Below are 72,089 nucleotides of genomic sequence, written 5' to 3'. Positions count from 1 at the left end.
CCAGCTCACAGAATAGTTTGTGGAATGACAGTGGCATCATTAATTAATCGTTATTCCCAGCTATTCAGCTCACCTTCCCCTTCCAAGGACTTACTGTAGACAGCCAAGGCAGGAATCTGAAAAGATCCTTCTGACTGCAGGTGGCTGTTTTTCCCCAGCTGTTCCTTTCAGGGGGTGGGTTCAACATCCCCTCGATACTTGTCCACGCACCAGTGGCTTCACAGTTCTCAGCACGGACCTTCCTCCAAGTACCACCCAGCAGCAAGCATCTCTCCAGAGGGGCTGGGTGGGTGTTTGCCAAGCTTTTGGAAAGGGAAAGCATTCACAGTTGAAACCTAGTCCAGGAAGGACTTAGCAAACCGAGACCAAGAAGACAACTACGCAACCTCCCACGTGCACAGACTACCCGGACTCAAGTGCCCATGCCTGTTGACTCCCGGCTCAGCTGGAGAATACAGCTATGCTGGTGGATAACTCCGCAACACATCAAAGTCACGCTGCTTTCTCACCATATAAAGAGATTTTTTCACACAAGTTCAGAGTGAACTGCAGTTTAGAGTGATATTGTTGTATCTAAAAGCAGACTACCATCCGCTGTCAGGGCACTGGCAAAAATACATCTATAAATAGATAGCATTAGTTTCAGTTATATTAGGACATAAGTCAGTTTGTTAATTATAACAACAACGAACTAATCCAATTAGACACCTGTACATTAGGTCGGGGATGGAAACACCAATGCAGTCATTCGCTGTATCGTATGGTGGCTAAACTAAGTAATGATAATAAAGAAAGGTTATGACTGTTTTGAAAAGGTGGTTTGATTCCTTTAATATCGCCGCTAGGGCAAGGGAATCTGATATTATATCCTGAACACAATTTACGATTCATTACTGGGGCTCTGGCCACACCCGGCAGCTAATCTAGAATTTCACACATTTAATGAACTTCATACTTGAAATATGTGGTCTGTAAAATCTGATTTACACTGTTGTTAAAATAGTTGGTGTTTGAAAGAAAATATATTGTAAAGTATGTATTTGTGCACAACGTTTGTTGTTGTTTTTTTTTCTCTAAAAAACCCAAACCCAGTCATTAATTTACCCCAAAGCATATAAAGCGCTCCCTACAGCATAATTTCTAGTGCAGTATTTCTTTCAGCGCCTCAGATTTACTCGCTACGTTTCTTCAGGAGCAACTGCATTCAGTTACACAAAGGAGTAGAAAGCCCCCGCAATGTAACTGTAGGCACTTCAGTCGATAAGTTAACTTGACAAGTCAGTTCATGATGGAGTCCAGGGTCTATAATTAGTCCTTACCTGCCACCATCATAAAACCGCTGCATTAGGTCAGTCCTTGCCTGGGCCGTACAAGAGGTACCTTGCAATCCCAGTTCATTCAAGCATGTTAGCTTTTTATTGGATGTTAACACCTGATATTTCCTCCAGGCTCTGGTTTTACTGAAGGCTTTGTGGCGTTATGTTCTTTGGAGCTGGAATGGCAACAGGAGCTGAAAGAAAGAAGAGTGGGAACCCGTATAAATCACTGCCCTGCACGGTATCCTGACGGTGAAAGATCACAAAAGACACCCAGGCTGCTGAAGGAAATAGCTGTCATTTACATGTGAAATACAAGATGTTTCTTTCTGTTGAAGGCTCTTTACAGTGAACACTGCACCTGTAAAAATTAATTCCACACTTCAGTAACAAGGACTCACAAGAACTCAGCTTGGGCTTGAACAAAACCTGAGGGTTGTGTGAGTGTGCGGATGAGCGTGACCTGTTCGTTTACACCAGCCGTGGGTCTTCCACCGAGATACCAACACAGCACAGTTTTTCCCATCTGATTTTGGAAAGCTTTTCTCCTTCAGAGCTAGTGTTGCAATTCACTTAGCAATTTCACAGAATCACTAGGTTGGAAAGGACCTTCAAGATCATCAAGTCCAACCACTAACCCAATGCCACCATGTCCCCTAAACCATGTCCTGAAGCGCCACATCCACACGTTTTTTGAACACTTCCAGAGATGGCGACTCCACCACCTCCCTGGGCAGCCTGTTCCAATGCCTGACCACCCTCTCAGTGAAGAAATTTTTCCTAATATCCAATCTAAACCTCCCCTGGCGCAACTTGAGGCCATTTCCTCTTGTCCTATCACTAGTTACTTGGGAGAAGAGACCAACACCCTCGTCGCCACAACCCCCTTTCAGGTAGTTGTAGAGAGCGATAAGGTCTCCTCTCAGCCTCCTCTTCTCCAGACTAAACAACCCCAGTTCCCTCAGCCGCTCCTCATAAGACTTGTGCTCCAGCCCCCTCACCAGCTTCATTGCCCTTCTCTGGACACGCTCCAGCACCTCAACGTCCTTCTTGTAGTGAGGGGCCCAAAACTGAACACAGGATTCAAGGTGCGGCCTCACCAGGGCCGAGTACAGGGGAGATATTTTCACTTAGAAAATTTGTTTTCTGTCTCATTTCTCCTTGTATATAGGAAAGATCAGATAGCAAATCCGATCAGCAGGAGACTTGAGACTTCCTAGAAGCAAAACTGGGCAGCTTCAAACCAAACTTTAGTCTATAGATAGTTGCCTGAGAAATTCTGGCACTAGTCTCAGCCTAATATGTAAACTGTCACTTTGGTTAATTTATCTGGATCCAGCTAAAAGGCAGCAATACATCTTGACAAATAAATAAAAGGATACCAAAGATTTGAAAGAGGCGTAGTTGGAGAAAGCAAGATAGCTGAGGGGTTGATAACATCTAACTTTGGTCTTTTAGAAATTGCTTTTCCATTTTACAGCCCAGCTGTCAGGGTGGAGAAGGTCCAAGTCCCTATGCCACACTGCAAATAATAATTGATACACGCTTCTTTGGAAGCAGCAGACAACAGTGGTGTCGGTCCTGTTTAAAACTGGTCTTCCCCCTTCTCCAGGTATTTTTACTTACCTTGGATGCAAATAGAGGTGAGGAGAAGAACCAGTATTAGCTTCCAGCTCACACCGTAGGCAAAAAAACTTCCTTGCTCTTGTTTAATTTTATTCACCTTCAATGTTAACATCACTTTTCGGTTTGTCGTTGAGATTAAGGGAATTGTTCCAGGCTAAAACGAAGCCAAGATAGCATATTAAATAATTAAAGCTACACTAACAAGCAGCAGGATGTAACTGCTCCAGTTACGTTTAAAAATTAAATTAAGGAGCTTATGCGCAAATCAAGTGATTTGTAACTGCATCTACGCGCAAAGGCAACGCGTGCGCACAGGGAATCGGGGCACGAGCTCTGCGAGGGCCGACACCGGGGGGCTGCCCGGGGGAGCGGCGGGCGGGCGAGACTCCCCGGGCCGGCTACCCACCGGCGCGGCCCCAGCAGCGGGAGCTCTCCTCGCTCGCCTTGCAGGCTCACGCCTTGGCAAGAGAGTGGTTAAAACGCTGGCCGCTCTCACCAGGGCTCTGAGATGTTTCGGCTCACGGCGTGCTGGTTCTCACACGTAAAGAGCACGAGATGGAGCCTAGCAGCGGTGCAGCTGGAGAGCAAGAAACCTTTCCAGCAGCATCTCCAGGGCCAAGATCCTACCTCGCAGGGCCGAGAGGACCACTGACGCTGCTGCTGCCCTCGCAGCAAGGCGACAAGCTGCTTCACCGTCCGCTGTGGTCCAGAGGTCTCTCCTCAGAGGTCCTATCCTTCAACCCTCGGAACAAGATCAAAGGTAATGAAAACGTTGTGAACACAACCCATTTGAGTTCCCAGTCCCAAACGGGCACCCTGGCCCGTTCCCACCCTTCACACGTGGGACCTTCCCATGCAGAGTGTCAGCAATGGCTCTGCCTGTGCCGGTCCGGGACGGAAGCGACAGCAACGGCAGATGCTGGACGCAGCGGCTCACCGGAAACCTTCGTGTCGGAGCAGAGACGCTGTCTGACCGAGGGAATGCCGATCCTCATGCACGTGCCTTTTATTCAAAACCTTATCTCAAATTTACAAAGAGCGCAGAGGAATTCTGCCTCTGCGGGCAGCATCCCTTGCCTTTCCCACAGGCTCAGCGCCGAGCGGCGCTTCTCTCCACGGCAGTTACACCATTGCTGCTGGAGCAGGTAACATGCTTCATCGAGACCATTACGTGGCATTTTATCCAACGGTATCACTGACGAATGCTGCGTTCTCATTTTAAATAGGCAGCCCAATCAATAGCGATTTGCATCACTTTTTGACAAGTCGCACGTTGGTGAAAAACGAATCCGAAGCGACGTGCCTTGAAAAGAGAAGAGCAGCCCAGGACAGATCTGTGTCTAACGGCACAGAAATAGAACGCCTACAGCAGAGCTACAGCACGGCATTTTCGGAGCAGATGCGAAACACATGAGTAAATATGCCGCCTGATGAAACCTCAGGCACAGGAGACACCCACTGCCCGCGTGCCCACCGAGGTGTGTGCTCCGGGAGGACTCCTGAGCTGCCGAAGCGGAGCCACGCAGTACGATCAGTCCACCTCTGCTCATGCTCTTAATTTATATTGTGGGTAATTCTACTTTTACCCTGGTAAACAAGTTTCTGGATATGGTTAAGCTACTCAGAGTGTACATTTAAAATAAAATCTGTTTCACATAAAAGGACAAATAAGAATGACTATTACCCCCATCTTTAATGCGCTAAATTCTTTCGCACAGATTGTTCTTGTTACTACTTCTTTCTGTGAGAGAATCTGAACAGCACACAATATTCCTCTTTACGTGCACAATTACAGCAAGCCAAGAGAGGGAGGCTTTAAAGTGGGAATGCAGTGATTTTAAAGCCTTTTTTTGTAACCCACTCAGTAACAGTTAGGTCTTAGGCCACAAAGGGAGGAAGAGCAGCAGAGGCAAGGACATTCTTCTGGCTGCCAGATCCTGCAAGATGCTGATCATCTACAACTTTAATTACAAGCACCAAATTCAGGGATTCACTGTGTAACCTAGAGAGACCCACACCACCCACTGGAGTTTTAAGGCCAGGAAATACCAGTTCGCAGTCCAAGGAAACCACAGCATCAGTTTTGATGCCGACCTTGAATAGGTGCCGGACCAGGACGTGGTAACTGCTGTGACACTCAGCAAAGTTTTCCTTGCGTTATCTTTCTGCAGTTGCAGCGATGCCGTTTCTGCAGCCAGCTGCTGCTCACGCTCTCCGAATCACCGCTGTCACACGCGGTCGCAAAACATTTAGCACAGATGTTATTTGGATCTGCAGTTCCAGGTTTAAGATGGAAGAACCAGGCAAAATTTTTGGACTGGGGTTTACCAATACCCCATAGTAAGGACAGATTTTTTTGAAGTCTGCAATCGCATTCCTAATTTAAAACCAGACATCGGAACACTCTGTGGACTAAGTAACTTTCCTATAGGATTGACTCCACTGCTTAAGGTGGGGCAAAAGCCTAATAATGAAGAGTACCGTTCTGCACTCCATGCTCTGCCACGGGCTTTGGGTACAGCCCCGAGACCACAGGTTCTCTCTGCCCCCATCTCCTACCTGTGGAATGGGAGCAGGAGCGGTTACCCTCCTCTGGTGAAGATTTCTCCTGCCGACGCTATTTGACGCCACGGTAAGGCAACGGAGACGAGGCAGAGGAGGTGCACGGCTGCCGCCACCTGAGCCGTCAGAAGGCAAAGACCGAGGGCGTATCGACAAGGTCTTCTCCTCTCCACACGGTTTAAAGGGAAGCTTCCGTACGTCTTCATACGACATGTAAGGCTCAGGGCCATAGAAAGATGCCCAACTACCAGCCAGCACCTTTTTTTTTTCCTTTAAGAAGAAAGGAAAAAGACACACTGGTGTATAATAATACAACCACAATTCGAAAAATAAGGCCAGGCATTCTTTGGTAAAGCCTAGGCTGAAAACTTATCCCAGGATGCGTGATCTTCCAAAAATCTGCCAACCCCTGCAGTGTTCAAACTTCTTGTATGACCACAGCCACATGAAGAATGAAATTAAACCCCATGGAAATCTTTGACATTTCTACTATTATGCAATGTTTGGGTGAAAAAAAAAATTGTAGAAGTTCTCCTTCCCTTTCCAGAGTGAGTTTAGAAAAACTATTTCTAGCTTTTTTTAATTACACATTTCACCATTAAAAAGAAACCATCCATAAATTAAAAGAACCACTAACTAGGGCTTATGTAACCCATTTAGAGTGGGAAATTGGTAACACTTGGGAGTGAAGTCTGTTACTGTAATTTCTGGAGTCTACAGCATTCATTTGATGTGTGCAAACATCACAAAAATTATTTAATATTTGCCTTAATTATTTTATACAGAAAAGTTAATAATGAAAAAGGTTAAGATGCTGGCATTACATCCTATAGATTCTAAGAGAAAATCTTTAATAAATGTTTAACGATCCATGTTTATCATTGCTTTAGTGAAATAGTCTCCCAAGTTATAGATTTACTTATTCAATTTAAAAAAAAATTTTTTTTTTAAAGAGTATATTTGGCTCTATTACATTTTTGGTAGAAAACTGTCATACTGTGTTCTTAATCAATATTATTGAAGTTTCCCCTGTGGAGAATATTCAGTGTTAAACTCCTGCCTCTCCCTCCCGCTTCTGACCCAGAGGTGGGGCAGCCAGCCCCAGCCATGGCACTGCTGCTGTGCTGGGTCAGTTACTTCATCAAACATTCAAGTGATGAGAACATTCCAAAAATAGCTGTTCCTAACGCTATTGCATCATTGTTTTTCTGAGGCAGCATATATATATTTCAAACAAAAGGCTTTCTCCTAACTCACTGCAGCAGGTACCAGCAGGAACGACCACCTCCTCCCTAGCTGGTGTTGCACCAAAAATCGTGAGGACAGTTTGACCAGAATCTTCCTGAATGAGCTGCGGCTCTCGAAACTGCATTTACAAGTGACAGGGCTTGTTTAAAATCCTCGGGGCAGCTGGGTACTCTGGGACTAACCGGTTGCAGAGAAGGCAGCAGTGAAGCAGCAGCCCGGGGCTGACATCCCTCGCGCCGGCGCCAGCGGCCGGGTCCTCTCGCTGGAGCAAGCCGGGGCGGGGGCAGGAGGCCAGCGGCGGCTTCTGCGCGCCACACGGAGCTAGTCCACGCCGCTAAATCGCAGCGACAACTTGCACAAAGCAATCTTGCAAGAAATCACCAATAAGAAGTGAAGGGCAGCAAAAGCTTCCACCAATACTTTTTAAAAAATAAAACCCAAACCATCCACAATTAACCTCTGCCCCCACCGCCAAACCTTTCCTGTTAAGACTGTTAGAAAACTGTTTATAAGAAAGAAATTAATGAAGCAGGTCTACACTGATCAGCAGAAAGTACTGACCGTTTCTCGGATATCCATTTCCCACGTAGACAAGTTAAAGGGCCACAATGCAACTTAACCTATATACTTACAATTCTGTCAAAACTCATCTTGGACTGATCACGTCAGGACTAACCCAGGTGCATCATACATGGTGTACATGGATGAAGTAAAGAAGTTGCATAAAATTTATTTTTCCACCTTGTTTTACAACATTCCCTTTTAAGTTTTTACACATCGGCAACATACAACTCCACAGAACAATAACTGGCATTCCTATTTCTCTTGAATCAAGAGTATTTACACATCGTTTAACTAGATGACAGGTACAAAACATCGGCACCACAGTAAATATAACTGACACCAGAATGCATTTTCCCGATTAAAAATTAAATTAACTGAACATTTATATTTTAACAATTTCAACAATTAAAAATGTTCTCAAAGGCATATAAGTACACAAGTTGTAGTAGGCAGTAGTAATGGACCATATTGGCAAAGCTGCAGAACCCAGGATTTCATGCAAATCAGAGTTTATTAATTACAAAATAACCAATAATAAATAAAAAATTAAAGAGCCCATCCAGCTCATGCTGAAGATTTTAGTGGGCACTGGACTGGCCCCAGCAACTGCGGAGATGAGTCAAACCCCATCCGAACAGTTGTGCGCGAAGAACGCGACGGCGCGCTGCACGCGATAGCAGTTCACACACCTCGTTTACAGCACTGCCTGTGCAAATCAAGGACTTGGGAGCCATCAGATGGTGCAGCAGCCTTCTTCAAAAGATAAAGCCAAAAGACAAGCGTTAGGGATTCACACATCTAACTCCCTGGGGCTCCCTGACAAACCTAGCTGAACTGCGGCAAAATTTTCCTCAGCAGTTGTAGAGGACAAGAGAGGCTGTCACGGTGTTTCACTGCGATAGTTCAGTAGACCACAGAAGAACAACGCCTTTGGTGCTGCTCAGCTTAGCCCAGCCACAGCTGTAGCTCTCAGCACACAGCTCTCAACCCCAAGGGGACACCAGGGATGTCACTTCTTCACCCCCAGCCCAGTTCTGATAAGAACTTGCACACATTTAAGCTGCTGCTGTTGAATAAAGAATGTTGCATTTCAACTGCGCTATGAGCTGAGCAAGACTAATGTTTGCAAAGATAAACAGGACAAGCTCTATGGAGGGAACAAATACAGACTTGAAGAAGAAAAAAAAAAAGAGGGTTGCGACACACCTGGAATTACTGCAGAGATGCAAGAAGAGAACAGAGCGTGTCAAACCTCCACGTTTACTAGCCGGCGCAGCACCGCGCGCCCGCCTCCCTAAAGCGGCCACGGGAAGGAAGAGCGCACCCCGACACGCCGCGAGACGTGCACCGCTACCCGGCAGGAGCGCGGCCCCAGAGCACACAAGTTATATGAACTGCTACAGCACATAAACCAGAACAAAAAGGGAATAGGAAGAACGCTAAGGCTACAAACAAGATACTACACAGAAGAAAACAATGCTTAACTCCCAATAAAGCACAAATTCTGAGCATACTAGAGGAAAAAGATTAAATTAAGTTTCCAGCAGAGACTCCATTTATTCAAATATACAGTAAGTATGAACACATGTATTAAACTTTCCTTTTAAAAACATCTTTTAAATAACTTAAGAGAAATAGATTGCAGACATAAAGTGCTAAACTTGAAAAATACAACAATCATTCCTCTTTCCTGCTGTTCGTTAAGATGGCAGTTTTAATTTTCCGATTGCTTTAAAAAAATGCAGTGTATACCCAGACAGAAACTACTCCTGGATTTACAATCTTGTGCAAAAAAACTAGCTGCAAAAGGAATATAATTCGCACCCCAAAACACAGCTACAGATTACTATCAATTCCACTAAATATGTGTTCGTTATTAAAGTTATGACTCAATAAATATAACTGAAATCACAATTCACTCCCTTTCTTGGTGTAAGCTAATATTTTGCAAATATGGTCCACTCAGTGTAAACTGTATTGACTTCAGGAAACAGTGAATTCTACCATATATACGTCTTAAATATTTACATACAGTAGCATGGCACTGTTATTCTTGCAGGACATTTAACTACTAACAGACACTAGACAGGGACAGGGCTTTACAAAGACGTGTACTGCGCTGTGGTTGCCAACGGACACGAGGGACTTGACTTCTGAGTCACAAGAAATTGCCAGAATAAATTCTTGATTCTTGTATTTAAATCTACTTAAATCAAATGCTGATTGGGGACTCCAGAACACCTACATGGCCGACACTGTCCAGGAGTTGTAGCAAGTGACAGTAAAGACAACACTAAGTAGCTTTTTGGCAAAGTGGCATAATTCACAAAAGGCCATTAGCCCAACTCCCCCATAAATGGGCTGTTCAGGCACTGCTGCTTTTCCTCTGAGACACAAAGCACTGAGAAGTGTTGGACTTCTAGGGCCTTTCCCAACACGAACATGCATGTCAAATAGGCAGAAATGTATATTATTATTATCATTTTTAAGGGGCAAAAAAAAAAAACCAGAAAGGGGGGGGGAAGGGGGAAGGCAAATTTTCAAAATATTACAAAAAGGTGAATACTGAGAATTAGCTTTCCTTAGCCAGTAGGTTGTTCCTGAAGGTGATTGCTATGTATCAGGACTTCAGACGAGAGCCTAATCAGAAGACTGGAACAAAAGAAAAACCAGTGAGTTACATTAAAGAGGAAGGGCTGCCTTGAGAGACCTGGAAGGGCTGCCTTGAGAGAGGAGAAGGGAGCTCAGGCTCTGGGTCTGCCTCTGCCGTCCCTGGTGCCTCTGCACAGCCGACCAACAACGGCGCCAAGCAGTGCCAGCTCCGACCGTGGTTTTTATGATGTGGGGATGAGACAGCAAGCAACTAATTTAGCACAGACTAAACATTAGATGAGGATGGCTGCCACTAAAAGCTCATCCATGTTTGATGGATGGACCCAATGGTAAAAGGTTCCCGTAACTCTTTGCCATTCTCCTGAGCAGCCTAAGTAGGTGTTGCTCTCCTCACAGCATTATAATGTGGGCCAATGCTTATTACAAAAACACAGAACTCACCGAGTCTACTTTTCGAAAATTAAAAATCAGTAAGTAAATTTGCTCTGCACATGAGCCCAACGCCTTTGTACGAACCCCACTCCCGCCTCTGTGATTCAAGTTTGGTTTTTAGAGCACAGCAAGTGCAAGATTCTCAAAAACTGTCTCTCTGCAGGGAGCGTGTCATGAACAACATCCACCTAGGAGTGCCTCAGCTTATTTGCAGCTCATCTTCACAGTTTCACCCTAACAGGAAACAGATTTCGTGTAGCTCTGAGGAGTAGCAGCTTTGTGACCTTTCCTTTCAGTCTCCAAGGATTCAAGACACGTCTGCCACATTGTCTGCAGAACAGTACGAGTCTCTTCTCACGTTGTCGACACATTTCAAGTCTGATCAACTGCAAATTTCTCTTCCAAAAAGGATTTGCTTTAGTTTAGATAATTTTCTCCTATACAAATAAATACAGAGTAAAGCTATTATGTCACCAGCTCCTTCTAACAGGAAGCCCAAAAGCTAAACAAAACTGAATTCTTCATTTTGGACTACATTTCTCCGTATTTATCAATGGCGGGACACCTCCAAAATCACTAGGGTGACTACATTTCAACTGAAGGAAAATCTCAAACACGCTCAGATTCTCAAGTGTGTGTAGATCCGACATGCTGGAGCCCCATTATGGAAACAGCATGCTGTAAATCAGGAATCAGCTGTCAGCAGTATAATGCATCACCTACATTAAGGGATTTCCAAGACGTAAAAAAATATGTAACTACTTGAATCAAAAACATAAATAATATAAAACAACAGAACACAATGCAAAGAACAGCACAGATACTTAAAAAAGTAACTTAAATTTGTCAAATGTAAATTCCAAGGTCAGTTAGCAGCTTTCAGATACTTTTAACCATGCATGAGAAACCCATCATCATTTGACCCCAGTTAAGTTGAACAAAAGGGACAATAACTGGATGAACTAACAAGTGCCTCTGCCCTCAAAAAAACTCCCTTTTATCGTTAGGTTTCCATTCACAGCGGTTGTGAAGTCTTTTTCAATAAAGCAGCATGTAATAGAGATTACCACATGATCCTTATGCAAATATCAGACGTATTCATTATAGTAACAACTACATGATTTTGTCTCTCAGCCATGTGCAACATTTGTCTCTGGTGTGCAAGGAGAGCAGCCCTACGACGTGAGCTTTGAATAGCTTGGGGGAGAAAACCTTCGTCTCAGGTACTTCAGGACGTAGAGGGGAAGGCAGCTCACCAGAGTGATGACGGTGACTTTCCACAAGAACGACAAAGTTGCAATGAAGTAAACATCTGTAAAAAGAAAAGAGCACAGAGTCAATGAAGATGGGAAGTACGTTCTGGGAAGAGGTGCAGGAAAGCAATTCAATCTACCAATGCTTCTTAAACAGCCTCACCCTTCTCCACATGCAAGTTCAAAGCTCATAGATAGCTGGTTCCTCACTCTTTTGCCCTTCTCCTCCACAAAAGATACAGCTTTCTGCACAGCACATTTCAGTAAGACATGCAACTCCTCACAGGCAAGTGCCCATACATACCCCGTCTGAAACAGGGGTATCCATCTCCTGGCAATACTAAGCTTCCTTTACATGGACTACTTGTCTTTCAACTCTGGGGGCTGCGCTCTGCTACTCTGACAGTAGTCCAGCAAACACATCTTGCGACTCAGTTATGACACCTCAGAATGGTTGCAAAAATAGTTGAAGCATCATTCAAAATGGACCTGGTATACTCATTTGCAAGAGAGGCAGATCTAGCCCGTTGGGAAGTTATTGTCTTCAGAGTAGCAAAGAGCTTTATGGAAGAAGTAGTGACATCTTGTGGTCCCCGAATGAAAACTAGGGTTTCTACGGATCTGATATTTGCAACTAGACAGCTACTGGGAGAATCTGGAATTCCTCACCCTTTTTCCTTTAGCCAGGGAAAAGGACTAGCTCTGTTTCAGGCAAATACCACCCCCCCGCCAACAGCCAAACCCACGAGAAAAGGGGCCCAATGAAGCTGATAAACTAAGCTAAGTTTTAGGAGGTAGCTCCTTCACCCTGTTAAAAGATGAAATCTTTCAAACCAACAACAGAAGTTCCAATCTGTAGTCTCAAGTTCAGTTCCCATATGGAAATAAAGACCACTGTTACATATGACAGCTGATACATGGTGGAGCTCTGAAAGTACAGATGAGATTCACTGTGCAGCACTCAGTCTGATGACCACCTTTTACCTCCTCTAGCATTTTGATATGAGAAGGAATCATAAAAATATCTTTCAAGTGCCTTCAAATGAAATAGAGCCTATTCTGGTCAGAACCACTGCCACTGTAATTATTGTTGCCTTTATCAACAGCGTGTAAGCTCAGTTCAGCTCTACAGTCCTGTTACAATTCAGGTCATAAACTAACTGACTGGAGAAAAGGCATTTAACCTTACCAATAAACTCATGTAAGAAGACCAGAGAAGCTATGTAGCAGGAGAGACTAAGCAACTCGGCCACTATCATGAGCCAGTGCCATGTCTGGATCGTCAATGCCACCATGAGTAACTCGGTGAGAATCAGGGACGTGAAGGAAATGGCAACAATGTGGACAAATTCGGATTCGAAGAGGAGGAGTGCTCCATACATGATAATGCTACCTGCAAGGGAATGGAACATTTGGGTATTTTATTCAAACATCAGTCTAAGCTCTAAAACCCACTGCTAGGTCTTGGAAAGGATGAAACACAGTCATGTCTTGGGACTGTTTTTCATGAAACCTGATGAATGTAATGACAATGAATCGGTTACTATTTAGGAGACAGAGCTGATGACAAGACGGGGAAAAGTTAGAGCAGAGATGCCCAGACTTTTATAACAGTCTATCATATTCATAGACACATGGAGATAGGAAATTAATACACGTTATTTTGGCAACTGGAGATTTCTAACATTACGAAACACTATCCTCCCAGAAAGCAGTTGGTCGCCTCTCAGAAGCTAAAAGATATCAAATACTTCTAAAACCTACTGCGTTGCCTCAGTGCCCAGATGGAAGCAAGGTGTTGAAAAGCTCAGTGGATACGAGTTAGCCGCTCTTTGCACTATGGCCAAGTTCTCTCCCCTTTACACTTCCCCCTAAAAGGAGCACACATTAAAGCACTGTTAATGATGCATTGTTTTGTGCTCCTATTCTGGCTAGCCAGGAGTGCTCACAACGCCCCGCACGGCCACCTGCACAAATAACTCATGTTAGCAGCATGAGTAATCCGCACCAACATCCATCACACTAGGCTAGTTTCGGAAGGGAAAACCTGCAAGTGACTAGAGCTTGAGCCACAGAGTTCAAATCCAGCTGTGAACTTTCCAAAATTTAGGACTGCTCAAGTTTTCAGTCAGGCTCATCTCTGCTAGCAACTAGCCTAATTGTTTGGCCTGCTGTTTTCTAGTTATTTAGCACATTCGAAGTGAAGTCACTTTAACCAAATATTGTAACCAGATAGGGGTCTTAGCTCAAGAAGAAATCTTTCCCCTAATGCATCACCCTCTGGCTTTAGCTTTCCACCACTTGTGAGTTTTCTATAAATGCCTTGGCTTTGCCATCATATTTGCAGAGCACCATTATCCCTGTCGTAGGGTTCTTACTGCATTAGGTTTCAGAAGATAATGCCAACAGAGGTTTTATATTCTTCGATTCCCTCCCTACTGAGGACAGTAATATCAATTAAATCAGTAAGAATTAGCTGCTTATTTTGACACACTTATTCTGACTCTTGTTGATAAAGGAGTTTTGGAAAACAAGTATTTTTGTCACAGAAACATATGGCCATTTTAGCTTTATAGGTCCCCTTTGCTTACATGTTTTCCATGATTCCCCGATTAACGCTTACAGAAAGTATTTGAGTTTGAGATTACTTGATAAAAAAAGACAAACTGAAAGAAAAGGCCTTCTTAGACATACACCCCAATTACTACATTCACTTTTGGAAAATAGATAAATTGTAATTAAGGCATTTGCTTAACTGTTTTAGCAGCCAAATTAGAGTGTATGGGATATGATCAAGAACCTGAGCTCTACCCTAGTCCTTCATTACAGATGGCTAGGAAGTAACCAGAACTATTACCACTTCTAATAGGGTTTAGATAAAATGCACAAAGCTACAGATTCTGCATTTTGCATGCTGACTTAATAACCCATATAATCCATAGGTTTGAAAACCTTTTTCAAAAGAAGGGAAGAGTCATAAACTCTACTTTACAGATGGATCGTTAAAGCACTGAGAGGAACTTGCACAAAATTACAAGGATGGTCCCAATGGGAAGAGGCACAACGCTTTGAACTTCTACATCACCGCCTACAACAGGGTTGACCACTTGCTGCCAATGTTTAGTTTTAGATAATTTCTTCCTTTGGTAATGCTGCCAACATTTTCTGAGACCAAAAAAAAAAAAAAAAATTATTCATTATCCCAAGGATGCATTGCTAAATTCAATTCATACCTTAACTTCCTGCAATATGAAAAAATTAGATATTCTGCACTCATTAAAACATCCAAAGGCACAAGCAGAAGTTGGTTTCTTACCTTGATAGATGCTTATTAAGACCCATATTAAAAACGTTTTGTATGATAATGGTCGTCCCTAGCAGGGGGAAAGAAAAAAAAAGATAAAGACAAAGCTCTGTTGGGTTTTCTTTTATGAACATTCACTGACAGATCAACCCAGCAATTAATAAAAGAGAATTTGAAGGTGATTTGGAAAGAACACAAAACAAATGACCCAGCCCTGAGGTACTGTCTCTTTATTCTCATTTTTCATGATGCATGAAGGAGGCCTGGGACTGTGGAAGCTCACTGCTTGCACAGTACAGCACAACCTCTTCCTTACTGCACACACGATTAATTCAATGCAAAGATGTCTCATGAGTTTAGTCATTGTACTGTGAAATATAAGATGTGTGTATACACATATATATGAATATATTAATATTATATTTCTAGACACACACAAAAATCATCATCATATTGAAGGCAGGCAGGTTTTAAAAAAAAGCATCACCAGCCAACACAGCTATACCAGTACAAAAAAAACCCCTGTTTAGACCAGGCCTAAGGATGGTTGGAGAATTAGTGGTTTATGACATAAGAGACAACATACAAGTGAAACCAGATGGAGACTGTTGGAAAAACAGGCTTTGCTTCTAAGAGTATCTGTTTAACAGAAATCCTTGAGGGAAAGGATCTGTTGAAGACTCAGTCCACCCTTTCCTTCAATTAAGAAGGATGTTCCCAGTCTGCATACCCCAGTTATTAAAAAAATTTTCCAGAAAAAAAAAGAAAAAAAAGAAAAAAAAGAAAGAACCTAAGACAAGATTTACCTTCCTGATATTTCTATGGTAAATATCAAATAAAGTTTTCTTTGTCTAATGAGAAGGACCTGACTTTCATGCTAAAGCTACAAAAATGGCATAGCAACCAAACTTTTAGGTCCCTTTAGATCATCCTCAAGGAAAATTTCTACTCAACAAACTATGTGATAACCTCCTCCCTCCATCAAATGAGCATATCCCTTCCCCCCCATCCCCTTTACTGACTTCAGCATAGTGCCAAATCCCCAACAATTTCTCTTTCCCCTTTATTTTGGAAAAAATCGGTAATATTAAATCCTTAGAATTTCCCACAGAATGGAACTTCTATTTCCCCAGACGTTTTTAATAAATTGCATTTCATGTAGCATTCAATAACAAACTGCCAGGAAATCTGGTTGTATCTATTAATTCAAATTTGCCTTTAAAACAATTTTGCTTGAAAACGCATGATAAAGTTCTGTATCTACTGATAATATATCTGACTTTACACATTTAGTGTTTCAAATCAAGACAGGGATCTTGCCTTAAACCAAAACAGACAAACAAGAGTCTCCCACACCTTCAGAAGATCTTTGTAGAGCTCTGGGTACAACATTGCAACTTCAGATTTAACATCCTTGTCCAGGACTAGAGAAAACACTGGAAACATCGTGTAAATTGTGGAGTACCTGGGAAGAAGGTAGAAGACCAGTAAATTACCAAAGGTGTAGATAAGCAAACAGAAATACTAGTCCTCAGAAAGGAAATACAACATTCTTGAAGTGCCAAATGATGTACATGTTACAAAAACTTGCAAATGGAACACAATAGAGTTTTGCACATAGGAAAAACCTGCAGGATTTGCCTTGTTAATGGCTTTTGATTAGAAACACTCATACACAGATGATTGGTTCAAGTATTGCAACTGGTGTGCTAGGGTTATTAATGGAGCCAAGGACAGACCTGTCCCCACCCCAAAGTTTGCTCTACAGTTCAGGCTTGATCCTGTTTGCATCAGAAAGCAATGGAGATGAATTTTCTGTTTGTTTTTTTACTTATGTACTCAAAAGTCTATAAAGTAATGGGTTTAGAGGCGTAATCCCAGTATATTTTAGACAGAAACTGATTCCTCCTGTTAAATAGGTTGGGTTGCCCCCCCCTTCTGACACTGTCAGGAGCTGGGCCCTGGCTCGCGCTGCTGCGCAGGCACCAGAGCACGACGACTGTCTCTCTGCTTTTTACGAGGGTCGAAGGAGTGCTTCCTGGAGGATGGCTTGCTTCTCGTGTGTCGAGTGTGACAAACTGTCCTTTTGGAAAGGCTTCTAGAGGTATTTGTGCTGCCTCGGTGGCTTTGCTCAGCACAGAGGAGCAGAAAAGGGACAAGGATCACATCCATCTTCTGAAGCAGTGTTGTGAAACACGCAGAGTGGAGATGTGCATGCCTTGTATGTTAATTAGCCCAAATCTATTCATTATGCACAGGTTTTCCACACTATTAGTAAAAAGTGAGCTCTTACCCAATGATGAGAAAGCCTTGGTAGAGAGGAACTGAAGCAAAGTAAAATACTGATGAGAAAACAGCCTAGAAAAGAAAAGGAATATGCTTTTCAAGTGTTAGATACTGCAGTAAAAGTAACAGCTTAAAAACACACTCTGTTCAAACTGGAATGTACTTGCAGTGGGTTCTCCACATTCCTGAAATGAAGACAGAAGAATGTAATATCAACCCTTTTATTCCTACACAGACCTTGGATGAAAGCGATGTTTAATAACAAACACTGGAGAGCTGGACTTGGAAAACTTTTTGTAATGTAGTTCCACAGAAAAGAACATAAAGAGTTTCCTCCAAAGCCCACTGGTTTGATCAAAGCTGTCCAGATGTTGTGAAGGACAGGTGCATACCAATTTACACCTGGATGATGCCGTCACAATGTAAAGAGTTCACACTCCCCTATACAAACTCCAAAGAGTTGAAGATTAATTTTTATTTTTTTGTCAGAAGTTGTGGGTTTGTTTTCTGTTCTTGTTTTTAGCTGCAGAGTAAGCTAGACTGTCCCCTGAGTTTGAACCTTTTGCCTCTATGCACCCCTCTCCAGTGCGTTTATTCTAAAAAGGGGAGAGAGTGGAACCAGCCTTCTTAAAAATACCAAGTATTTTTCTAAAAAAAAAATTCATATTTTTAAGGAATACATTGGTACACTATGGTGGGGAAATGCAAGTCCCAAAGAGTAGCCTCTGTCCTTAACTGTAACTTTCACTCAAGTCATCACAGCTAAGAACAGAATTTGGCTCATGAACTCTCAAAATCTCTTTCAACTCTCCCTGCCAACTGGCAATTGCATTTTCGTTACACTGAGGCTCAGCACACATGAACAATGTGTATTTTGTGAATACCAAATTTGTTTCTAAGGTTCCCTTTGAAATGGAGAGGAACAGACCACCTCCACGTCGCTGCAGCAAGCTGCCGAGCACTTGGGAAGCGTAATACGTGCTTCAGCAGCCTTTGTGTCATGGCTCCTGCGAACACCCCACAGCACGCCAGACCGAGCTTTTGGTAACCTCATCAGGGTCTGAGCCAGGTCCTCCTCAGCTGCTTAACTTTGGTCTCACTACCTGAAGGCCTTACTTAAACCATACCTAAAAGAAGTATGTTTTAAGTAACACACCTAAAAAAGAAGTGCACTTACTCAGGTACAGACCTTCCTTAAGAGCAGTGCCCTGCTTTGGATTTTCAGTATTTTCTAGCATTACTAAATGACAGCAAAGACATGCTGCATCACACAAGTGTTTTCTAAGGTAGAATATTGTTTTCCCAATTTTGGAGAAGTTGCTGTTGTTTGGCCAATACCAGGAACTTTCTTATGTGTTTTCATACCCAAGTAACAACCTCAAGTTGCAACCGATGAAAATTTTCACACGAAATAGTTGCATCCAAAATTAAATGCAGAACCTTTACTTTTTGATTTTGCTTTTTCACCTCTCCATTGGAAAAGCCCTCACGACAGTCCATTTACCTGCATTGTACTGATGCACAAGCTCCTGTGGATGACAAACTGACTGAGAGCTGCAGACCGTTTGTAACTGTTCCTTCCATGCACCATTAGTAAACGACCCAGATGTTTAAACTGAGTGATAGAGAAATCAGCTGCAAGCGATGCCTGTTTTCCTTCCTGTGTACAACATCAAGTAAAAGCACAGTGAGATCATTTCATTATTAGAAACAAAGAAATATCATATTATTATTTAGTTATCACTGACAGAATTTCCAAGAAAATTTGCAATACATTAGGTGGGGGAGAGTATTACCTCAGCACTTCTGCCTTCCACCGTGGCTTTTAAGCAAAGAGCAAAAATATGAGGAGAATTCCCACTTGAACCCTGGACTCCAATTCTAAGCAACCCTCTGGATTATGATTCACAACACGCATGTTAACGTGACACCCATATCAAGTCAGTTTCGAACACAAATTTTCAGTCTCAAAAGTTCACTCAATTTTAATGTTTTGGCTCACTGCAAACAGAGTCTTTCCACTGCCGCCAAATCCAGTCTTGTTGTTTCAAGCAGCTCCATATGCAGGAACCAGAGCTCTAACCCAGAGTTCGCTTTCTGAACTAATATAACCAGTTTGTAATTGTACACGCAGGGTGTATGATATCAGAGCAACTACAACTCCAGCATTCGGAGCATCTACGTGTGATTAAAAATCCCAAAACTAAACCACGATGGTCCAAACTCAGGGAATCTGCCAAGAACCAAATAATGAACAGTAGTCTCCTTTCCAGCCAAGTTATTTTTCATAAGGCTATTGATCTGGTGATTATTCTTGTGGAAGCTTCTCACTTTCTTGCACAAATTTCTGAGGATTCATTTAAGAGTTAGTTGCAAACTAACTTCTGAATTGCCATAGGAAGTCTTATTAAACATGAGTTAGTCTTACCTTTCCTTCAACTCCAACACCACAGTCAGCTTCCTGAATCATGCTAACATCATTCCCTCCATCACCTGCAAGGCCAGAGCACAGATAAATGACGCTGGTAGTTAACCAACTCTTAACCCCACCAAAGCCATCTGCACCAGACTCTAATACTAGAAGAATAACTGAACCCTATCAACCAAAGCAGGTTTTTAAATAGAAATTGGGAATTTAAATTAAGAAGTTTTTTCATAGATGCACAGGAATTCAAGGCTACTGATCACTTCATCTGACTTGTTAGGTGTACCATTATACCTTCAGTGCAGAAATAAAGCTCCAAAGTTAACAATGGCACTTTATCTGATCGTGTTCAAGCTCTGTTTTGCAAAGATACCTCCCCAAATATTTCTAAGTAGTTTGTCATTGATAAGATGAAATTTTGCATATGGAAATTTCAATCATCTCACAAGAACACTGTTCCCTAACTCAGTATTTCCAGGTGTTATAAGATGACACAGGAGCGTTCACTCAAAAGAAGAAAAAAATAAAGACACCACCCTACTGGTCATTCCTCCCTAACTAGTCCCTTACCCACTGCACAGGTGAGTTTGCCGGTCCTTTCCTGGAGCAATCGCACGATCTGGGCCTTCTGTGTCGGAGCGCATCTGCAGCAGACAACAGCAGGGCACTGGCAAGCCAGCTCCATGAACTCATACTCATAGTACTTCAGACAGACCTAATTTACAGAGATCAGAAGTGTCACCAATGTTTGTGCTATGAAAGTTTCTTAAAAAAACCCCAAAAACCAGCAACATTCCTAATTCAGACACAGTGTTTTGGGGCCGTTCCTCAACAGCCTGAGGCGTTTGGAGCCTACCTCCAGCGAGTCACCAGAAATAACAAGAGCGCAGTCGTGTTTCCGGCGGAAGGCGTTTAGCTCTAGATGGGCTTCTCCACGGTTAGTCACCTGGGGAAAAAGATGGCAACTGAGGAAGGGCTTCCTTCATTGGGGTGAAAAAACAAACAAACAAGTCTCAGAGGGAGCAAAAGTAACACCGACAGGCAGCACACCGAGTTATTCAGAGCACACAAGCAGATAAACAAAAGCTCAGGGGATAGAAAGCTGCGTCAAAAGAATAAAAATATTCTGGGTCTACTGCTAGAAAACAGTTGTGATCTCAGCACCCCTCCTGTTCCAGAATTTCAGATCCCGAACAGGTCTTGAGAGAGGGGAAGGCGAGTGTTACTCACTAGTCTGAATATATGGATGTCCTGTGTCCGCGTCACCAAATGTGCGTTCTTGGCTGTACACGTGGCTGTCTCTAACTTATCCCCTGTCAGCATCCACACCTAAAATCCAAATATTAAATACAAAAACTTAACAACCACATCTGCAGGACATCTAGAAGTACCACCTGCCAGTTCAGGCATATAAAAGGACTGTTAGAATACATATACAAATTATTTTTCTAAAAAAGCCCTACTTTAAAACATACAAGAATATTCTCACAGATGAAAGAAAACAAAACTTTTAAAGAGGCTGAAGTGCAAAAGAAGTTATAAACCATGTATAACATTTTTCCCACCTATAATATTTCAAGATTCTGCTGATAAACACACAAAACGCGAGCTAAAGAATGCATATGCATGTGTTAACGTGTCCCACCCCAGCTATTTCTCATACGCTGAAATAAGCGGGATGTGCTGCAGAAAGATCCCTCATGGCCCTGCCTGAAACATGGATGATGCAACTGGGGTTAGCTCACTGCTGATGTGTGCGTCTGGAACAGACTAAGTTGGTTGGGGTTTGCTGGGGTTTTTTTAGATTTTTATTTTTTTTTTAAATATACACTGCTCCTTTCATTTTGTGCTGGAGAGGGGGAGCATTAGAAAGCCATCTCAGCAGCAATACTCAGCAGCAATACCCTGGCTGGGAATTCCCTCAACAGTGCAAATATATCAGAGTTTGTTTTGTTTTCTCCACTGGTGTTTTTATTCTTTCAAGACACCGCCCAAGAATATTTAACAAAATCTAACAAAAAAAAAAAAACCCAAACCAAAAAAAACCGAAACACACTCACTGATTTGTTTAATAATCAGAGGTTGGAAAAAGATTTGATTTTAACAAGATGGCCCCTGTAATGAATTACAAGACTGCCTTCACTCTTGATTTACTTCTTGCATGCAATACCCTAACGAACACACCATTGCCAGGAGCGCCCAGAAGTGCTGCACACGCTGTGCGATGATGACACGCTCCACACCCTGACACCGACTCCAGCCAAGGTGAAGAGAAAAAAAACATGCAACTGCTTTGGAATAACTGGCCTGGACTATGCCGCAGGGGGAGAAAGCTACAGTGCTGCTAAGGAGCTTTGTCGGATTCTGCTCATCGCACTTCTCTGCTGAAGTCCCTGTTGTTGGGGGCTTGGGACGGCTCCAGACAGAAAGCACTTTTGGAAGCCTGACCCAGCCCGTGAATTCCACCTCCTACCTAAACCCCAAACACACAGCCCTGCTTTGGAATCACAGCCTGGGTCAAGATTTTTGGTCACTTTGTTACTTAAAGCAGAGGCACCACAACCAGAATCTTTTATCTACTTTTTTTGCCCAAAGCTGAATGTTCAGCCCATTATTTTTTTTCCTTTTGCAAGTCCAGGATCCGACTGACAAGTTTTCAGAGACAGAAACTAAGCAGGCATCGCGCCGGTCCCCTCCCCGCTGAGCACAGCTCAGGCCGTATGTGTCTGAGCTTCAGATGCCAGAGCCCAGAAAGCCGGGGGAAAAAAAAAATAATAATATTATGTCCAGTCCCTGATTCTCTTGGCTCAGACCCCCTCTAGTGGCTACTGAAAACACGCATCCCCACGGCCCAGTGCTCCAACGCCAGCACGGGAATTTGTGCGCCAGAGAACAAACCCATCCAAACTGGTCTTGTTTCACGCAACCACCTGAAAGAAACAATTTCCCCCAAAAAGTCTCCTGTAGCTACCCGCCTGCCCACGCGCTCGGCTGCTCTGCAGAAGGAGCCAGAGCATGTTAGAGGAAGAAGAGCACGGAAGGTGACATGCTTTCACGTGCTTAGTTTACACTTACTACTTCCGGCATGTTCTGTTCCCAAAGTGATGTTTAAAAATGCCTCGGCCAGTCCCGCTGTTCCCACTCGGAAAGGGCACCCGGTGGAATGTCCACCTTGACAGGGCCCCGAAACCGTCTTAATTTACTGTCTGTAGGACAGCACCACATACTGCAGAGGGGCTAAGTGTTCCTGCTAGGAGTAACATTCGGTTAGGCAGACCTTAATGCCAGCATTCCTCAGTGTCTCCAGAGTAGGTCTGACGTCCGCCTGCAGCTGATCCTCCACGCCAGTGAGACACAGCAGCTCCATCTCCATCTCCAGGCTCTCGATGACTGTGGCTACCTTCAGGGAGCGGTCGTGCACGCTTAGCTTCGCCTGGACGTAGCGTGCCTGAGGACAGAGCAGATACAGCCACAGTCACTCACGCAGCCAGCCTGCATTTTCGTGGAACGCAGGGTTAACCTCCCTCTGTTACGGGTCATTCAGGGCTGCCACTTGTAACGGCTTGCGAACACGAGGTGTGCGTTACAGAATAAGGCAGAAAATATTTCAGGAAGTCTTTGTCGGTTTGTCCCTGTCCTGCTCCAGCCGGGCAGCACGGTGCACGGCGCGTCCTCGTGCACACAAGCGCACAGCCGCTGCCGAAGCGACGCCGGCGGAAAGCCTGGACGTGACTCCCTCGCCCCGCAGGTCGCACCACGGCTTCTGCAAGCGAGGGCAACAGAGAATCCTAAGCGTTTCCCCTACCTCGTCTCCGCATTTCACTGAGCGGTTCCTCACGTTTTGCCTGCCTGGGGTAAGCAAGTTAGTGCTGTGTGTGGAGACCCATCTAACAAAGGCCACACGTGAAGCTTATGTTTCCACGAAGGCCTGTGGGGTTATATTCTGGTTGGCTGTAGTTTCCCTGAGTGTCAGAATGCAACAACAAAAATTAAAAGCCAACACATTTCCCCACACAAAGACAACTTGTCTAAGAAATGATGAATATTTGCAGGATTTATAACCACAAAAGATTGCAAGGCAGGATTCAGGAACTGTTTCAGAGGATCCTGGCTGGGATCCAGTTTCATACATAGCACTTAAAAAGCCACTTTGATTAAAAGAACAGCAAGACATTGAAGAATGACAATTCTAGCAGAAGGAGCAGGGAGATGAGAGGCAGCATTATCACGAGAGGTCTGAGAGAATCACTTCAGTGATTGTTTGTTTAAAAACAAAGGGAAAAAAAACAAATACAAACTTACTTCAAAGTCTTGATACTGCTCTTCCGTCAGAGATTTCTTGGCTACGACAAGAACCCTCAGGCCTTCCCGAGCCATGTTACCACACTGGAAAGAAGTATCACATTGTAAACCATAAAACTGCATCTCAAGTAGGATGATTTATGCGCAGCGTTGCAGAGATGGCAATGTAAGATAGCAGGTTAAGAAAATAACCGTCCCGTTTGAGCAACCCCAGTGAGTCTATAACATCTGATAAAGTGCATGATAAACCCGAGAGGAAAAAAGTAGATCTGCAATGGTTTGTAATCTATCCCAGTGATCAGAAATAAAAATGTCCTCTGCTACACCAGTGTGGCAAAAACAACCCCATTGATTTCATTTTTTCTGTCTCTAAGTAGAAGAACACAAGCCTTTGATTTGTGTACTTCACATCTTTGGCCATAAACTCTTCAAAATAAGACCATGGTATTATTGTTTCTTTGAACACCAGGGTTTGGGGATGGGGAGAATCAGTAACTGAAGCTACTGCTATGAACTCTGTCTTGACATTACTACTATCCTGACAAACATACCCCAGTACAAAGCTGCCAAATATAGTTTTGAAATTAGGCCTTTCAGTCTAAACCAAATCCAAACACAGGATCAAGCTCAGGACAAATCTGGTGATCTTGAGTGGCAATCAGTTTTGAGCAAACCCCATTTTATTTACAGGACATATTCTGCACTAAATATGTAGGACTTGCCACCTGACTTTCTTGTTACTGTATGTATATTTGGCTGAAGACTAATCCAATGAATTGCCATGATCAGTGACCTTCTGACTCGCAGATGTTTTAGCAGTTATGTCCTCTCTGCCACAAGCTTTGTCATGCGTAGCCCTGGAAGGAGAAAAGCACTCGCATGAGAAACCCTCTATACGTAGGAGAGATGGCCCCATACCTCCTCTTCCAGCCAGTCGTTGTACTGCACGATCCCAGCCATCACCACATCAGCCCCCTTCATATAGAAGGTGATCTCTCCTGTTGATTCATCCTGGACATAAGAAGCAGAAGAGTCTAAGTTGGGCCAATATCAGCATATTTGGAGTGGCCTCAGCAAGCTAAGTGATGAATTTTCTGCACAAGTGTCACAACAATGTCTGCACTGGGTCAGGCTGAAGGTCCATGCGGCTCAGCATCTTTTCTCAGGACCAAAAGGAGATAGATGCCTATTCAATTGCAACTTGGTTACTCGCAGACAGGAATTAATATTTTAGACAATGATGACCAGCTTTTTAATCAGCAACATGTGATTTCCATGCAGACACCTCTGAATCCCGACTGCGTATGCCTTTGGAATAACCTCTAGCCCTCACCTTGAGATTTTATTTCATACTTACCTGAAACAATACAACAGATGCACAAAGCTTAACAGAGTAAAAAATCACTCTAATTTACCCCCTGTTACGTTACATGGCATAAGCATAATTAAAGTTTATGCTTGCCATAGAAAGGTTAGATTGCTGTCTGCCTTATCTGATACAAGTAATTTGTAGGCTGCAAGCAAAGCATATTTACATTACCACAAATTAAAAAATCCCTTCTAACCAGACAGATACCTAAGGAGGTCACAACTATTAGTATTACAAGCTAATGGAAACCCTGGCAATTTCCTCAAAGGAGACAAAACAATGAGTAAGGAACAAACTGCTCTGTAAACCAAGACAGGCACCAGGGATAGGAAAAAAATAAACTTAACATGCAAAAACAAAAAGCCCAGGAAGGTCTGGAAATAGACAGCTGTGAACGAAGGGGGGAAAGTACTTTAGGAAAAAAAAGAAATGAAAGAAAAGCGCAATGGACAGCTTTTAATTTTCACACTATTTAATATACATGTCAATCTGTTCTGCCATTACATAAACTAGTGGTGAAGGTTCTCAGATGTGAAGAGTCGGAGTCGTAGGTAAAAGCCTAACGCCCTGTGGCACTGACAAAATAGACTTTACATCCACAGCAACAAAAAAACAAAAAAAAGCAGCACCTGATGTGGATACTAAAAACACAAAGAAGATAAGTAAGTGTCTTTGCTAGGGAAATTAAGAAGTAGCCAAGGATAACAAAGCTCCTTTACTGAGCATTTTTTGCCAAGCTCGGAGATGTTCCCAAGGAAGATTCTTATAATTAAGCTTAAGCATGGTTTTCAATGTCCTGAAATGCCCAGCCTTCATATACCAACACCCACACATCCCATATCCCCAAAGCAAAATGCGTGTCACTACCAAAACAACTAGAATCTTCTTAAATAAAACATGCTTTTGGCAGTAGCCAAAGGTAAAGGTTTATCTATTAAATTATTTGATTAAAAAGTGTCTAACAACATCTCTGTAGGAAACTGAATAAAGACTCCACTTCCCGTGCTGCAGAACTGGCTTAAGATAGTTTAGATTTTTTGTCCAATATAAATACTGTATCAGCTATCTCCTTGCATTAGTCATTTCCTCTCACCGAGTTCAATAGGAGGTTAGTGCGTTCTCATATTATGGTAAGATCACACTATAAATCTGCACAGAGATTTGCCAGTTATATTGTTTTGGAGAGGCATCTTTTTCCACCGTGGTCTGACTCTGGCCACGGTTCAAAGGCTTCTTTCAATTCCAGATATGACAATAGCACTATCTTTGCTTTACAACAAAGATCATTCCACATGGGTAAGGGGAAAAATAATGCAAAGAAAAAGAAGAATGGAAAATATTGTGGTCAAACAAACAGGCCTTCTTTCGAGAAAATAAATCAGTTAACAGTACGCTGAAGAGTGGCTGCTTTGGTAGACAAAACTTCTTAGAACTGAAATAATCAGCTACAGAAATGACAGTTGATCACAAGTAAACAAGCAGATACTGCAAAAAAATAACCCAAATGAGGCAACATCTGCTACTTGATTTCAGTATTAACTACTACTTTATTTACTAAAAGTTGTGTGTTGAAAGAGATCTTCTCATAGGAGCCAGAGCAGAGAGGACCAGCAGGGGAGACTGGCGTCTCTGCCAAGGATTTCGGTAACAGCGTTGCTGGGCAGGACACGCGACTCACTTGCTGAAACTCCATACCCAGATTGTACGGGAAGCCCGGCAAGACGATCGCAATGGCTCCCGCTAGCTGAAAAAACTGCAGTTTACAAGAATGCACAGTATCTGTAGAGCTGAGCAGAAAATATTACCACCTGAATTCCACTCACTCACAATCCTGAGTGTTCTGCAGCTTCTCCCTCCCTTCCTCGCTCCCCTCCCTGGCTGCTCGCTGCTTCTGTTGTCTGCTGGATACTTCACACCACTTTCCTTCCCTTTAGTTCTGTTTTTTAAGCAAGCAGCGCAGTTTTACACGATACACTGAAGAGGTAAACACCTTGCAAGTTGTGGATCAAAACCACACAGAGTGCCTACGCATGTGTACATGTATGTTTAATAATAGAAAATTTTACTTGACAACTACCTATTTATAAACTCTTCTTTTTTTCTTTTTTTTTCCCCCAAATGAAAATGAAAACCCTGCTTGAAGATATTATTTTGCAGTATATGGGAACGTGGCAGAGTAATACCCAGGCAGCCAGCATCTGCTACTCAAAACCAGCTTCTGCACAGGGTATGCAGAGCTCTTATATATCAGGGAGCTGATTTTATGGCTTAGCAGCAGCCCAACGGCTACAAAATGAAGACACTCGATTAACAAGCAAAACAAAGAGAAGGCAATGTTTCTATTAACAGGATTTACAGTCAGGATCTGGGCCTGATCTTGCTCCCACTGACCACAAGTGGGAGTTTTGCTGGTTTTGGGAGCAGTAATATTCTAAATACAGAAATGCAAAATAGAAACCTTTTTCTTCCTGAAGGGGGAGAATACAGATCATAAGTAATTTAAAAGGAATAATCCTCAAATCAAAGAAGGGAAAAAAAAAAAGAGGACTCCTTTCCACTTAGATGAGAAAATTTGAGGGCATCCACTTCTCTGCTGAGCATACAAACACAAATTAATGAAGCATACCCGGGCTTTGATGGTTAGCCCACTTCTTACACCTTGGATAAAAGAGCACCTCATCAAAAGTTTGCACTTACAGTAAGCCATGGGGAGGGAGGTTGTTTAGTCCTCCTCCTTTTATTGCTAATATTTTTATTCTAGGTCTTGAAAAGGCTGCCTGAAGTCTCCGCCTCGTTTTTACTATAAAAATAATCTGAAGAATTTACAGTTGCTATATTCAAACAGATATGCACTACACTTGTTGCAGGTATGCCACAGAGCAGAGACATTCGTGGGAACACCGATGACTGTGTATGTTCAAACCCATTCAGTCGGATCTCTAGATTCACAGATTTAACACACCGATTACTTTGTGCAAGTTCAGCCTATCAGCCCACTTCAACTAACATTCCTGCCCTTGGGCATGTTTTAATATTCTAAAGCCTGGAACAACTGGAAATACAAATTTGTCCCCCGCTACACCGTGCTGTGGTGTGTGATCCATAACTTAAAAGCAGTTCCTTGAGCAACAGGAGATCCAGGTCCAAAATGCTCAGGTAGGATAACACAAATACAGCCATTTACATCAGCTTTAACGGTTTTCAATCTGCACTAAACACAGCCTGTCCTTCACGGGTTTGCAAAAGTAATTACATGCACATATTACAGTTCCATCTTTATCACCAAATCTTTTGGTAACAGGAATACTGAAGTTCGCCGTAATATTTGTTGTTGTTGTTGTTGAATACAACCACTGCATTTTACATTTTACATCATCCCTTCACAGTGCCATTTCTGACAGGGGCTGTGCTCTTCCAGGAGTCCAGAGATGTTGAGATTTGTGAAGCTACCAAGCAGCAGCCAATAAAGCAGACCAAATTAATCTGCTATCGATGAGGCCCACGTGCGCACTACTGATTCTAACTGTTTCTAACGAAAGACAGAGGCTACTCCTCCTACTGTTGTAACTTAAAATACATGAGGCAGAAGATATTTTTACATCCTATTTCCAGAGAACCCAAAATAAATGTGCAGCAACCCAGTTTTATCACAAATTAAACGGAGGGGGAAAAAGAAGAAAAAGGAAAAAAGAAAAGAAAAAACCCACCAATTTTACCTATTCTCCTCACCCCAAATACCAAAGCTGAAGATCCATTTAAATGATACAACAAATTATATCTTGCCCTGGATTACAGGTTTCATATTCATATTTTAGATTCCTGGTACCAATTATCTGACTGTACTCTCAGTAAAAAAATAACATGGATGTTTTAATTATCTCCAAAAGAAATACTCAAACTGCTTCACCCTGTTTGCTTTGCAGGCAAATGGAAGTGCCTTACCATACCTCAGTTTGTTTGTCTTACTGACATTGATTCTCTAGCACTGTCTTGGAAACTAATGATGATAATGATGAGAACTGATCTCAACTGTTTTTAACACCCACGCTTCCTTCTTCTTTCTTTTTCAGGTAATTTATCTTATATTGTATTTGTATATAAACTACATATATAAACTACAAAGTTATGCATACAATTTCAGCTCGACAGGTATTTATTTAGTGTGTGCAGTGCCTGCTTCTGCTAATAAAGGCACTTGCACAAACACTCTTTTACCTTAAAGCACCTGTTTTCAAACCCTACTCATGACACCATGTTCTCAGCATGGCCGCGGGCTCTGTTAAACAGCTCAAAAAAAAAAAAAAAATTCCACAGTTCCCTGCAGCTACAAGTGCCTCCTCCTGCAGTGTTGTACGGGGTCTAACAGGAGTTTCAATGCCTGGCAGAGATCTAGGAAGCACTTCCACAATACCTCTAACAACATCCTAAAGTTGTTTGTTGTGGCATCGGTCCAGGATTCCCTCCCTCCTTCCCACTTGCTGCCTTCTCCATCACCTCCTGTTGTACCACCACAACTGCTTTGGAGGCGCAGCGCAAGCTGGACCCGTGAACCTGCCTGGGCTCCTGCTCCTGGATGACCCCGAGGGGGGACAGGATTTGTGACCTGGGTTGACTCACAGCCCCAGTCCTCCGTACAGCCCCGCCAGCTCTGCCAGCACGTCCGCAGCATGGGCACGACAGGAAGGGCAGGAGCTTTTGTACAGATGAAAAGACAACCCTAGGGACGCAGAGCGAGGCTTCAAAGTCAGCTCAAACTTCCCCAAGACGCTGCTGGTGCCTGCTCCCCTGGAGAGAGCAGTCCTGCCCCTGCCAGGCTCCTCTTCCTCCTCTCTGTCAGTCACTGTGGGAGCGGACACAGAACTCCGGTCCCTGGAGACAGGGTAACACTATTTCTTTTGCTGGCAGTGCTGGCTTCAAGCTTTCCTGAAACAGCAGCCTTACCTGAGGGAAAACATGGCATCTCTGCTGATCATCAAAGCTGTTGAGCCCTGGTTCAGCACACAGACCACCAAAACGTTCAGGTTTTAGCTCTTCTACTCCACCAGTCCCTCCTACGTCTCCTTCCACCTTGCAAAAATCCCCTCCCAACATTTTCCGTCATCCCCAGGGCCCTCAGTTTCACAGTCAGAGGGAAACGCTGGAGCTCCCCCTTCCTTCCCAGCGCCACCCCGGGGGCCCCACTGCACTGCCAGAGACATGCTTTCTCGGTGGGTGGCAGCGCTGGCTGACGGACTGGCCGGACACCCGTCCCCAGCCCAACATTGCCGCCAGCAGCGCCCTGCAGGAACCGATGCGGCAGACAGAGGAGCTGTACAGCTGACACCCACCCCAGAGCACACGGAGAGTTCAAAATGTGCGCGAGAAGGAGCAGCTGGAGGAAGCTGGAAGCTTAGGCTCCTTGTTATTTCGAACATGGGACCAAAGATGAATAAACTAAAGATGTCTCAGGGCACTACAGCGCTGACCGCCAAATATGGCCAAGGACAAGGATGTCTCACTACACAAACCCAGCAACGAGAAGGTAATAGCTCAAAAGAAAGAACCAGCTTAATAGCCCGAGCTAGGAGAGACCACAAAACTCGACCAGGACGAACAGCACAGCTGAGAGCAAATGTTCCGTACGTTCCACGTTGCGTTAGCAGAAGACTCACAAGGACATTAGAGCTTACTCGAAGCCACTTACCCGAACAATTATCCCCATGCGCTTGCTCTCGTAAGTGAAGGGGAAGATCTGGAGGATGGTGAAGTTCAGGATGTGGCCACCCGGTGTCCTCAGCTGCACGGAGGACTGGTCTCTGCCCACCAGCGTTAAACCCACGCTCTCGGTCCACTGTACCAGGGCCACCTGAGAGGAGAAGGCCATGATGAGGGTGGCCAGCCCACACCACACCTCCCCTGAGGGGGCTGTGGGGAGGGGCTGCAAAGTTCGCTACTCGCCAGTGGTGCTATGGAGTGGATCCGTTCATACACGCAGGTGCTCCTACACGGCTCGCTCTAGTGGGATTTTCCTGAAGTTAGAGGCTTACTAACAGTATTTTCGGGGTTTGGGCAGCACAGCCCCCGTCCGATTCAGCTGCCAGGCTGTCCTAGGCTGACAGGAGGTGGTCCGCTCCCCGACTTCGACTGCCACATCCTGAAGGACAGCCTTTCAGCAAGGGCAGGCGCAGGCTGGGATGCCCAAACCTCTGCTGCAGCACATCAGGTAAACCTCTTTACAAACACACTTTTGAATGTTCTATTTCCCAGCTTGCTGTTTATGAAATCAAGAATTCAAAATGATGCATTCACCCTGGATTTACAATATTAAAGCCAGAAACACTAATGCAGAGCACATTAAAAATTCATAATAAAAAAGCAAAGAAAATGAGCTCTGTGTTACACTCTGTTTGGTAGTAACAACTCAACAACTTTCAACCTCTGTACTGATCAGCAAGACAGCTGAAGGCTGGCTCACAGACACTTCTTAGCAGAGAAGGCCTTTTCCTCAGACATTACAAAAATCCAAAACAAAAACCCCAAACCAAACCCAAGATTTTTCAAGGCATATGCCAGAACTAATTTAATTGAACTTAGGTGGGTATCATTCTGATTGCAGCTCCTAATCTTTAAGGACCTACAACACTGAATCCTTTACAAGCTTTCACTAGACCAGTCATGACAGAAGACCAAAGCCTTTATTTTTGTTCCCTGACAATCCCCCCCGAATCCTCACCTCAGCTGACACATCCATCTAAGATTGAGGCTGCTGAGATACGGGGGTTTAACTCTAGAAGCTGTCTCGGCAGTAACGGATGGAAGCAGCAGCTGACATGAGCCCATATATCACTGGCCTCCAGAAAGCATCAAGGGATACTTTCTCCACACAGACTTGAAATACTGGAAGTATTTTGCAGTGACATTTTCAAAGGCATGAGAGTGCTGGGCACATGGTTGCTGCTGACTTGAAGGTTAATATCCCTTGTGCCTTTCAGTTTCTGCCTTTACTGCCTTAAGTGACCACCAATACTTTAGACAAAAATGGAATTTATTTGGGGAACTCACATATATGAGATACAGATAAAAATGGAATCTATAAATCCTTGCATTGAGTCAAGATTTAACTAGATCAATTGATACAACTGGGTCTAATTGGAGAATGTTTTGTGAACTCAGCTCCCTTTCATCCACAATTAGGCTTAAAAGACAACCTAAAATAAACTTTTCCTTTTATAAAGTACTCTTAAATAGCCAGTTAAAAACAATTAGTTGAGTTGGCTTTGCCTTGAAAGACCTTTAAACCAATTTGAATCAATATTCGTTTTCATATTAGCAAGTTTTTGCAGTCTTATTCACAAAGATTACAACAAATCAAAGGCTCTTTCAAGCTTATCTTTTTCAAAAGTTTCTTCAAGCCATCCTTAGTGCATTAAAGTGTGCAGTTAGATAATCCTCCTAACAGTCTCCCAGAGCAGAGATGGAGCTTGAGTTTCTAATACTCTGGTTAATAAATAATTACGGAGAATTTTTCACAGCATGATGTTACATGATGTTCAGTGTTCAAATTGCCCACGTTAGTAAGCTGCAAGATACAAATCTTTGCTCCTGGCTCAGCCTGCTAAAGCCTCTCCTTTGCTACTTACTTTCACAGACACCTCCTCCCTCCTGCCCTGCCAGCGACTCATTTAAATCCTATGTCAGGAAGCATTTAAACCCCAAGAGAAAAGCCTTGCACAGAGAAACAACTGGACAAGCAGCACGTCAGAGGTGCTACGTCATGAACGTGACACGCTTCAAACTAACTGCATTGCATTGTGCGACGCCAGTCATTTCGGCTGGCCCCGAGACCACAAAAAGGTACATCAATGGAAAGGGAAGAATAATGAAAGAAATGCCCTGTCTTCCATGCTGTCCCCAGGCAGGCGTGGGTCCTGCCAGCCCTTAATGGCCCTCCAGGTGAACCACATTGAGCACCGGCGAGGAAGTGGGGCCGACCCCTTTGAACGTGCCACTTCCCAGCCTCTGTAGTGCTTAATGAATAATAATTGAGAGGGAAAGTGATATAATTTTGAAGTGTTCCTATCAGATGTACTAAAAGCATTGAAATTACCATCCCCGTTCAACAGACAACACAATGGCCTCTGCGAAGCACCACAGCACCAGCGGACACCACCAATGGCAAAAAAAGCACCGATGGCTCTTCTGGCAGAGTCTGGGCACCCCCGGACAGGGAGCACGTTCCCAGCTCAGTGCGAGACAGAAGGGGTTTACTCTGCACCATGCAAACAGGTAACTGGAGGTGCTCTCAGCCACAGTAAAAAGATGAGACACATTCAAGACGCAAAAATATATTTACAGCTTAAACCAAGGAGATCTAAGCAGGCTTGAAACTCCTCAAACACTTTCAAGGCAGCCCATGCTCAGGGATGAGGAGAAATCAATAAAGTCCCTGACCACACTCCAGGAGCTTGCAGCTCCATCCAGGCCAAGTCAGATACAGATCAGAGCATTACAAAGCAGAGCAGCTACGGCAGCTCGGCACATTATCCCCCAAACTTTGCTATTTCCAACAATTAAATTACCCAAGCCACCACTGAAGTGGATATCGACTAATAAATTTCATTCTAAAGAGACAAATTGATCCCTCTGTGCCATGAGTTGCTCTACAAATGTCCCATTTAGGGTTGCCTAGGCAGACAGACAACAGGCAGAAACCAATTGATCGGTGCACCCTTTCATGTCCTGGCAGCTGCAGCGGGTTGTCAGGATTAAAGACTGTTTGCCCAGGAATCCCAGGCACTCTTATCTCTGATCAGATTATATCTATTTCATTTCCCCTGTTAAGTTACTGTATGGCTACAACTGACACGCTTGCAGAGCCCCAAGGCTGTAACCGATATCTGAATAAAGATACTTCAAGACTTCTAAATGGCAGTGTGCACAGGAAACAAATTTAGGAAATCCTGCTTTCTGTTACAGGAAATGAATCCTATGCCAACTGGTAGAAATTACCCTTGCTGTTAAAGTAAAGAGAATACAAGTTTTTGTACTCATTTCATAAACTGACCTTCCCGGCCATGGCAATATTTTATTGATATAGGATTTCAAAGGCTGGCTTTAACAGGAGTCCAAAGCCATTCCCCTACAGGGAATGTTATTTAACAGCATCGCTCTCCTCTCAAGGACTTGACTTGTGCTGATCCTGCATTTTGTACCATCTAGTATGACATACACAGAGCATGTCTAAACAATATTTGTAGATCTAAGACCTACAGACAAGATTTCCTCAGTGCAGCAAAGCATATCTGATTTCTGAACCCGCTGTAATTCTCTACTTAAGGCACCACAAGAAAGGAAAAAAGAATTTAAACAATCATCTTGGAAGGATTAGTTATCATGCTATAGTAAAACAAACAAAAAATAATCCCTTGGGTATTTGAGACAAATTGCTGCATAAATATTTTAAAGACATAACAGTATAAAGTGAAAGAGGAAAAGAAAAATCACTGACTTCACTATATACCACAGTATATAGGTAAGTAAACAGAGGATCTGTGCAATAACAGCCAGTAAATGTTGGGAGGGGGGAGCGGGGGGTGGACACCAAAAAAACTTAAATGCAGATCCCAAAAATTACCATCTGGAAATCATTCAGAACTCACTTAAATCCAAAGGCAGTTGCTTTCTGTAAGCTGTCTTTACAAGGGAGAGCAACACATTAGAAGAGGTAAGCAAAGCACCGACCTCGATTACGTGGGGGCGAGGACACGCATGCACACTGCTCACCAGCTCCAAAGCCAGGGAGGAGTGAGCGCCTGTTGTCACTGTAGGCACATCAATGGAGGAGGGCGGGGGGGAGCAAAGATGCAGCTTTGGTAGAGTACAGACAAAAATATCGGAAATTAATGAATTGCCTACTTTGGGAGGAAAAAAAACCCCAAACCTATAGGGAACATTTTGAATATACATGAAATGTGGAAACTAACTCTGTTTCCACAGAGTGTGGCTGTGTGCCAGTCTTTCAGTAATACATGCAACAACCTCAAAATCCTCAGATAGCTGGGCTTCTAATGAACAAATCTATTTCTATGCAAACAATTTCTCACCTCTAACACAAATGAGGAAAACCAGCTTCTCTTCTGATGTCAGAGGTGAAAAGGTTACTATCAGGGGCAAATCTGTTTCATTTGGGGCAATAAATGGAAGAACCCTTGAATGTAATCAAATGGGTGATACGATCTCATACCATCAGTAGGATTCTTATGGGAAGATTTCAAACTGCAGTCTCTTTCAATGGCCCAGAGCAAGTGTAATTTTACAAATCAATAGAAAACAAATTGTTTTACCTTGGTCACGCTAAAGCAGATGTATCCAAGAAGCATAACCAATACATGAAACTGTATTTTATTCCTCCTGTCTTCATCACAGAAGGAAACACCACTGTAATTAGATTTTCCAAATTTTGCAGAGGGTGGAAAAGAGCACTTTAATAGTAAGTCCTGTATTGAGCCTGATCTCTCAAGTGTTAGAAGTCTCCAGCGAGTGTCTGGAGAGCTGCGAAGTTTCTCTCTACTGTACCAGCCTGTGTAGCCCTGGCTGGACTGGGCGCCGGCAGAGACCTGGCAGGGCACCGCTTTGCTCCCAGACAAACTCTTACACACTTCACTCACTCTGCAGAATGAACTCAGGCTCCAGGTCTGTCCCACCTGCCTGGGAAGGGACCTGTCCTGGGTTAGCAGTGCTACCCAGCGTGATTTACAACTTTTCACTTGGTCTGGAAGTTCAAACACCTTGCAGGTCAGGGACAAGCTGACTTGTGGGAGTGCTCGTACCCCCTCCCACAAGTTCTGTCATCGTCCCCCAACAAGACAAGACTGTCTGTGATTTACCAAACATGATCAAAGGGACTCATGGCATTGAACTGCAAAATATACCCTGGACAAAAGGTGCAGAATCATGAGCAAACTCTGCGATGCAGAGGCTCAGACAACAGCCAGATACTAGTCACCATGTAGCTCTGTAGCTTCAGGCAGAGAGGGGGATTTGGCTGAAGTGCATCAGCTGAGAGGGCACTTACGGTCTATTCATGGGTTATTAGTGCAATAAATGCATTAAAATATTATCCCCTTCACTAGACTGGAGTACTTTCACCTTCGCCACCCCCAGCAAACAAACAAGGTCATATTTATATTTTTATACACCCAAATGGATACTGACCTCATCAGGACTGGAGGCCTGGTATACCCTGCAAGAGTCCTCGTAGTGTCGCTCAGCTTCAGCCTGGTCCGTCACCCCGTTGGACTCGTACACTGGCGTCACGTTGTGGCACAGCGCGATTGCCTTCACGGCCTCATGCACGCGGCTGCTCATGGTTTTACGCACCTTGGTGGCTAAGGTAAGGCCCTTCACAGCGGGTGGGTCCTGAGATTGCTTATAAAAAAGGAGAGCAGAATAAAGTCTTATTGCAGAAAAGAAAGATTTAAATTAAGTTTTTACTTCAGTGAAGACCACGTATGTAGCAGCTGTGCAGACTCTTATGTCCCCAGGAAGAAGACACACACTTCACGCACCTTAACTCAGACCATCCGTGGGAACACACCCCGCCGTAGCGCAGCTGCTTTGTCACTGTTACTGGTGGAGTAAAGTGCCCCGAAAGATTTACCTAAGTTTCTGGAACGGTACACTGAGAAAAAGACCCTTTGTTCCAGCTCCACCAAACACCGACTGGTGAAAAACCAAAGTCAGAAGACTCAGTGAAACCACTTTTTGCTCCAAAAAAGACCAGTGGCTCCAAAAATTTAGAGTCAATTGGGTTTCATGTGCAAGAGAATATAATTGCCGAAAACAGAAAACAGATGACTTGTATGAACCTAGAAAATCTTAATTACATTAATTTAATTTTTAATACTATTTTTAGTATCAGAATGGGAGTCTTCAGATAATTGCACAATTACTAAATTATCCTGGTTGAAGAAGGGACACACAGTGATCTAGTTTCCTGCTCTGTTAACCTTTAGTGTCAAGAGGACAAAAGTTTCACTTCCAGGTCAAAGGCCGCAACGTGGTAAAAATAAGGGCAAAGAATAAGAACTACAGTTCAAAATGAATCACTGCCAGCAAATGCTTCTCATTATACGAAATCTCACTTGGTAATGATAAACGTTTTATGAGACATCTCCTTTACCAGTGTAATTCCACATGCTATTTTCCACCCTCCAGTGATTAGGACACGCAAGATCTTCAAATTTAACACTGCTGCTCATCAGCACTCTTGCAACAGGCTTTAACCAAATCAAACACCACCAAACCCTCCGTTGAAGTGTATTTAGATGGACATAAAGCACTAGTCACATACTGGACTAGTCAGTCTCGCCCATATGTTCTTGACAAATATTGAATACTTTGGCAAATAATTAACCAATAGTCAAGTTTTCTCTGGAGATTGAGTACAAAGTGAGGGCAAATAGACCTGAAGTTTGGTTTTTTTAAAGTACAGTTCAGTCATTTAAGGGTCTCAACATCAAGAGAAGAACCAGATGCTAAGAAGTCTGTGAAAGCAGAGGAGGGAAAGAGAGAGAAATGGCTAGAAGAGTTACAAGTTACCTGAGACACATGCCAGTGAAAAACACAATTACTCAAAATATCAGGTATTTATCAACTGTCATACGCTTAGTTAAAAGCACATTGTAGCCTGACAGTCTGCCCAGGGAAAAAGCTACGCCACCAAACGGATCACTGAGGTCAAGGAAACTTGCCATGCGACTTTGCCACCATGAATAAAATCCAAAAATAAAAATCCTATATACAGTACATGGTGCCTTTTTCCAGGCAAGAATGCTGGCTTCATGTTTCACTTTCTGGGGGGTACAGAAAGCACACTTCAGCCTAAAAATCTCTGGAGCAAAGCAAAAACAATGTGACACGAAAAATCCAGTTCACTGCCTTGGGTGTGCAGGCTCAAGGGAAAGCACGGGTACTTCAAAAGTAACTTCTGTGGTTTCTGTAGGAATGAAGCAATTCCATAACTATTGAGAAATTTAAATGCTTGACATACAACACAGGAGTAGTAACCCATCACTAACATCTGCAGATTGCATCTGTGGAATCATATTTTACAAAAAAAAAAAAATCTAATTGTCAGTAAGTCACAAAAAAGTTATTTCTAGCTGCAGTTGAGCAAATGGTTATTAACAGAAAATTAAAAATAATAATTCTGTGCTTATACAATTAGTGATAATTTTTAACTCTTTTAATAAATGCCACTTGGAGGGGTGGCTGGTACATTAGACACTGACAGCTGAATTTTTTTTTTTTTTTTACAGGTAGTAATATTCTTAAGTAAAACCTCATCCCTTGTTTTACAAAGGAGGTGCAGGTATCTATAGGAAGTTTCAATTCATAAGCTTCTTGTCCATTGTAACATGCTAAGGAATACAGTTTGCTGACCCAGACAAGTCACGTGGCATTACCTGGTTATCATACAAAACTGAAATAAAAGTCGAAGAACAGAGATGAAGGCTTTTTAGACATGGGCTCATCCTGTGATACTGAAAGAGGAATGCAAGGGAGAAACTTCCCAAAACAGGATTTTCTTGTTCTGTACTTTACATGTTGACTTTACTGCCTTCTTTAGGTGTAGATAGTTCTCAAAGTAGACACCAGTTATGCACCGTGTAAGATCATTGGTGCATTACTGAAAAGAAAATGGTAAAAGTATGATTCTTTTTAACAAACCGGCCTAAAGCAGTGATACTGGTACATTGTACTCTGTTACTGAGTACCGATGGCTCCTCTTCCTTTATTATTGCCCCAGTACACAGCATTTCAAACAGCAACTTAATCCACTAAATATTACCCAGAGCCAATTTTTCAACAAAGCAAATGCTGTGGTTGCCATAAATGGTGAATATCTAAATAAAAGTATGCTATTTTACAATCAGACCTCAGCAGCAAGACACAAGGACATACACACACTTACATACTTAGAGATCCATGCACGTGCTGTAGCAGTTAAGAGTTAAAAGACTGGTGGAAGTGAAACAACCTACGAATGTCATAAGCAATCATGATTATATTTATGTATTAAGTATCCAATGACCTTCAGACTTTTCCAAAAAAGTAATAGTTAGTAGGCAGATCCTTGCCATACTGATTCACCATTAGCCCAGTGACTCATAAAACTTCTTCATGAGCAAAGAGTTAAGCAATGTAAATTAATTCTACCTGCGTGTATATACTGAATATGTGGCTCTGCACTTCATCCATGGAGTCCAGGCCATAAGCTACCGTTCCCAGATGAAGTCGTTTGAAGACCATCTCGTTCTGTGTAAGAGTTCCTGTAACAGAAGCAGCACCAGACATGCAGTGGGAACCAACACGCCTATTCCGCAGCACACGTTCTTACCCTTGCTGTGCCCCAAATCCAGGAGAAACTGAGCCAAAAGCTAAACCAGTCACTGCACTAGGCTCTCGGCACAAGCTGAGGCCAGCAAAAAGGCAACATTAACAAACCTGAAGCAGTGGTACACATCACTGTGCCAGTAAATAAGAATGAGATTATTCACTCCAAAGTCAATGCCAGTAAGAGCTGCAGGCATAATTCTGGTGCTGTTGGAACAAAAAACACCTTCTGGGAGCAACTTCAGTGGGATCAGGACTTTATGTCAGACCAAGCTTTTCATTACAGCTTAGGCCTTCTGAATTCAAGCTCAACTGTAAAAAACTGAGGACAGCAGGCTGACGGTATATTTCTGCCTACACATGTAAATTATCTTCATCCAGCTTTGAAGACTAACTCTAAATAAAGTTGCTTTTAATTTTACCTTCAACTTACGGTTTAATAGCACACTTTAAGTGATCTTAAAAGTAGTATAATATTCCTGTCCTCTCTCATTCATAGTGCGTTCAGAACCAAGAAAAAGGGAATTTTGTTGGGTTTTTTTTTCAAAACTGATTATATCATATTGTCAAAGTGACAGGAAATGCTTATTTTTTCTAGTCCAAAGAAATCTTACATTATACTCCCTGGCTGGTCAAAAACATAACAAAACCCAATCACCACCACACCATGACTCAAACCCATATTTTCTACATCGATACCTGTTTTGTCTGTAAGCAAATAGGATATCCTTCCCAGTTGCTCAGGAATAGTGCTGGATCGAACCACAGTCCCAGGGATTTTGGAATCTCTGCGGATCACCCAGCTGTAGACAATTTTCCCCATGTCCAGATTCACACGTAAACTATGCAGGAGCAAGGGGAAAAAGTATCACCAGTTAAACTTTGGAAAAAATCACTGTGAATTGCCACAGTGCAATGAAAGGACACATCTTCCACACTGAATTTGAGTGGCCAAAGAGGGTTTCAGGAGAAGTACATTCAAAGTCAGTGGTTGGGTGGCAAATGGGGAGGACTGCAAGTTGCTGGATTGGTACTGTAATTCAAAGACAGATGATAAAATTCTATTGAGAAGAACAGATATAATTTGAGAGGAAAATGGACGCAGACAAGTAAGGACAGCGTGACTGATAGGCAGACAGCAGGTTAAAAATGGAACTGAAATGAATCCCAGACCTACACCGAAAGTAACAATCTACTTATTAATATAGTACAATTAAATATTAAAGTTTCGGTCCCCTCTAAAAGGCAACTGGGTTCTGTTACACTACATGCTGTATAAATAACCCTCCTTTTACATTTTTTTCTGCTTTTATCAAAGTGATCAGGAAGCCCAAACACTGAGAGAAGGGGCCTTAAATGACTAATCCACAGCCTAAGCTGGAGTCAGTGAAGAGGTGAATATGTTGAACAAATTCAGCAGAAACAACAATGCAATTCTTATGTTTGAATACTAATTTGATTCCTATTTCTAAATTTGCTTAGTTGTCAAATGAGGAATAGGTAAGAGTTTGTGTGCTTGTTCACACTAGAAGCATGGAGGAAGAGGACAACAAAGCAAGTGGTATTTTGCTGGGGGAGAATTAGCAGTCACCTTACCTAATGGGAATGATGTTTGAGAATAGAAGGAGAAATCTTATGATCTGAAGATACCAACGGCCAGCAAAGTGCTGAAGGGCCACCATGACAAGCGAAACCACCACGAGAGCCCCAAATAGGATCTTGGTAAGACAGTTCACTTCCAAATCAAAAAGACCAATCTAAAGCAATAAGAGACATTTCAAGCACACTAATTAAGATGTTAGCTCCATGTAATATTCACAGAAGGAATGAACTGCCATATCCAAAGAGCCATTCCCCACTAGTCAGCTACTTCTCTTTTAAAATGCTACAAACATATTTAAATTTATAAGCAATATTGTCACCAGCTTATTTTAATAAGACTTCCATCCTTTGGAAGCTAAGCAATGGATGAAGAGGTGCGAGAGGACTCATGCTGCCAAAAGCTGCAGACTGTGTAAACATCCCTGCACCTTGTCTCAGCTTTGCTATAACAGAAGAATGCAGCAGAATAAGTTTTCCTATTCTAATTGGGACTATCTCATTATAACCATATAAAACAATGGTTTTACCAATCTTAAAAAACTGAGAAGACACATGCATAATAGGATCAAAAAAATAAGGAGAAATAGGTTCTGCTATGGTAACTATCTTAAAACACAGGTCAGAAGATATGAATCATTATTCCTATGAGGTTGTCCCTACAGTGTGTACATATAGCATTTGGAAGGATTTTCTTTAAAAATGGGCAGAAATTTATCATTTTTTATTTACAAGACTGTTTCCTCACCATACCTTACTTCTTGGGTTTGAAGTATTCATCACACTGCGCAGTTCCCTTCCAGTGTAGAGAACAACTCCCACAACAGTACCTAAACAAACCAGAGCAGCATCAGCCGAAGAAAAACAACCTCCATTTGTTGTCTCTATAAAAATACTTGGTGGATCCAAAGGCTTGTCAGTTGGAAAGGATTTTTAGGAGGTCAATTTCAGAAGCAACAACACCCAGACATTAAAAAAAGCCAGTACCTGAAATATAAAACCTAAAAACACAGGCTTTCAACAGAGACATCCTACAAAAAGTCAGTAAGTCTTCGACCATGTTGCCCATATGATTGGATGGTATGCAGCATCACAGACTGCATCAACTAACGTGCATGGAAACAGAAGCTAACTGCTTTGCTCTCTTGACTTTCCCTGACCCCGTTTTCATGTCAGTTGTCTCTCCCCAGTATAAATAAAAGTTGCTAAGGGTAGAGGATTTCTTGGTTTTCCTCCCACCACTTTGAATCCCACTTAGGGTGTGGGTAAGTTTGCCTTACACCAGAGAGCAGTCCTTCGTTGTGTGTCAAAATTAAATCAGTGCTCTGGACTACAGTTCTTTATTGCTGAAAGTTGCCACAGAGTAAAACCAATGTATTCCAACAGCTTTCAAAGACAGAATTACTTTATTTTAAAATCTACAATTTACTTTGAAGTATTTGCCTAATTGCTGTTCCCACCAAAAGGCGAATAATACCAACTCCTACCTTACTGCAACAGATGGAGCTGCTGGGAGCCTATCGGTGTATTTTAATGCGATGTCCCACAGTTGCTAAAGAGCTGAGAGCAACAAAGTTCTCCCTTTTTCTTCGCGCAGAAGCATAATACAGTTTAGCACCATAAATTACTGGTTTTCTATAGATTTGTCTTAGAGACTTTGCAAAAAGCCATAAAGAAAAAGCTATCTATCATTAAGAGTTTAAAAGCTGCTATTGCCAAAGTGTAATTTTTTACTAGAAAATTTTAAGGGCCTATAAAAGCAGAGAAAAATAACACTGAATAAAAAGCACTGCTGCAAATACATTGCCATTTTATACTCTGCTATACCCCTGCTCCTATTAACGATAAAAGTTTTAACAAGCTGCAAGTGAATTATTTTTAAATAAGACTGATTCAAAAGAGGTGGTTTCTATAAATATGCTGGGAAACATTCCTTTAAAAAAAAAAAAAAAAAACAACAACAAATCAGTGGAGCCAGATGGCAGGTGGTGGTAAGATCATCACAATTCAAATCAGCAGATGGCACAGCTACTCCAAATGAACCGCAAACAGTCAGAGTCAGACCCATTCCTACTACAGCAGATGGAGAAAGCCACATAGCTCTGCTTCATCTTACAACGACAGGCCGCCCCACTGAGACGGCATCACCACAACTTGACAGCTGTCACTTACAGAGGAAGAAAAATAATATCCCCATTTCTTCCTAACAGAAATAACCTACAACATGCTATTTATTATTGCCATAGGAGAAACAAAAGCAACTATTATATTGATCAAGTCAGTCAAAATGAAAGGAAAAACCTGTCAGGGCTAGAAAACAGCTTGAAGGCACACTGGTGTGTATAAAAAGTGTTTCTAGTTGTTTCATGACCATTCAAAACAGACTTCATTGCATAAACCACTTGAAATGGTTAAAATATTTGCAAATGTTATTCCTATTAACTGAACTCAAATATGTCTATCTACAAATAACATATTCAGAAAGGAGGATTAGATTCAAACAGTAAGTTCACTTGGGCAGTGAGGAGGTTGTTTCACACCTTAATACAGACACCAAGACCACGCAGGACTTCCAAACAGCACTGAAGCAGTGACCAGGTGGAGCAGAGCGTGCGCTGTGCCCTCCTTTGGGGAAAAATGTCTGTACCCATGGGTATACTACACACAGCTGCAGAAGAGCTTTCACTCTCAGCAGGCACTGGCTGTGAGCGTGCTGAGAGCAGGAGAGGGCTTCCCTCTGGTTTCATCAGGACTATTCATTGCAACAGACCCAGCCCCGTCTTAGGCTCAGCTATGGCAGCGTGAGATCTGCACCAGTTCAAGAGCTGGTACAAATTAAAGTTTTGATACAAGAGGCAAAAAAGTCTCCCCTGGGAAAGGGTGCTGTGGGGAGAGTAGCCATACAGGACAGAAACACAGGAAAAATATCCTCCCATTTCTCTACCTATTTTGTTCAAAAGCAGGATGAGTCGAGACTCATGTATTGAGCAGCCTAATGGGTATGTGAAGCTGCCAGGCTGACTACATGTGTCTACACTCGGAGGGGAGAAAGGTAGGCTACCTACTCCATGGCAATCACTAATCTATAAACATCATTTACTTGATTAAGTTGTATTTGGACAACTAGTTCTTTACGATCCCTTGGTCACAGCACTGTGACAACACTAATACATTTCAAAAACGAGCCAGAGCAGGATTAAGTAGAAACATACAGAAATAAAACTTATTCACTGTTTTCTGCTTTTAAAAGAGCAAATCAAAATCTTTTCAGTGCTTCAGAAAATGTCTTCTGAAGTTCATGTTCCTTCCCATTATTATTAATTCTATCTACACCTAGGTATTGCACTGTGAAGTCTCTCCATTCAACAACTTTAATTTCAGAACAGAATTTCACTCTCCTCCAGCTACCACCCAGCAAACCTTGCAAGCATGCTGGACAGGAGAGGAACAAGGCTTTTACTTTGACAAGCCTCTACAAGAAGGCATTGATTAATCTCAGGCCTTGGGAGCTTATCGTACATATAAACCAAAATCTGTCAAAGAATTTATTTTTTTTCCTTTTTGAAAGTATATATGACTAACTCAATGGAAGCACTTACCTGGAAATCTTTCATCTTAGCTTCTGTTACCAGAATCTATTTGACACCATTTCTGTTACAGATTAGGATGTCAATGCAGAGAGCAATTAAGTGCTATTCTGGTCCTAGATGCTAAAGAAGTGCCCAAAGGCCACTCCAATTCTTTCTCATCTAGGAATGTCCAAGAGGCAATTAGACATCAGCCTAGCTCCCCAGAGGTGTCAAGACAAGTGGGAAACCTCATTCCAACTGCTAATTTCTCCAACTGACAGAGATTATTATTCCATTACAAAAAGACCTTTAAAAATTGTTAACATATTCCCTTTAGAAAAAAATAAATTACACATGCCTCCATCTTACCTGATGCAATCACTGTGCTAGCCCATAGGGTGTTTTCTATGCTTAAACTTTCATTCACTGGAGGGTCACTGTCCTCCTACAACAGGATAAAAACAAACAAGCCTGTCAGTAGTGTAAAAGGCCAGCGAACGACGGTTATACAGACATGTCTGGAGAGGGACACGGGAGTGTTGGTAGAGAGCTTCTTGGTAAGATGGAGGATTTTCATAAACCCAGGTACATTTCTGGTTGGGTTAAGGACATGAGCACTTTGTTTCAGTGGAGCAGAAAGGTGGGGCTGTGGGAAATCTATTAAGATACCTCTGCTGAAGTCCCCCCAGTCATAAATGAGAAAGGATTTGTCAGCAGCTCTCCACGGACTACACAGGAAAAGGTTCCCTCACTTGGCTCATGCAGATTGATGGCATTTCTCCTGCTACTGTAAGATCTCACCGAGAACCTGGTTGGACTGCTCAGTGAAGCCTGGAAACTCGTCTGATACGCACCAGAGAACAGTTACAAGAAAGCGTGATTCCTCTTAGGCACCAAAAGATTAATTCTACACGATTGTACCTCTGCATGAGAAAGTAAATTAACGTCTGTGCAGGTTTTATACAAGAACTGCCTCCCTAAGCCACTCAAACTCCTCTTCCACGCCAGCACTATTAAACCGGATTAAACCGTGCCACATAAAGTTAAAAGGGCAAAACCTACAATTTTGAACTAAAATACTAGCAGGCAACTTCTGAGAAGCTGTAACTGTCTCCTGTTTGTTACAAAACCATTTGTCCTCTGAAAGCTCCCCAAGGGTATTAGATGAATCCCTCAAAATTTTCATAATCCCACTGAGAATAACCCAACGCATCTTCCCAACAAGTCAAAAGATATGCATTTTCTAATGATCATATTTCACAGTGGCTCTGAGCCACTGTGCCCTCTGAAATAGGGGCTGATATAACTGAGTTCACACAGATTGCATGCAATTGAAGGCAAAAACCCAACTGACTCAGAATTAAGACTGCCATTGCCTGGTCTAGCTAAGATCCCCCCTCTTTTCACAATTCAAAGATTTTAATTCTACATAGTCCATGGTGGTCCAGATTTCCTTCTGAACAGGCACCATGAATACGTAACTACCAATCTCTGTCCGAATGCTCAGGTCTAATACCTTCAGAGTAAGGTCCTTAATCCCAAACAGCCTATGACATTGTCTCCAAGTCAAAGCTTCAATAATCATATTTTTATTTCAGATTTATTTCATGGATTTTGGGGGGGGGGGGGGTGGCAGAGAAAGAAAGAAAGAAGAGACAAGTAACGGCAAGACAGACTTCACTATTTCTCCTGAAAAACTCTGGCATCCTGGTAGCATTCAGCAGGTGTACATAGCAAATACTACATATATGATATCAAGCATATGTCAGCAAGACTCACCCTTGTGAAGGTCCCCACAAAGTTGTGTATATCAATATTGGGTTCTTCTGCATATACATAGGATCGGATTTGCAGTAGGTCCTATAAAACAGCCATGTTTTGGCAGACAGACAACCACATTTTAATAATGTACAAATGTTTTTACCAAAGTACTTTGAGCAAGAGTTTCTTATCAAGTTAAGATAATTACTAAATCATATTACTTACTGGAGCCCAACTGCCAAAGAGAAGATAGAGTTGGTGTACCAGCTTCACTGAAGAGTATTTCTCGAACTGATACCTGAGAGACTCCTGGGAGTTACTTAGATGTTGGTGCCCCATAAAAGAAATTTCAGCCTAAATAATCAAGACAGCCTAAGACACTATTTCATAGCGAAGAAGGTATGAACTAGTCTTCCAAGGCAACCAAGGAACACCCTATCACTCAATATTTAGTTCAAGATGCCAGTGTCACTAGGAACAGTTCTGTGGTGACAAAAAGATACACCAATTCTGCACAGTGTTTTCACTGCCGACTCCTTCACACACACGATCTATTCACTCCGTGGAGAGAATGCCTTGCCTCAAAGCCTTTGTATAAAATAAACTTCTTGCACTTTCTACAGTTAAAACAACAATAAAGCAGGTACACCAATTCCCCCTTCTTTCTTGTTTTCTTTTTAAAACAACCAACCTAACACACTCACTACTTTAGCTAGAGATTTTGGGAAACAGCATGTTTGACAGAGGTTATATGCCTATTTCAGATCATACAGTAGAGCTTCCATGGTGACACCCCTACTTTCATAAAGGCAAGCAATGAAAATGTAACGGCCTCTGAAGCTGTTAGGTATGAAAACGCACGAATTGTGCCTCTGAACTGCAGTGCAGGGAAAGAAAGAGAGCATTTGAGAAGTACCACCACCACGGGTACCTATCCTGCAACAAGACCTATCCTGCAGTAAGATACTGCAGTGGTTTCTGGAAAGGAAAAAGAAAATAGGAGCATCCTACCATTAGCCACCTCCCGCTGCAAGGTCATTCTTGAGCTGCCAACCCCAGTACCCGTCTGCAGAGCTTTGCGGCGACAGTCCTGCAGCACAGACACCTAGCTTCACCTTACCTGAAATCCTGCCTGGAGCTCGGGAAGAGCCGGTTTACCCTTATATTCTTTGTTGCCAAAGCTAATCTGTAGCCTGCACTGACCCCTGTGCAGAACAATGCTGCATTAACCTCTTTCTCAGAACAGCCCATTGACTGAAGCACCTGAACGTTTCTCGGGTAAAACAGACACGCAGGTTTACCAAGTACAGTATTTCGTAGGAAGGCAGCTTACAGAAGCAGTTGGCAGCCTCTGAGTACAGGTAACAGGCAGCCGCAGTTTCCAGTCTGTCTCACCATCCAGCTGGTCGGTGCGAAGGAAGCAAGACCCTGTGGATTTTCAACACCAGTCACTGCTCTTTCCAGATCTGTCTTAGGTACATCTACAACTCCTGAAATGGCTTCATATCGAGGTTCTTTCTTTTGGAAACAGCATCTGATTTCAAGTAACATTTGGTAATAATGTAAGAATGATGTTCTTACATCACACATTAATTTCCTTCCACTAGTCCAGGATACAGTGAGACTCTGCACTGTATCTTTAAGATATTTGAAATGTTCTCATTAGTCTTTATGTTTTCTAATCCTTCTGATCAAATATTTCCTTATCCCACACTTAACAAAACAAATCTGAACAGCAAGTAAAATGATTTACATCTAAAACACAAACTGTTATGCAACCAGATTCATTCACCCTGGATTCAGCCACCTACGTTCTTTGATTAGCAAACAAAAACACAGAGTAACATCCCAAGAAGTGGCCGTCCTTAAAAGCATTTGAATTGTGTCTCTCTAAAATTTAACTATTATCTATTTCTTTCACATTTCCAAAAGATAATTTTCTCTAAACAACCAGTGAAAGGTTAATAGCTATTTTGACAATTGGTTCCAGATGTTTACCATTCTTCTCTGACGTCCTCAGGAAGATCATGTCAGCAGGGACCCGCTGGTTCTGTTAGGAGAAGAAAGGCCATTATTGTGCATACACCCCTGCACGCGTGTGCAGCCGCCTTCCACAGCCCCACCGTGACAAGCAAAGGGGGTATGGAGGAGAAAGAGGATTTCTTTGTCAAACTGAAGCTTGGTATTCAGTTTGCTTTGAATCCTAAACTCGCTTCCCTGCAGAATTCCAAGTGCAGAATAATAACTGGTGCCAGCTCCCACTGACCAGACCCATCAAAGGAGTGGGTGGCTAGATTTACAAAAGGGCTAGTGAGTAATTCCAGAAGTATGAAGAAATTTTAAACTAATGCTGGTTTCTTTTCAAGAAGTCCCGTGCTAGAAGAAAGCATGTACCTGGCATCTACAGCTACCATTTTTCTCCTTTTTTGTACTGAATATTTTCATAATATGCCTTCAGGTCATAGCTGTTTGCACAGACAGTGTGTGGAAAAGAAATAAATCAGTGGATTAAAAAAAGCCCCACACATAAATTTGTATAAAGGGGGAAATATACCTGTACATACCAGTGCCTACAAATGGATCATTGTGTCTCCCAATACTTGTGGTGTTTACACCCAAAGCAACATTTGGATGTTGCATTTGTATCAGGTATTTAACCTGTGTCCAACAGTCAGAGGTAGGACCAGGGAGGCTTTTCATCTTGCTATACTGTAAGTGGAAAAATTAGGTTATATGTGCGTATCTACAGATTCGCTCTCATTTGTAAAGATGACGATGCTATTTTAGTTGGGCAGGGGAACCCTGAAAAGTGATTAAGTATTGCAGCTAGAGTTAGAATGTCAGGTGTTGAGCACTATTATAAAACAAGTATGACTTCAAAATATTGTATTTTCTAAGGTCTTGCAAAAAAAAGTATTTCACACAGAAAAGATACACATAAAGGCTAACCTTTTCAACAATGATGAGGTCGCCTACTTGTATATTAGAGCTCTTCACCTTCACAGTCCCTGCAAAGGAAAGGTATCAGTGCATTAAAGCAGCAGCAGGACAGGATTTGTGGGTGCTGTGTGATGCTCCTTACCTCCCTTCCTTCCACTTCACTATTCTGGAAAAAAACGGGTAACATTTCTATCACAAGAATTAGGCAATGCTGCCCTGTAAAGACTTACCAAGCCCACTGCTCCCACTGGGTAAAGCAGTGGGTCTCAATCTGCGAAAAGCCTCTCATCTAACGGCTCCAGACCTCAGCCCTGGCTGGAGGACCCCCCGGACACTCTCTAGTAAAACAACTCTGAAATAAGCCCTTAAACTTTTGTACTGCTTAACCCAGGAATGTGAAAATCCTTTCAGTGTCAGGCAGACAACAGAGCAAGAACAGGAAAGTTACAACAGGGAACTATCAACTCCCGACTCCTTTTCCTTAGGTGGTTGAAAAAGTAAAGTTCAACTCCCAAGCCAAGACCTGGAAGCCGAACCCATAAGTACAATGGGCCCATCCTAAAAACCAGGCTCGTTTCCAACCGTGCCGCAGCTCTTGTATCTGGCTCAGTTCTACCACCTCTCCTTTGCCTCTCAAGGGACACAGCCTGAACAAGCCCCGCAGAGTACGGGTCCTACAGAAAACACATAAATATTTATTTCTTTGCAGCTGTCAAACATTTCCCAGTTGCTTTAAAACAGGGGATTAATTTAACAATTGGCTAGTAATCTCAAATCATTAGCCAGCTCTAGATTGGGGTCCTCAGACTAACTAGTGATTTATAATCAGTTAATTTGAACCCTGCCTCTATGTGTCTGTCTGTTACATTTCAACAAAAGCCTCTTTAATCTGCTGTGATTTGAGTGGAAGTGGGGGAGGCACGTGGAGCTCACCCCCGCACGGACAACACTCCTACTGTACCTCAAAATTCATGGGCTAACTGGCCAGAGAGCAGCTCAGGGGGAAAGAAGGGGGAAGGGAGGGGGAATAGAAATTAGCACAAAGCACAAAGGTCACTGGGATTTTACTACTGTCAGTCCCTTCATTAGCATCCTTCTCAGGATATGCTTCAGTGTTTCTGCTCCAAATTAACAATGAAAGCCATTCTGGGCTCCCGGCAGCCTGCTGCTTCGGTGACACACTGTGTGCTTAACAACATGCTTCATCACTGCTGCTAATAAATGCAGACTTCCTTACATGCTGTAATTATTCCTACAAATTATAAGCAGTCCTGGCCCATTTCACAAATATCTCCTAGGTCTTCCACGGATTCTGGGTTTTGCCTTGCAAGATTTTTTTTTTTTTTTTTTTTTTTTTTTTAAAAAAGGGGGGTAAACAAAATGAATGCTGGGCTAAAGACATCTCTGCCGGGGCAGGAAGCATACCCGGGATTAAGAGTCCATTACGCAGAGGCTTGAAAAGAAAAGCCGCACTCCAAGAGGATCCAAAAAAGCATCCCTGGCAGTCTTCTGTATGGGCTATACAAAGTTAGGTACTATGACACTAAAAGGGTCTGACAGATAACATCTCTTCCTCCCCTTTTAATACGGTTATTCACAAAACAACAAAAAGTGCTTTTGAATATTCTCCTGTGCAAAGGAGGGGAAAAAACCCAAAGAAACCTGTATGCTCTCCCCACACAGGCATAGAAATTCCTAAACCACTATGCAAAAAAGCTCTTGGTAGGAGAGGCGGATTTGTTTAGCCATATTTTATGTATTTCTCTTAAAGATCACAAGGGTTTATTTGGTGACTACCAGTATAGGAAACACTACCTGCAGGATTCCAAGAATGGAAACTTATTTTTGTAGTGCTTTCCTTAATGATGTAAATTCACACTGGAAAAGAAAAATTAACGCCTGGACAAAGCTACAACGTGATGATTTCCTACCATTATGCAGACAAAAGGCTTTTTGGATCATTATTCTGAAAACAACATCAGCTGCTTTAAATTTTTCCCAATATAAGAAAAACCAAAGCAGCTGGAGCAGATTTGTCTTGTTCAATAACCCTCCAAACCTCAGCTGTTTTAAGGTAAAAGAGAGGACCTTTCTGACCAATACACATTTTTATAACTCCTGTATAAATGAGATGCCCTTTTTAGCTAGCAGAGCTAATTCTGCTTTTCCAGCCATACTCCTGGCCTCTCATGGATGACATCTCTGCAGTATGTACCATATGTCCTGCTATAAGGAGGCACGGGACCAGATGTTTCCTTTGACTCAGGACTCCCATAAAGCAACTTACTTGAATTAGTTTTATTTTGATCTTGGGAATTCTGTAATTCCTTTTCTTGCTGTGGGGAAACTACCTCCTAAACATTAGATGTTTTCTCACACATGTTTAAGAAACTAGCTAATAACACAACTGCTTCATTTCCCAATATTGCTCTGCTGTTATAGCACTTTTAATTTTAGTTTAATAATAAATTACTGCTTTTATAAATGCATCTAGAAGTGCTTCCTCTAAATACACAGTTTTATTTAATATTTTTAATGCTTTCAGTTTATATTTTCAGAAGTTAATCAGAATACAAGTCAGTGATGAACTCAGTTTAAAAAGGCAACTAGTCTTGACCTCTTTTTAAAAAAGAATCAATTCTTAATATTGGATTGATATTTGTTTCATTCTTTGCTGTATCCCGATTTATATGTTTTTTAAAGACAAAAAAAGTAAACACAATAAAATGCAAACAGTTTGTTCCAACTTCAGCTACGGCCTTTGGAATTATCAGCAAATCTGCAGTGTGATGGATGTACCATAAAGCAGATTATTTAACGTATTAAATAATGAGCCAGAAGAGATGCCTTTTTCTACCATGTGAGCACTTAAGTCAAGCTTTCACAATAGACCTGCAGAGCTTCACTAAGGTACAGATCAAAACACTTAATTTGGCATTAAAGATGAAGCCAGAGGTTTATTAAAACAAGTCAAATGCATCTGGAAGAAAAAAAAAAAAAGGTTGTTTGGATGTGCTCCACCAAACTTTTGCCGCCTTATGCTGTATAAACTGTGGAGCAGGACTCAGAGGGTTTGGGAAAATATTGTTTTTATATGGCTGGTAAATGCCAATGATCTGTATCTTAAGTAGCACCCCACAGTAGGAGGTCTCTTCCCATTTCTTTCTGTGGAGTTTCTCTCTATTATGCAGTGTTACCCGGGGAGGGGGGCTGCGAGAGAAGAAAAACAAACTAAGAATTTGCAAGCACAGTTCGAGCTTTCTATGAAGCAGAAAGTCAGCACACAGACTTCTGAACACAAGGCAGCTTGTAAGTTTATGAATAGGGGATTGTAATTTGATTATTTTTTATTACAATCCAAACAACTGTCCTTTAAATGGAGAGCTTTCTATTAAAAAAAAAATGCTCTCCAGAAGTCTGCTGGTTTCATCATTTTGGAACATAAATGGATCGTATCAGTAGGAAGAGAAAAGAGGTTCAGGGGGGAGTTTTTCTGGTGTTACATAAAATAAAGGTTAACACAGAAAATACACTACTCTGCCTCACACCACCCTCCAAAAAGATTAGTCCCTGGAATTCAGCCATATTCATTCATATCATGAATATGAACCATATTCAGAATAAAATGTGATCCAAAGAGGATTCTCCCTTTTTCTCTACAATGCAAGCAGCTGAATGAATCTTAAAAAGCTTAACAAGAGCAGCGCGGGAAAGAAATTTCATGTACAGGAGCAAGGCTGCGATCCAAACCACCCCCCAGGGGTGTGGGACCGGCTGGCGGGCGCGTGGGAGCTGGAGAGCTCCCGGCCGGCGGGAGCTGCGCCGCAGCCGCGGCTCTGCGCGGCACGCGAGGAACCGCACGGAGAGGGCGCAGGGGTGCCGGTTCGGGACGGCACTGAAACCTGCGCTTACTTCTGTCCCCGCTCAGAACTGCGTACGAGCACGTGCTTACGCCTCCCTACCTTCCGTCAGGCCCGAGAATGTATTTACATCTGTGGGGTTGTGCTGGGGCGGCCAAGGCTGGAGATCGGAAACACTGTTCTCCAGCCACCTTCACAGCAGCTCAGTGCAAATACTCAGGGGAAATAAAAACCCTGAGCCTGGAGAAAGCTACAGCGCTCCATTAGATCCATTACAGCCAATCTGCAGGAACAGCAGTGCTCAGTGTCGAGCTTCACCTAATTTCACCCCCAAAACACTGGCCTCAGAGGTGAAACTATTGTGAAGTTTAAAAAAAAAAAAATTACATAGCAACATTTCAGGGGCTTTTGTGCACCAGTACCCTTCTGCGCTGCCCCTTTTCAGTACAGGGCTGTGCCAATATGCTGAAGCATGAACTGTGCTATTCAATAAAAAAAAAGAAACAGCCTGTAAACAGTCCGAGGCGAGCCCTACCTGGAGTTTTGTCAGCTACACTGAGTATGGTTAAATGTATGGTTAAATGGTTAACATCAGCTGCCCTCGACCTACTTTGATATTTGCTGCTTCTACTCCTGACCGGCTGAAGGGCTTCCCTGAAAGCTTGCCTGCTTTTTCTGACTGTACTAACAGATAAAATAAAACAAACCCAACACTCTTCCATCCCCCAGCCATGGTGGCCTCACAAGGTACTTCCCTGCTCCTAAGTGATTCTCAGAGGTGCTAAGGTTTTCATCAGTGGAAAAGTAGATGTTCAGGCCTCCTGAAAGGCTTGAGTACTGAGATTCAGTGAGAGACAGAAAATGACTTTTTCTTCCCCAAATGATGAGACAATTGTAAATAATTTTCTGGTTTTCATACTCTAAACTATACTGTTAGTCTCATTCCTGTTTCAGCACCAAATTCACGTTAAATAAAGTGGCTTAAGATTTTCAGCTAGTGCCCAGCTGCCAATCCTCCTTGGTTTCTTTCACAAAATTAGAAAAGTTAAAGGACTGGGGGGAGGGAAATCATTCATGGGAAACGTAATAGCAATATGAAAAGGACTAAAGGAGAGGTCAAGCCCCTTATAGATCATTGAATAGAATCCAGAAGGCAACTCTTTTATTTTTTAAATAGATGTAGTACACCCCTCTTGGATGAGGCTTTTGTTGGTTGCCAAGCATTTTAAGTGTTGTAGTAAGAACACGTTATTAAAAGGGGATTTAATATTCAGAAACTCAAACTCCCTAGTTTGGAGTTGCCTCATAATTCCTGGCATGTGAAACATATACAGCCTTAAGCAATTACATTTTAAAACCACCCTTATTCTTGCAAGTGCAAGTGTTGAAAGCAGCATATTTTTACTACTCCTAGTTCAGTGCATCTTAATTTGGGGGTATAAACTTTTATAACAAAGAAACTGGAAACAAAAAAAAGAAGTTGCTTAAATTCAGTTCATTCTCTTTTTAAAAAAAAACCCTGGCCTCACTGTCATTGTCTTGGTATTAGGAGTAACTCCATAGTGAGGCAGCATTCGATTTTTCAAATGAGAATTTAAATGTCTTTGTTAGGAACGGCACAGCTGTAAACAATGGCCAGAGCCAGGGATCAGCCACAGCTGAGCTGCAGCCTGGGCTTACTTACAAACGAGGTCTCCAAACTCCTCACAGTTGGAGGAATGGGCTAAAGATGATGTATACAAAAAAATACAAGAGAAGATATTGCCAATATTCAGGAACTACATCAGTTGCTGCTAACAGAAACACACAAAAGATATGACAACATATCACACGTCTCTTTTAGCAAAGGACTTGCACGATAAAAGTCCCTGTCTGGTACAATCCAGAAAAAACTACGAAACACAACTAGTATTGCATGTTCAGTAAGCGATGGAACATGCCAGTGTGTCAAGGAAGTCACCTTAAATTTAACACATGCACTCACAAGCTCCTTCAGCACACACAGTACTTGTACTTAACTATGACTTGTGGTACCTGTGCTGAAAGGGTCCCAGTACTTGAACACAGTCTAGTGTTCCCCCAGAACAGAACACAGCCTACCTTCACCCTCATTATTTGAATCTACCTGCATAACCATCTTCTGACCATTTCATAGACCTAGATTTAACTCTTCTAGTTAAGCGCTTTTGCAAATTATCTGCCTATGTGGATCCTCCTCTCTTTTTTAAGCACATATTTGCTGTTTCCATTAAAGAATATGAATCGCTGGCTTATAGGAATCCTCCTTATATCTGTCACTCTTACCAACAGGGTGAACAAGCAAAAAACACACACAGGGGAAAGACAGATGCACCATTACCAAAATTGGAAGAAAAACAAACAAAACAAAAAAACCCCAAACAACACCTACTATAACACCATTCTTGTTTTCTTCCTACCATGCTGTTTGCTGTATTTGCCTCTCCCTCCCTTCCTCCATTCAACATTACAGAGTGCTTCTCTCACGTCACAGCCTTGCAGGAAGGAAAACACGTTTCCCCCCTGGAAACATCCACTTCCACAACCTCCAGCAATTCATATTCAGTTTCGTTTTCCTTGGTGACTCCAATCTACCAAGAAGGGACAGTAACTGGGAAAGAAGTTTTGGCCTACAGTGGAGTTAGGAGCAAGTGGGGTTTAAAAATACCACGTCAGCTGCTTGGAAGTTCACGCCTGCCTGGTGCTGGCTGCAGTGAACCCCCAGCCCACCAGGCAGGCTGCTGTGCGTGTAAACGCACTGGCTGCCTGCTCCCCGTGCCTCGACTCGCCCAGATAACACTCTGAAGTTATGTGAAGCAGTAACACGCACACCCCACGCACTAGCTGCGCACCTCCCTGGGAAGCCCCCGGTAAAGCCCAGCATCCACCGCAGCCCGGCGAGGAGCCGTCCACGAGAAGCCACCCGGCCCCCCGAAGGCCTCCGCAGCGGCCGCAGCAGTGGCGTGGCTGCGAAGCCACGTGCCTGCAAGCCCAAAACCCCCTCCCCATTCCTTGAACTCTTGCTTCTCCGACTGTCAGCAGCGTTTGATTGAGTTGCAACCCCCGGCGCTGCTGCAGCCGCGCCAGGATGCAGCGGGCGCGCTGGAGCCGCCGAGCCGACCTCTCGCTGTGAGCTTGCTGTAGATCTGCGAGTTCACTTCCTTGTCACGCATGTAACATCTGATCTCCTCCGCGGCCTCTCGGATGACGGTAACAGCAAGCACAAATCCCTAAAAGGAGCATGGAGGGGGGGAACAGAATGGATGAAAAGGTCAGGAAAAATCACATCTGCCTCTAATAAGAGGCAATATTTATCAGTACCAATGCCAACAATCTGCATTTCCTTATTCTATCTTCTCTCACCAAATCATTATAGTGACGTTATGCGCTGCTGTGCAGAACTCCCAACAGCAAACTGACGACAGACTACTTGCTTAAAAAAACATGGTTGTTTCTCAGCTTTACCGTGATGCTCTGCCAGCACCTCGCCAAGCAAAGCTTTGTGAAGTTTATCTAAAGAGTGTAAATAACATTTCATCTCACCGCACAGGTGAGCAACCAAGACTGAGAGGGGTTACACAAAAGTCCAATGTAAGACAGCATCCCTCAAATCTAAGTACTCCCTCCACCACAGAGCCAAAGTTAACTCACCTAGTATGGGAGATTTGTTTATACAGAAATCTATATAGAAATTTATATAACCCCTTTTTTATGTATACAGCTGTGTAGATACACTACATAATGTGTGTGTATTCATGTGTATGTATACACACACACTCAACCTACACAAATAAGCACTCTAAATATATTAATGTGAACTACTCATAGTATAATTACACATTTGTCCGATTAGTGTTTCAGTCCTACTTTTCTGTGGGTATGAGCAGGCACTTCATTTCCTCTTGTCATGAGGAAAATGTCCACATCATATCCTTCACTATACAAAAAAATAACTAAATGAATGCAAAACCATTCTTTATGGCAGTAGTACCACAAAGTTATTTTTTTAATTAGGCACTATTCAGCTCGGACTCACTAAAGAGTTAACACACTCATCTGTTCCAGAAGAAAAACAAACCTTTTACAACCTGTATTCTTGAAAATTGCAACCATGTACCCATTATCTCTGACAATAAGAAACTTTTGTATTTTAAGAAGGGGGTAGGGTGATACTAGAAACTCAGGGTTAACTTGAAAACCACATTAAAATATCTGTAAATGCCCACCTACCCAAACAGAAGATTTTGCCAGTGGGCTGCAACTTCCAACTTCAAGTAACTCATTTTTAGGAAGAACGGCTATGCACACACTTCCAAAAACTGTGTGCGTGAGTTGTTAAGCTGGGCACAAAGAACCTGTGAACCTGAACTGCACAACCACCTCAGGAAAGTCTTGCTGTGGAGCATTGCTAATGCTATCCAACACAGTAACTATTCAAATTCTCGCATTTCTTTTAAATAAAGAAAAATGATGAAGAATGACCCAAGAAGTACTAAGACTGAAGGACAGCAGTTCCTTTAATTATTACAATACTGAGGTGCACTTCCCCTGCTGGCTCTCACCATCCTGTAATAAAACTAGATAGTCCCTAATTCTAGCACATACAGACGCGCCTAAACGCATGATCTAAATTAATTAGTATCAGTCATGAAATGCAGTGTAGTATGTTTCTGCAGTATTTAAAAATGCAGACACATGGAGAAACACAAGGATGGGAAATTACTTTTTTTTTAAAAATGCCTGTATTCAATCCTGTATTTACAAACATTGAAAGTAATTGTAAATAGCTACAAATTCCTATCTGCTTTCCAAAATAAAATAAAAAAGCATCAGTTATTTTCAGCTTATGTTTCAGCTGTTTGAAGAGTCTTCAAACAATCGCCCCAAAATATTCCCACATGTGCCAACTCACTGTGTCATCTTATATGTCATTCCATCCCCAACACTTGTATTAGCAGCCAGTAACGAACAAAGACCTTTCTTATCCTGCTTTCTGGCAGCTCATATGCCAAATTCTAATTGCTCACCTGGCACAGGCAAGTCACAACTGCCTATACAAAAGTCAGAAAGCGAGATCCTCTGTGTGCATGTATACATTATTTATAGGACAGGATCTTACGAAACTAGTGCTAGATTCATACAGCAAATGCAATACAGCACACACTCGAGGGAGAATTCAGTGATATCCAGGCTTTAATACAAACAGAATTTTAGCAGCAATACCCCAAAGCCGCCCCCTTCATTTCTTCCTGGCTTTTACCACGGAATTCGCTGCACTGAAAGTCTAAAAGGCAGGAAAAAATTTCCTTTGCCTCTCCTCAGCTCCCTCATGAGCACTGCAAATTTTTATCACCATCATTTCTCAAACCAGTGCATGAGTAGTGTCTTAGAAAGAGCTCTGTGCTTTCTTAATCAATTTTCAGTTGGTTTTGTGTAATATATTTCAAGTAAAAAGGATGTCTATCCTTGGAGATTTTCAAAACTCAGGTAGATGAGTTAAACCAATCTAAGTTTAAAGAAAGCCCTGCTTTGAGCAGTTGGAGGACCAGATGTCCCTCCGAACCAAAATTATTCTACAGTACTATGAGCTGAAATTCAGCGCAGAAGCTATTCATACAGAAAGAGAAATAATAGTTCTACTGGGATAAAAGAAAAAATATACAGGTACCTATATTTAAGCATTCAAGCAGTTATAACTGGCTCATACAGTGCATTTCAGAGATTTAAGCAGACCATTCTATGCAACTATTCCTCTTTCTACCTTTGACAGCACTGGAGTTTCTGCTTCAAAACTGATTATTATTGATTTTCTTTGATCACAGGTGAAACACATGGCTATCAGAAGAAAAGGGCGAATAATTTACAGGAAGGAAAGAGTATCTGCACCTTGAGCAAGTGTGAATGAGTGTGTGTGAATATGTCTCTATCTATTTTTACATGTGGGAGGTTCGTGGAGGGGTGTTTCTCAGTTTTTTTCATTTGTTTTTTACAATGTGGTTAAACTATGAAGCAGCCTGTTGACCTATGCCAAGGCCACAGGTCAAACTGTTTGGCAGGGGAGCATAATTTGCCATCATTGCGCATATGGCCACTCGTTAAGGTCACTTTTGAAAGGTGCCCTTCAGTCCTTCACTGCAGTTGCCAGGCTGGTCCGGGCTCCTGCAAGTGCTGGCCCTTGCATGATCATCCCAGGAGGGTGCAACACCCCATGCAGACCCTCCATGAACACGCCTCACCTTCAGATGCAGCCCCCAACAACACACACGTTGCCAGGGAAATATATTTGCTCTGGTCTCCATTCATTTTCTCATGTTATTCATGAAATCCTGCAGCCCTTGCAGTCACTGCGGCCAGTGGCGAGAGCTCTGTGCCTGTTACGATGAACAAGTTGGGGGCAGGGTCCTCTCACATCCCCGCTGGACTTCAACAAAATCAAGCTTAAGGCCAGAACAGGTAGCTACACTACATGTACAGAGCAGGCCTGAAGAAGTAAGCTACAAAATGAATTAAGGTGAAGATTTACATCCTAGAGAAAAGGCAGCACAAGGAATTCTGTCAAACACTGAAACTTTCTTGAATAAATAAACCTTAAATGACCTACCAGAGGAACCCAGTATGTGTAAAGTGCGCCAAGCCTCATTTCAACGACAAACTGAGAGCAGGCCAAAAGCAAGAAATAAAGGTTGAAGAAGTATTTGAACTGGTTAAACAACACCTAAAAAGAAAAAAAAGAAGAGGGAGGAAATTAACGGAGTTCAGAAGATACTCATATTGAACTGACAACCAGAAACATTTTTGCATGCTCCTCTAGAGTCTAAATGCTAACTTAAAGTAGTCCTGGACACGCAGGACAGATCCGTGTCTGGTTTCCTGCCGCCCTAAGGCAGCCTTTGCAGGAAGCCCACCAAACACAACCTGAACATTAATTATTTCCTCCAGCACCAGGTTCTGCTCCTGTCCACCATAAAACCACTGAAATGGGGGAAAGCATTCGGGTGGGATGATGAAAAGCAAGTTTCTTACCCCAGGGAGAAATGTAAAAAAGTTGTATTTCTGATTGTTGATCACATTGCGAGGGTATCTCTGGTCTCTCTTCTCTGGGTGGCCAAGCCAAACGGTACGAGGCCTTGGGTCTCTCCTCCCGCAGCATCTTAAGCACTCACAACACCTACAGAAGGAACAATAATTAATGAGTCAATTTTTAACATGCTTCTGTGACTCACACGGGCACCCCAGACCCGCTCTGCCAGCCAGGCAGAAGAGCTGAGCATCACTTCTTCATCCGTCATCCACCACCTCCCACCTCTCCATTACCCGCTGTACTACAGGCATCTTAAAACCAAGACTTTCTACCAAACAGACGCTCCACCTGCTACAGCCACCGCAGACCTGCCTTGCGGTCCGCCGAGCTACGAGCAGACGTCTCATACGGCGTTGGAGCTGCTCCTAACACATCACACAACCGGGTGCTCAAAGCCGGGCAGGCCCGCGGCAGCGCCAGGAACGCGTCTGCAGCAACAAGGGCCGGCAGGCTCCTTGCTTTGCTTTCAAGGAAACGATGCATGGAGAAGCGTGGACCAAGCTCATCCCTGCATCGCCTCCGCGCCGGCTGCCAGGAGAGCGTCCGTGTCCTGTGAAGGGAAGGGCCTCAGGAGGCAGCGGGTGTGGGGTACGGGCAGAAAGGTCCCCTCGCACTGGTCCTGGATCGCAGGCTGTGTGCCAGAAAGCTCCCGTGAAGAAAAATAGTAACAGCTGCTTTCTGTTATCTCTTCTGTTCCCTTGTTGGTGTACGGAAACTCCCGCAAAAGGGGGCTTTCCCGTTTACAAACTGAACTTACACAGGAATGCATGTGTGTAAAGTGGTCTATGTCCTAACGAAAAGAAGAGATGGAGACAGAGAGATTCCCCTCCTCCCCTGCAACCCCTACTTCATAGAAATTCGTACCTTTTTAACAGAAGGGTTTAATATTTGCATATTTGAATTTTTGCACTTTAAAGCAGTCTTGCCAGGGAATAATAATCTCTAATCCTCTAAAAATGAAGCCTTAAGAGGAATCTGAAAATAGATACTCAATGATTACTGATTTTATTTTTACGCTGTTACAGTCATTAGCTCTGCTTATGTTAATGGCAAATTATATGTTAGCTACTAATGAATAATACACATTCTCGTCGACTGAGAACACGCACTGCAGATCCCGCTACACAGTCTTGGTTTGTTACTTTAGCTGTAGTAATTTGTACTTTCAGCTCTTCAGGCGACAGTCCCGCTGCAGCCCCACCACGGAGGCTGCGAGTTTGGGCAGCCCAGACCAACGCCTGGACCCAGCACCACAAACCCGAGCTGCCAGAAGAACGGCTGCAGGGATTTAAACTCATCCTATTTTCAGATTAAGCCAATATAACCTCTGATCATATTTTTTTCCCTGCATTTTTGTCTACTTTGTGAGCAGTATCTGTTCTTGTTCCATTAAATATTGTGGTTGTTTCAATTATCCAGCACATCAATTGCTTTTTATATCTTGAAATGCCAGTTTTCCAAAAATTGTTCAAAAATAAATAAAATACGAACATGTCAGCATGCTGATTTTTTACTTTTTCAACTCGGGCTTATATTAAAGACATTTATTTAACATCATGTCTGGCCTCTGCTAAAAGTAACATGGCAATTCGGGAATGCCACCTCAACTTCACCAAAACCGCTACAGTTATTAAAGGATTCCCTCTTCTCCCCGGGGCAGACGTTTGGGACCCGGGCCGCGAGGCGCGAGCGAAGCAGCACTCGCCCAGACCCCCAGAACGCAACCGCTCACCGAGGGTCCCCTCGGCAGCCCCGGCCCGGCCGGCGCCCCGACCGCCCCCGCTGCTGTCGGGAGCTCTGGACTCGGGGTCGAGTCGCAGCGAAGGCACGTGGTGCCTGTATTGGAAGTTACCCAAGCGAAAACCTCCTCCAGCACACGGCTGGGTCTCATACGTAACAAAACCACGTTCCCTGTTTGGGAAACCATTGCGCTGCCTACAAACTTCAGGCCAGACGCTGCTTTTCTAAACTAGAAGACCCCGGGACGAGGTGACAGGAAACACACGCTCTCTAGAAAAACGTGGAGGATTGCCGTGTGATTCATTAAGCAACGGTAACAACCAGAGAACCGCCGTTTTCTCTCCGCAGGCCGCTGCCAGCTCGAGGCGCCTCACGGGGCCTTCAGCCTGGCTGCTGCCGCTGGCGAAAACATGGCGCTGGGCAGATTGTAGCGAATGGAACCTTGATGTAATGAACCTGTGCTTGAAGCCAGGGCTCAAACAGGGCGTTGGTTACTTTGTGAGAGATGCACGGACTTACCAGCCATCCCTCTTAGACCTTGAAAAAGCCTCTCTGTTCAAAATTGAAGCATTGTACCCTCCCAAATCCCAAAAAGGTTATTTTTCTGTTGTCACTGCTTCTTACTGAAAGCCAATCTCCTCCCAATCCCTCTTGTTCCTTTAAAACCAGCCCGACTGAATTTCATGGACATTTGGGAAAGCCGGCATCAGCCGGCATCAGCCGGATTGATAACCAAAAGCTTCAGAGCTCTTGCAAACATCTTCCCAGAAACCACCGCTAAGATCTGTTCTTGAGTCACGGCATTCTGCCACAAAAGTTCAGTTAAATACACACCTAACTGAAGGAAATAACTATTTGAGGAAGGACACGAAGCATTTGGCTCCTGAAGTCACTGTCCTGCCAGAAGATACATGCAGCATGATGAACAGGGTTTACAACTCACCACACAGAAGGTGGTTTCCTAAAAAGATACCTTTTTTTTTGTTTTATGCCCTGCTGGATGCAAATAAACAGAAAGAATTGTTACCAGTTAAGTCAGTTCCTTCAGCAGATAAGAGAAATAAAAATCAACTTTGCTTCCAGAAGTAAGGAAAGGTGTTGCCATGTGATTCATGCTCCGTGAGCCGCCTTGCAAGATAATTTCTCACAAGCTCTTAAAACTAGACAGAAAGATTTTTTCCATAATCAAATTACTTTAACATTATTATATGTCATGAAGAGTAGCAGATGAGCCCTGAAAAGGTGGATTTTCTCTAGTCTGTGCTCAAGAACCAGCTAAGCCTACAGGTGCCACCCAAACACTGGAGAGAAGGTTTTCTCGCTCAGAGCAGCTTTCAGACCAAAATGCTGACAAGATCGCAGAGCACTACATAGCACCCACGCGTCGGAACTGAAGGGCGATGAAATCAAAAGATTTGGATGGTGCCAAATAGTCTCTTACCAGCTCCACGCAAGTCAAACTCTCCATTCCAAGACCAGAGTATTTGTAAGGTCCCCCAGTTTCAGTAACGATCCCACTGCTTTCACCCCCATGCATTCGTCGCGGACCACGCAGAGGTCGGCTTTCTCAAAGCCTCTGCAGCTGCCAACCCCAACTTGCAAACTGTTCATTTGCTGAAGAAGAGAAATGTAGGAGAATGCAGGAAAATCTGACAGAAATAAACTCAGTGGGTAATGCAAGCAGTTCAAAACCTCGATAGCAACAGACACCCGGATCAAACCACTGGAATCAAATAATAGCAGATGCTTTACTGTTCAAGTATATAGAAGAGGCACTGGAGTTTCCACAGTCTTGCAGCACCACTACTACCATCTCTGCTTACCTTCAGACAAGGACACTGCCTGTTATTCTGCATTGGTAACACTTCTAAGACAAAGGACTTCCACCTTTGACTATTCCCTAGGTAGTACCATAAAACCATAATTAACATAAGTACCCTAAATGTAACCCACTTCAGAAACTTACACTTGCCCCTGAAACTATCAATTTTTGTCGAATGTACAGATTTTTTTTTTCTCGTTAAGAAGAACTAACTAGTAGATCTTTCTTCCCTACATGGTTGTGTATAATACCCACATCTGAAAGGCAGTTACCAACATGAGACAAACAGTAACACTGGTGTTAAAACACTCAAATTCAAAAACTCTACTTCAGAAGTATATTTTATTAGCTTGGCAGCTTTTAAATGCAGTTTTCTTTTGTGTTTGCAGATGAAGACCTAAGACAAATAGTCACTTGTACCCCAAACATATTTTAATGAAAAATAGTAGAAATGGTGGCATTTGGATCGCAATAGAAAATAGATATGCTCTATGGGCCCAGGGGTGGGGGTGTGTGTGTGTTTTTCCTTCTTTCATGATGGGGAAAACCACACAAGATTAGCCTTGATTCCATGTTTTAATGACTGTGAATTCAGAATGACCTCTGTGATAAAGCTACAAATTAAGAGGCTTTGCCCAAGGGTGCAAACCTGGCGTCCACACACCCCGTTTCATCACAACGTGCTTCCCAGTTACAGAGAGAGTCAGTCAGTCCCTGTAATCAGACATCTGAAACCAGTTACCTTTGTTTGTTTTTTAGGTTGGGCCTCTTCTAGGGATTGTACTCAACAGCAGAAATACCTACACACCTATATCATAATATTTACAACAGGATAAGGCTCAAAGGGGGTACTACTACAATTTAATATATTCTTTACTTGTGCTGGGAATTTTTTTTACAAAGTAAAATTCACTGATACGCTCCAAAGAACTTCCCAAACATCTGGGCAGATTGTCAATCCACTACCTAAATCTCCAAAGCAGACTTCCAGACATTTTAATAAGTTCAATGACTTATCAGCATTTTTTCTTCATGAAGAAAAATATAAGAAAATGGAAAATGAACCCCAGAAGCTAATCAGAACATTTTACCCTAAGAAGAGTGTGCTCTGCTCAACTGTTTATATACAATTATGTTGCTTTTAGTCTTTTCTTTTACAAATTACTATGAACTCGCTATTCTGTGAACGCTAACACCTAGCAGTGCAAAATTGCTTACAGTTGCATGGTTCTAATGAGACAGCAACCCCCAATACTGACAGTACCTACAAAGGCAGGGAAGTAGAGGGCAATTGCACAAAAATGAAATCACCCAAAATTTTGCACACATGCTGCAATCAAAGACATGACCTCTTGTAGTGTTCCCACTGCAAAGATGCTTGTTGCTTTAAGAATTTCAATTTGCAAATGCTGTGTTACTATAAAGTTTGAGAATCGGTCTAAAAAATAATGCAGTTCCAAGTAAAAGCAAGAAAGGGCATGGGAGAATCTTTTGTGTAAAAACAACAGTTTTGTGAAATTCCCGCCTGACTAGAGTCACGGTTTTCGCAACTTCTGAATTACAGGGAAAGCAAACTGAAAACCTAATTAGACAAACAAAAGAAAAACTTTCTGCCTAGCAAGTTTTTGAAGGCGATTATCAGTAGTACCAATGCTCAAGCAAAGAATATCCCGCATTTCTACTAAGAAGTCTCCTACATAGCCTTTTAGCACAATGTTTCTATGCAAGGACTATTGCGTAGAATTCCTCCTACGTAAAGGAATTCATAAAAAAAAAAAAAGTCCAACCAATGAACACAATACTACAACCAGCAATAACAGTCGCATGTTGCAACACTTCTAACTGGGAAGGTTTATCAGCGCTCAGGAATCCCATTACGTCATTATCTCCAGCCTCCTCCAGAGCAGCGCAGTGCTCAGCAAGGAAATCAGGCACCACTGGCTGAAAATCAGCAAATGCTGATTTTTAACCCATATATGTTCAAAGATCCGCAAAGAGTTTTTGTTATGAAGGCACCTGGTCATGCCCAGTGCTAGCATTTAACTGTTACCTATTCTGTGACTTTGTTTTTTCCTCTTGTCCCTCAAGCCAGCCAGCACGCTGCCCGTGCTTCGCCAGGTGGGCACAGAGCAGAAGCCCACAACCCAAACCCCAGCCTAGCAGGAACGTTACCTCTGCACTCCAACTGCACAAGTGCCAGCCCACGGCTTATTGAAATATGTTAGAAAATGAGCTTTTGGTAAGAACACAGACATTTCTCAAGCACAGAACCATATGCTCATTCTTATAGGCAGATGTTTATCAAGCTCCCCAAAGATACTCAGTTGCCATAATTTTTATTTTTTTAAAACTTCTCAATAATTTCTTAAACTTCATTAAGGAAGAATACATTACTAAGCTCATTAGTTCTGATTTAAAATCCTCTGTATGACATCTATGATCCTTACAAAGCGCTTTACAGAAAGAGGAGTGCCTGCAATGGCAGATCGTGTTTTAATTGGCTAATGGCAGGTTTCATTAACCTACACAGGGTGACGTGCAGACAGGACAGTTTCACCACCTGAACCCTTTGTCTTACATGTGCTGATGTTGGAATGTGAGTAAACACCGGTCTCCACAGCCGCTTTTATTACTGCACCAGGTTGTGTTGGCACAAGACATGGTGCGACACCGGTGAAAGCCCTGCGCTCGCCAGCACTGCACGGCTGCTGCGCGCTCACAGGAGCCAAAGCCAAAGCCCCCAAAACTGCCAAGGATTTGTACTGTGGTGCAAAGTCCTGGGCCATGCTGCTAAATAGCCAACTTGGGACATCCACATGCTGGGGTGACAAAACACAACTCACACAGAGCAGAAGGGAAAGAAGAGGCAGAAAGATGGGTAGTGAACCCAACAAGGAACATTTCAGACAGTCTCCTTTTCCGTTTCTTCTCTGGAAAGTGAATAATCTTAACCTCAGAAAAAAAAATTCTGAAAAATCCATTCAGCTGGGTACCAGCAACAAAGTGCTGTGAGCACATTGGTGCTCATTAAAGGAAAAGTCCTTTTGACTGATGCTATCAGCTTTTTCCAGTTAACTTACTTGTACCTCCCTGAAAGAATTTTACAGACACTGCAAGTTCTGTGATCTACTGTTTCTTTGGATATTATCCCTATTTTTGGGTATCAAGCTGAAAGACCTGGATGATGAGGGAAGGGGCTGCTCAGGCCACTATGTTACTCCAAAGTTTTCTGCTCAGGGCAAGGTCAGTGTCACTGGAGGAAGTTGGCTGTTTCTGGCAGGAGAGAAATATTGACATTATTAGGAATAATAAAACACCTTCCATCAGGAAATCAGACGACTATGTCCTTGAAAGGGAAACTCAGATTGCCTAGAAAAACAGCTGAAAGTTTACATTGATGCTTAGAGATGCTAATAAAATTAGGATGCACTTTCCAGGAACGCGAATCACAGTTACAGAAATGTGAGCGGTCTTCTATAAAAGTTTAGGAATACATTTTCCTAAATGTTTCTCCTTCTCCCTTTTGTAACTGAAGCATTGAAGAACAGTATTGCAATAGCCCCTGAAGTATAGTAAACTAGTAAGTCACTGCACACCATTAACTTTTAAAAATTATCTTACAGAAAGAACATGAAATCTATATGAAGACAGTTTATATGGGGAAGCTTTGTTATTCACATTTTAAATCATAACTTGACAAAAATAATAATAAAAACCAAACTCACAAATAAAATTAATCACAACCACTCAAAAGCATCTCTTTCAATGTGAACTGTATCCAAAACTTTGAGTCCCGTAAGCAATGCAGCCCTTAACCTGCACAGGGATCTAAATGAACGGAAGGTCTTGAAGAACAGGTTTGCTGTGTACTTCACTTGGGATTCTGTTTGTTTAGAGAAATGCATTCTTAGCGATGATGTAAGGAGCAGTAATATGACAGATCGACTGTCAGATGCCAGATTAACAGCCATTACCAAGAAGCAGCTTTTATTTATAAATGCAGCATATTTGACGGAGAAGTATTTGAGAGAACAAATGAAAAATGCTTTCACAAGCATTTTTCGTTCAAAACAAACCTAATGGAAAAAAAGTATCACATTTGTCTAATACTGGGGTTGTATTTGTCAAATTAGTGCTGAAGTTCATCAACATATTCAATCACTGCTGCAACGAGCACATTTCTCAGATGATGTTTCTATGTTTCCCACAGGCTGTGCTGTTAAGTCCTTGGCACCTCTAATATACCAACCAAGCTTCCACATTTCATTATTTTAAAAGCATTTAAAGAATTTCCCATTGATAAAAAAAACAAACAAACAGAGCCATGCACAACCACCTAGCCTTTTTATGCACCTCCACATGATTCTCAACATTCCCCTGTTTCAGACCATGTGACGGCGCAGCCGGGGTGGCTCAGGAAGGGGCTGGGAGCCCCGCTGTTCCTGTAGCCCACCCCTGCCATCCGCCAAGTGCCGCGGTGCAAAACAGCTCGTCCGTGGGAAAGCCGCCCAGCTCTGCACACGCCGAGGCACACCCACACACAGGCAGACGGAGGGCAGGAGCTCCCATCTCTCTCTGTTGACTTTGAAATGGAATTCGCCATTTTAAATAGAGCCAGAGTACACATACACGTACAACGGAATGGCCACATGAAATGTTACTGTAAAGCTCCTCCTTCCCCATCCCATTCCTCATTCTTCCTCCCACATTTCTGGATCAAGGCCTTTTTACATTGCAGAGGCAGCACGAGCACAGCAGTCTGCTGTTTTCAAAAAATGCCTCGCAGGATTGTGGCCTGAGACCATGAGCTATTTAGGGAAAACCTTGTGTCATGCACCAAACGGAGCATCTGAGGTGCTTCAGGAACTTGCAGCTCCCTTCCCGACAGAGCTCGGTCCTTGGGAAGCTCAGATTCACTTGCCATCCCACCAACAGTCCCGCTGCAGTTAATGCTATCCTTCCTTCCTGTAACTGGCACATATCTCAGAGTGGTTTTCAGAGTGCTGCACAGCATTTGGAAGAATATGGCTGAATTAAGGCATACAGCTGCAGAATTTAGAGCTTAGCTTTTGATTGCAGCAAGGAAGATCCACATTAAAGTCATATGCAGGAACAGATAACCACTTCTCACACTGGTTTATTAAGCACATGGTTTTTCTTCAACACAGATCTCAGCTGTCTGTACATCATTCATCTCTGCAAGGCTACTGTGTGAGTTCCTCCCAGGCTTCTTTTCAAGTATGCTAGAGGCTGAGGCTGTAACAAAAGCCTTGCTTGGATGACACCTGCCCTTTGCTGACAATATGAGAATTAGGCATTACTTTGCTTTTTGTTAGCATACATGAAGATTTCTATGAAGTCATTCAGTACATGAATGGAAGTCTGTTCTCCACTCCAGAAGGCCACACTGACAAAAAAAATCTGTCCGAGAACTTGCCCCCATTGGTGTGAGGAAGCCCCCACAGTAGAAATTGCAGTCAGGGCTATGCTAAGCAGAAGTCTTTCAAGATTTGCTTATCCCTGGGTCCTCATAGGTATCTAAGAAGATGATGTGCAAGTGCTTTTGTTTGGGTTTTTCCTCAGAGGGAACAGAAAAAAGGTGGTCTTGATTATCATAGATTACAATATATGCCAGAGGATTCCCAAGACTCCATCTGGATGTGACACCAGGGACCCTCCTTGACTTGCTGACTGATTCCTCCTTTGGTTTACAATACTATTTTGGATCTGCTGGACTTCAATACTTTGTTATCCACACTATCATTCGATCAAATTAGAAACATATCACAGGCTATTTATCAGTAAAACGAAGAGTTTCCAATATATGATAAGTCCCATGCCCAGACAGAGTTACCACACCAAACAGAAGCCCCAAATCCAAGTTATTCAGACTGCTATTGAGAAAAATCCTAAGCAATCTTCCTTCACAACTTCTTGTGGTCAAAATTTCTTGCTGACACAGGAAACATGACCTCTGGGACTGCTAATCAGGTAGAATCCACAACCAGTGAACTGTAGCTTTGGTTAGATGATGGCAATTTCTGTTAGACACTACTACACTACCCCAAGAGGGTCTCAGTGGAGATTAGAGAACTTCAGGAAAAGAAATCATTCAAGAAGCTTTGAGAAATTTCTCAGGCATCCAGCCCTGCCTGATGCCTTTCAATCACGTCACTGAATTTAATGCCATGGTGGCTGCACCTTGTGGAACTTGCCCAGTGATGCATGTTAGACAAGCGCTGGGGAATTACTTGCTGCATCACACACACCTCCCAGCTCAGTATCAACTGGCATGGATATTGCTACGTCAATTCTTAGAAACAATGTTGATAATAAGGAATAATTTGAATAGTGAATAAACTACGTAGAACAATTTCAGTTAGAGGAATCTGAATCAAAGGTATCAACAAAAGACACAGCAAACAAGGAAAAAATACCAATTCCCTCCTGTTTTAACAGTCAGGATTCACTTTGGTATTTTGGTTTATTTTGCTACTATCACTCATCACATTTTAAAAAACAAATTATCCAGGGACAAAAGAAGCACTGCAATAACTGAGAGCCAGGTGATTTGGATACCCTGTATGCCCCACTGTGTGCAAAGCAACCGGTCTGGATAGTGGTGCAATTTCCTACCGAAATAGTATCAAAAGATCACTACTTAGCTTCCTGCATGGGAATACCAGTATAAATATATACATAGATCTCCTTTAGGAACATACCCCACAGTCAGCACACCGAAGGATACTGTATTGCTTTAACTGGCACGGTTCAACAGAGCCTTCTGCGTTTAGACAGAGACCTTTGTTACAGACCCACGAACACCCCTCCTGGACCAGCGCTATTGCCCGGCGAAGGCCAAGCGCTGGCCCGAGCACCAGCCCGCACCTCCCCGGCGCCGCGCCAGGGATGACGGACGGGCCCGGCAGCAGCGCTGGCCGCAGCCGCCGACACGGCCGCGCCTCTCGCCGCCTAGCCCGGCCGCTCCAGCGGCGCGGGCTGCCCCACTTCTCCGGGCCGGGCCGGGCGTCCATCAGCCTCGCTCGCTGCTGCCCAGGCACCGCTTTGTCTGGAAGGCTCTAATGGAGGGGGAGATGAGGATGAGGGCCGGCCGGGATGATTTTTTTCCCCACGCAAGGGGCTGCCAAGCGGCGGCTGATGGCTTCCCCGCTCTCCCCGGCCCCGGGGCAGCACCGCCCGGCAGGATCCTGCCCTCCGCCCGGGCGTGCCACGGCAATGGCGTCAGGAACAACCTGTCAGCGCCTGCCTGCCTCCCCCTCCTCCTCCCGGGCTCGGACCGCGGCCGCGCAGCGCAGGGCGACGCGGCTCCCGTCCGCCCTCCGCTCGTTTCCGCGCCCTGCCTGCGCCGGGCACCGCGCAAAGGCCCCTGAGCGGGGGCCCTGCCACCGCCCCGAGGCGAGGGGCCGGGGGTCGCGCCGCCGCCCGCAACACAGGCGGCGGCCGAGCGGGGCGAGCACGGGGCCCCGGGCAGCTCCTGCCGCCCCCGCCGAGCAGCTCACCCGCTGCGGTGCTTGCTGTCCATCCGCTTCTTCTGCCGGACCGGCTGCAGCGGGATGTTGTCGGTCATGGCCGCGGCTGCCGGGGCGGAGCGGGGCGGGATGCGCTTCTCCCAGCAGCGCCGCGGCCCGGCCCGCCGCCGTCTGGCGCCGCCGCCGAGGGGGCCGGGCTCGGCGCCGCCGGGCTCCCAGCACGCAGGTGCCGCGCCCGCTCCGCCCGGCCCGGTGGGCTCCGCCCTCCCGGCCCGGTTCGCTTCTCGTCTCCTGCCCCGGTGTGCTCCTCTGCGCCGCTTGCCTGCCCTGCAGCGCCCGGCCCGGTTCGGCCCCGCTCCGCCCCGGGCAGCGCAGCCCAGCCCAGCCCAGCCGCTCGCACCTGCGCTGCCTTCAATCCCGCACCCGGGGCGCCGGGCCGAGTCCTGGCGGGCTGCCAGCGCCCGCTGCCCTTCCCACGCGCCGGCCTGCCCCTTCCCCTCGGTGCCCCGCGCACCTCGTCTCCGTTTCCCACC

General features: G+C 43.3%; 1 protein-coding gene across 1 annotated transcript; it reads right to left on the bottom strand.

The window, feature by feature from the left end:
* Positions 1–11,536: 11,536 nt before the first annotated feature.
* ATP9A (ATPase phospholipid transporting 9A (putative)) lies at positions 11,537–71,654 on the bottom strand (the record flags this gene model as incomplete). Its single annotated transcript, XM_082007099.1, has 28 exons — positions 11,537–11,673; positions 12,804–13,007; positions 14,931–14,988; positions 16,275–16,383; positions 17,212–17,276; positions 18,709–18,864; positions 19,633–19,697; positions 20,200–20,344; positions 20,486–20,575; positions 20,860–20,958; positions 22,907–23,077; positions 23,932–24,015; positions 24,850–24,942; positions 30,984–31,145; positions 36,494–36,706; positions 39,500–39,612; positions 40,376–40,518; positions 41,273–41,433; positions 42,029–42,105; positions 45,214–45,289; positions 46,624–46,704; positions 47,939–48,033; positions 48,604–48,655; positions 49,555–49,613; positions 56,545–56,653; positions 60,025–60,138; positions 60,447–60,591; positions 71,587–71,654. 28 exons carry the CDS (start codon positions 71,652–71,654, stop codon positions 11,537–11,539), a joined length of 3,144 nt encoding a protein of 1,047 aa, XP_081863225.1.
* Positions 71,655–72,089: the final 435 nt, after the last annotated feature.

This window comes from Phaethon aethereus, assembly GCF_964289735.1.
Source record: "Phaethon aethereus genome assembly, chromosome: 16".
Taxonomy (NCBI): domain Eukaryota; kingdom Metazoa; phylum Chordata; class Aves; order Phaethontiformes; family Phaethontidae; genus Phaethon; species Phaethon aethereus.
This window is presented reverse-complemented; position numbering and strand designations above follow the sequence as displayed.